General features: G+C 38.5%; 1 protein-coding gene across 1 annotated transcript; it reads right to left on the bottom strand.

Moving 5' to 3' along the window:
* Positions 1–60,932: 60,932 nt before the first annotated feature.
* LOC143305526 (uncharacterized) lies at positions 60,933–65,242 on the bottom strand. Its single transcript, XM_076689556.1, has 3 exons — positions 64,787–65,242; positions 63,923–64,414; positions 60,933–60,953 (listed from the first exon to the last, which is right to left on the bottom strand). Exons 1-3 carry the CDS (start codon positions 64,913–64,915, stop codon positions 60,933–60,935), a joined length of 642 nt encoding a protein of 213 aa, XP_076545671.1. The 5' UTR covers positions 64,916–65,242.
* Between the last annotated feature and the right edge of the window lie 6,847 nt (positions 65,243–72,089).

Here is a 72,089-nt window from a genome sequence, read left to right as displayed (position 1 = left end):
CGTACGCCGAGGTAGAACCGAACAGCGAACGAGTCGACGACCAATCCTGGCCAGCCTGGGTAACGCCACAAAGCTGGACGGAATCGGCTGCCAAAGGCAAAATGCGGTGCCGAGTAAGCTAGCGTTCGGAATCCCCGCGGAAGCACCAGCAGAGATTATGAACGCGCACTAGCTTGGTCACCCCGGGTCAACCACGGGACTGACGAGGCTAGGCGCTTACGGCCGCTGGACCTATGGGAGCTGCCAGGTCGTAGCGTAGTGCAATGCTACGGCCCGTTGGCCAGAGATCTCTTCGCCAGGTCAGCCATAGCGTCGAGAGCTCTGGTGCTCCGGTCCGGACCTCCGAGGCAACTCATCGATCCGCGCATCGATCGGTCCTACTTATACTCTAATTGCTCGGGAGTGGGGATGCCGCCGCGGTGGGGGCCCGCGATGCGCGACGCCGATCCGCGGCTGTCGTCGCACGCTTTTGTGTTATTCTTAAAATTAATTATTTCCGGCCATTTGGAATACGCATCAATTATAATTAAATACATGTTCCCATAGAATGGTCCTGCAAAATCACAATGTATGCGGCTCCATACCTTTGTCGGCCATGGCCATGTTGTTAATGGCGTATGCAGCGGCTTCTTATGCTGAATTAGACTAATTTTGCATCTATTCACTAAAGCTTCTATGTCCGAATCTATTCCAGGCCACCAAACATACGAGCGAGCAAACATTTTGATCTTTACAATTCCTAGGTGTGTGGCATGTAATTTATTCAAAATTAAGGTTCTCATGCTTTGTGGAATAACGGCTCTTAGGCCCCAAAATAAACATCCTTTCTCGACTGTTAATTCTAATCGTTTTGAGTAATAATGTTTTTCGTCATTCGGTAGTTCGTTTACATCTGGCCACACATTTAATACATGTTTAATTACGTCGCTAATTGTTTTATCTTCCCTATTTTCTGTGACTAACATTTTGTAATCAAAAGTTTTAATTCCTTCTTCAAAAAAGTTTACATGTAAAAAATCAGGTTCTAATTCTAATAACAAAATATCATTTCCTTCGTCTTCGATGGGGAGTCTAGATAATGCATCACAATTTGCAGTCGCTTGGGATCTGACATGTTCGATTTTATAGCAAAATCCTGAAAGGAAATAAGCCTATCTTTGAAATCGGTTATCGGCTGTTATTGGAATCCCTTTACGCGGCCCTAGGATCATCTGTAACGCTTTATTATCCGTTCTTAAAATAATTTCTTTTCCGAAAATGAACTCGTAAAATCGTTTAAATCCAAAGACTATAGCCATTGCTTCCTTGTCAATTATCGCGCGGCTCATTTCTTTTTTCCCAATTCTCTTTGACGCGTATGCGATTGGTTTTTCAGTGCCGTCTTTATACCTATGAGAAAGTATAGCGGAAATTCCGTAGTCTGACGCATCACATGCTAAGACTATTTGCTCGTTCGGGTTATAATGCGCTAATATACGAGGTGAGAGCAATTCATCTTTTACCCATTCGAACGCACTTGTGCATTCTTGATCCCATTCGAATTCTTTTTTATTTAATAATGTGTATAGCGGTGTTAGTTTTGCTGACCTGTCTTGCAAAAATCTAGAGTAGAACGTTACTAATCCTAAGAAAGAAGCTAGTTCTTTGTGATTTTTTGGTTGGGGGGCATCTATCATTGCGCGTACTTTTGACTTCGCTTTGTGTAACCCGTTCTTATCTATAACGTAGCCTAAGATTTCGATTCTATCTTGCATGAATTTACTTTTTTCTTTATTGATTCTTAATCCGCATTCTTCCAGCCTCGCACAAACTTTTTCTAAATTTTCTTTGTGTTCGCTTTCTGTACGGCCAGTTACGTAGATGTTGTCGAGATACGCGATCGCGCCATCGATTCCCATTAGACATTCATCCATTTTTCTTTGTACATCTGCAGGCGCCGGTGAAACGCCCTCTGGAATATTTCTGTATCTAAATAAGCCTTTGTGAGTTACGATCGTGAGCAAGGGTAGACATTCTTTAGCTACTGGGAATTGCATGTACGCGTGCTTTAAATCTAACTTCGAAAAAACTGCACCTCCTTGGAGGCTCGATATTTGTTGATTTGGGCCTGTTTCCATTCTTTTCAATTCTTTAATTTGTATTACTAGTTCCTACAATCTATTCCCGTAGCTGAGTACTGTTTCGTCTGGTTTTTGTGTCAATTCTGTTAATTTTCCATATGAACTGTGTATATTTTCGGTGGATGGGAATAATGACTTTATTGCTTGAATAAAATTTGCGTTATTTATAGGTGAATTTATTAGTGCTTTGTATACCTCTCCTTTTAATTTAATTTTTAGAATCGGGATTAGGCTTGGTTCGTCTATGGGTGTTATAATGTTTTTAGCAAGTTTTATTTTTTCAACGTATTCTGTGACTGAAATATTTTTCCCATCGAATTCTGGTACTAAATTTGCTACATATTTTAAAGGTAATCGAAGAGGTTGGATTTGATTTTGCTGGTCTGTCATTTTATTTCTTGGACTTCCGCAGATGAGTGTTAAATTTCCTTCGCTATTCTCTCCGTCCGGATTTTCTATTAAGCTTGGTTGTTCTGTAATTCCCTCAATTTCAAGTAGGAATATGTCGTTTTTGTAACTGTTGTTTATTGTTTCATTTAATGTTTCTGTATTATTTCTGTTATCTTGGGGACTTATTCGGATTAATGGGGATGCGAAAGTTCCTGTTTGTTTGTTATTGTTGGCTGCGTTACTTGGATTAATTGTAAATCCTATATTTTTGTTTTGCCAATTGGCACTTCCGTTATCCGTTTGGTTAGTGTTTATTGTTAAATTTTTAACGTTCTTTGTTCTGGGTATTGCACCTAGATTTGTATTCGCGTTTGACACCTCGGCTGTGACTTCTGGTGTGAAGTCAAATGTTCTTTGTTTTGTTGGTGAACGATGTGTTTTACGGCTTTGTAAAAAGGCTGATGAATAGTTACGATTTTCTACAATACTTTTAAGTTCAGGATTTTCTTGTGTCCTGCTTCTTGTTAGTCTGTTCCCGTCCGTAGTATTTTTGTTATCCGTTGGTTTAGGATTTTTACTATTTATTTGAAATTTTCATTATTTGTAATTATTTAGGAAGTAAATGAATTCGTTTTATGTATGCTTTGTAGCAGTATTTCAATTAATTGCTTATGTTGTATATAAAATTGGTTCGAAAGTAAATGACTTGGATTTTTAAAGTTGCAGACAAAGATTTATATTCTCGAGCTAGATTTTTTTATGAATCTACCCTATATTACAGGTTAGTAGTGTCTGTTGGCGTTCGATTCGTATCGGAACCACTGTAAAGTCGCAAATGGCGAAATAGAAGTTCCAAGAATGCGTAACAGGACGTGACAGTACAATTGGTACTATATGCCTAGTACAGTTCATAAATTACTTGTGCACAGTCCAGACATTATTTCAATATTTGATTTGCCAATTGGTCAACTATTAGAAGAAGCATTGGAAGCAACACATAAGATTATTAGAAAAAGCCGTTTTAATCATACCAGGAAGTCATCAAGGATGAACACAAATAAAGATTGTTATTTAATTACGGTATTGTTACTTATGTCAGATCCATATATATCTTTTAATAGAAAGGTAACATCTAAAAAACAAAAAGTTGACACGGAAATATTAGAATATGTTGCAAACCAAGAAGCGATAACAGATGGAACATTAGACCCACATTTGCGTTTTAACATCCCAGATGATGATTTGATGGCACTGACCAATGATGACACTGATATGACCACTACCGAAGAAGAATCAGAATAAAATAAAAAATTTATTTACTTAATAATTAATGATAATTTTGTTTTTTATATAATAGTATGATAATCTATGTTCCTCAATTCTTTGTTGCTTACCTATAAAGCTTCTTCCGAAAGTTGACCAACAGATAAATCAAAGAAAGAAATGTTTGTATGAATATAATGGTAAGATAAATTATAATTTTTTGCTTTATGTCTTTTATATTTAGTATATTATCTAATTTATTATATAATTTTCTTTTATAATATATATCTCTATATATTTGACTTTGTAAAAAGATAAAAGTTGATTTTTGTCCCTACATTACCCTATACTCGACGCTCTGTGTAACCCCCCACATCGGAGGACTATGTGGCTCTGGCTGAAAGCAAGGAGCGCTACATACGGTTGCAGCAAGAGGAGTTTGAGCTGCAGACGTCCAGGGAGCTGCTAGACAATGGCGTGGCCCCCCGTCAGCCATGCCGAACAGCTAAACGGGTAAGGAACAACCAGGAAATTGCGCGAGAGGTGTGGCACCATCCCTCGCCGGACCTCGTGGCTTGCGCCATGGAGAGCATCGGGAAGGTGCAGAAAGTCGCGGGATGCTCCAAAAACCTGAAGGGAACGTTTGTCCGGTTTCTCAGGGAGGCATCCCGCAACCTGAAGGCTGGCGTGAGCGAGCTCGGATTGAGGGCTCAGGAAGCAGCTGAAGCTCCGGGACGACAAAATAGTGTCCCAGGGAGACGAGATCGCGACGCTGTGTGGGAGAGTCAAGAGTTCGTCGGGGAGCTGGCACGATACCAAGAAGCACGTGGCAAGAAGCCCCCCCCCCCCCCCCTAGCGCCACTGTGTCGGACGGGCGGGGGCAGAAGCAGCAGCAGAGCCAGCCCGGAACGGCGCAGGAAGCTGCCCAGTCTCAGAAGAACGGGGCGAAGACGGCGGGACCCGAAGCGCCTGCCCAGCCTGCGGCCTCCTCCGTCTCCGCTAGGATGGAGAAAATCCAGGAGGATCACCGCACAGAGACCGAGGCGTGGGCTAAGGTGGTGGGCCGCAAGGCCAAGAAGGCGGAGACGAGGAAGAAGGATGGGGCGACGCCCCCCCCCCCCCCCCCCCCCCCCCCCGAAGAAGACAAAGAAGAGTACGACGGCAGAGGCGACTCTTCCCCCGGCTGGGGGAAAGGGTAAGGCCGCGGGGTGCAAGGCGACCAAGAAGGCGGCGGCCGTCACCGCGACGGTTGCGCCTGGGGCCAAGACCACCTGCTGCGAGGCCATGATCCGGGCCAGGCGCGCAGATCAGTTAGTTAGGTTAGTTACCACGGATCTGGCCAAGTGTACTGGCTGGACGAGGAGGTTGTTATATCCCTAATTATAACCCATTATTGTCTTTCGCCATTCCAAGGAGGTCTTAATCTGGAATCAGCGAAACATCAGCATTTTTTCGCTTAGCGACGCCCGCGATATGAAATCGGGGAATTCGCGTAATGCGATGGCGAAAACCCTTTGCTTGCAGGTTGTAGCAAGCAAGGAGCGTGACCTACTCCCCTTTTGGGAGTATAAGTTATTGACGCAACGCAAGTACGCCAGTTCCGTGATAGCGTATAGCAGAGACCGAAGTTCTGTCCGCTTGTGACCTGCAGTAGACCCGCGTGTAAGGCTACTCGAAACCAGGAAGATCATCGACGACGTGCTCGGCCGACAGTTCAACACGAGTGTATCGCCGTGGTCTGAAATGACAGACCCATAACACTGTCCAACAAATTTTAACTTTTTTTTTGTGTTCTGATCTCTACTAGGTGATTCTTATAGTGTTTTGCACGCTGATTACGAATCTGCAAACCGTTTTGCTCCTATACGTACAGTTTTTGAGAAATTTGATTTTGAAGAAAAAACATATTTTTCAGATTTAAACAAATTGTCTGACGTAATTATAAAAGATATTAAAATTCTATTTACACTGAAAGATTCTGTAGACTTTCCTGAATACATCGATACCTATCTTTAATACATTATAAATGTTTAAGTATATTTAAACGGTCATTGAACGCGAAGGGACCCCGAATTGGCACCAATTTTTTAGGATATTTTTCAATTTATCTGAAAAACTAGAGGTCCAGCGTAAAACCGAATTATACCACGCGATAGAGCAGATTTTTATCTTAAAAAACCACCCAAAGAAAGTTGCAATATCGATATTTTTATCAAGCCAGACAGCGAAATAGCTTCGCGGGAGACGAAGTACCGACAGTGGCGCTCCGCGTTAGGACGGTTCCTCGGCGTCTCGCCTAATGCAGTTGCTTTAAGGGGGTAGACACGGCACGTGACCTCTCCGATTCGGGACGTCGGTATTACAGCAGTTTTTTCGTTAGGCCTAGTGGAGCCACTTGCGTGGTCTGGTACGAACTTGAAAGGTTTAATTCTCAGCTAGCGTGCGCGCAACACGATCTAGGAAGGCAACAGCGCCTCAAGCATTTTTACAAACACATTCAAACGCTCATCTCGCCAGAGGCATCGCGACGATCCGCCTGAAGAACGAAAGCGAAACATTGGCGCGTGGTTAGAGTGAGATGTAGGGTGATCATGCTATCCTTCTTTCAACCTAAATGATAGAATTGTCCCGCTCCGATAAATTCTGACTGACTGAACGCGTGGATTTTATATAGCGCACCGTAGCACCCCTCGCTGCTGAAACATATATGCCTACTCTGAAGAACCGAAGGAACGTGCAATCTGAGAAACTTTTTAGAAAAAGTTATTAACTTCTTTAAATAAATGTTTCTTAATTAATAAAAATATACAGGATACGTCATGCAATTTCTGACGGGTTATATCTTGAATTTGATAAGAGATACGAAAAAGCTGTTTATGTAAAAGTTCAATGGTATGATAATGTCTATTTTTCTGTGATTTCATCTTCTCCGTGAATGCAACGATGCACTCAAAAATGCAAATCCACTTTTTATTTAAATGGAATTGCATCAATTTTTACTTGTGTCAACTCCTTGAAACATTCTGCATAAAAAAGTACTAAGTATGGTACTATTAGAACTAATAAATGGAGGGACCTCGCATATATTCAGCCGAGATGTCAAATCTCGAATTAGATGCGACGACCAGCCAAGCGTGAACGTAGAAAGGGACAGATAGTGGAGGAGAGAGAGAGCGGTCTAATGATCAAAGGAAAGAGCCGAAACGTATCGGTGTAACTAATACTAATTCAATTATAAAACTTTTTTATTTTTGACTTTTTTTTACTGAAACTTTTACTAGCGCATTGGTGAAATTTTTCTGATTAAAATGATACCAAACACGATATAGTTTGAATGGGGTGAGGTTTGTTATGGGGCGCTGTGGAAAATCGAGGCGGGCGGCAGTCAAATCTTACGAGGGGAACTACCCAAGTGTTACGCTCACTTATTAATGAAACTTTGCCACCTTGTAGAGCTCGTCACCCTGAACACGCCTATACCCCCTTTTGGGGGCAGACGGCTAATTGTTTAAAAGATATTAACAATTAAAGTTAGTTACTACTTACATTGAGAAGCATGACAAACTAACACACATAAATGCTTAGCTCCGCGGTAAAACGCTTGACTCACAATCTAACTGTCCACGGTACAAGTCCATGGTTCCGAACTTTTTTTTTCTTTTTCTTTTTAATGATAATTTGTCTCTTTTTGAATAACTATTACAACTGTGCTATAATCATTGCATTTATTAATAGGTAATTAATTACATGTGCTGAAATTTTTATAGAATTTAAGTTATCTTTTCTATCCAATACGTACATTAACACCCTTACCGGATTCAGAATTTACACGCGTTTATTTGTTATTATTTGTTTTTACAAGTTCAATTTATTTAATTATATTTATTTAGTTACATTCATTTATACTACTGTGCAAATTTATAATTTATATTTACAACATTAGAAGAAGACGCAGAAGACATTAGTGAAGAATCCAAAACAATAGGACAGAAATTATATTCGTATTTTATGGAAATTAATTGTGTGTGTATAATAACAAATAAACGCTAGTAAATTTTGAATGCGGTAAGGGTGTTAATGTACGCATTGGATAGAAAAGATAACTTAAATTCTATAAAAATTTCAGCACATGTAATTAATTACCTATTAATAAATGCAATGATTATAGCACAGTTGTAATAGTTATTCAAAAAGAGACAAATTATCATTAAAAAGAAAAAGAAAAAAAAAGTTCGGAACCATGGACTTGTACCGTGGACAGTTAGATTGTGAGTCAAGCGTTTTACCGCGGAGCTAAGCATTTATGTGTGTTAGTTTGTCATGCTTCTCAATGTAAGTAGTAACTAACTTTAATTGTTAATATCTTTTAAACAATTAGCCGTCTGCCCCCAAAAGGGGGTATAGGCGTGTTCAGGGCGACGAGCTCTACAAGGTGGCAAAGTTTCATTAATAAGTGAGCGTAACACTTGGGTAGTTCCCCTCGTTAGCGAAAGGGGACAATCTCAACATTCAGAATGAGAGAAGGACAGCATGACTGTAGTGCGTCTCACTCAGCGTTCGGGCGATGTTGCCTTTTTCGCTTGCCTTCGTAGCACAGTTCGAGTGACGTAATCAAGCTAACGCTTGATTCTGACTACGATTCCAAATCGGCAGCCTTTCTACTTAGACGCCACCTTATAACTACTAGCTGAACTAAATTTGTCACGTGACTTGCTCTGTAGTATCCAGATAATGGCGGAACTCGTCTTTGGGAATGCTTTTACGGGAATCGGTAATTCGTCCTTATACGAGAAGATCTTGATCTGAATAAGGGCTCATTCGAAAGAGGAAGGTTCAATGCAGGGCGGTCAACTCACCGTTTGAGTCACAAAACACTTTTAGTGGCCTAAAAATGCTTCCAATTTGCAACTGCATTTTGTCGATTTTTTCTTCTACTTTCGACACTGATATTATTAAATATGCACATAATCTCGTTAAACCATGAGTTGACCGCCCTGCATTGGACCTTCCTCTTTCGAATGAGCCCTTACCCAGCCCTATGTGTTCTCATATAAGGACAAATAACCGATTCCCGTAAACCCATTAATAGGCCCGTTTTTGCCGGTAATGTCACCTCGCTGCATTACCCGTGTCTACCTCCTTAAGCGGTAATATAAGCCGCCGTAGCCACCTTTTCGCCTCTCCGACCCGAGCCTTGTCGGCAAGGGAGGCCCTGCCAGGATCCGTAGATCCCACCAGCATCGCCCCGGCTCATCTACGAGGCTACTTCGACAGCAGCGAGCGCCCCACAGTGCACAGTGCAACGATTAGTCACGTGCTCAGTGACACTCAATCAATTGACTAAAAATGCCGAAGTCACGCGACCCGTCGCACGGACAAAAATCGGAATATGAAGAATTTGCTGGGGCAACATCTAGCATTGTTTATGGTTGCTAAGCGACCGTATTTATTTATAGTTATATGGCTACCTAATCGTAGCATTTTATTACGTTAAGGGCACAGACTCCTTCGAGGCCTCCTCCGAATCGATGTAAGCGCCATTGGAAAGAATCGGGCAATCGTGAAAACACATAATTGAGAAATTCGACATTTGACGGTGTGACATCTAACGTCATTATGCAGAATAAGAAACGAAAGTGAGGTGGCATAGTTGCCAAATCACATCATTTGAGAGTTCTATCGCGGTGTTGCCGCATCTGTGACCATCTAGCAAAATGAATTTGCTCGAGCCGAGCGAGATTTTGATTCCTGGCGGACATAGAAAAGGACAGCGCGAGAGAGAGAGAAGGAGTATCATGAATGAAACAACGTAGGGCCGATCGGCGTAAATATAGTCACACGATACGACGACAGATTCGATGAGACTCTGTAATACACATAACGTACGCGACTATAAGACTTATAGGAATAAAAACTATATGGCATTAATAATTTCAGGAAAGGAATGAAAAATAAAGACATGTAAATTGATCTATAATATACAATATTTATCGATTGAAATATAATCAATAAATATAAACAATGCCTCTTCTTTCTCCGCGCCGTCTACATCGTCGATTCCCATGACAGCCACTCCAGCCACGTGTTATTGAAATCTTTTTCATCTGAAATATAATAATGAATTTTAATATAATTGTACCTGCATATACAGGGTGTCCCAGTCTAAGTGTGACAGAATTATATTAAAATTCATTATTCATTTCTTTATTTCTTATTCCCTTCTTGAAATTATTATGTCAGGTAGTTTTCATTCCTATAAGTCTTATGGCCGCGTACTTACGTTATGTGTATTATTTCATTCATTCTACCCCTACCAGCACCACGAATCCGCCGTTCTTTGATGTTTCCGAACATAGAAAAGGATAGCGCAAGAAGGATAAACAAAGAGAGAAAGACTCACAAGCACAACATTTAACCCAATATTATGGTATTAAATGTTGACCAATTTATATTGTGTTCAGCTTCATTTTAATCAGAAAAATCTTCTCCACATGATAGTGAAATTTTTATTAAAATAAAAGACTTTATTCTGTGCATTAGTATGGTCACATTGACACGGGGCATTTAAATGAAGGCAATAAATCCCGGTTTTAGTCCCTCTTTCGTCTTTAGCTACTGACTCTTTCTAATCAGTGTTTACTGACTAGGCAATCAAATTTGAAAAATGATTCTCCTATTCCATAACAGTTGCGGAGTGGACCGGCAATAATTATGTACATTTATCGAGTTTTCACTGTATGTGGTGCAAGTTTTATAATTCATTTTTCTGGCATACCATTTCAAGTATTCTATCTGTAATTTAATTGATGAAAAAAACATGATTATAAATATGAATAAAAAAGTTTGATGGATGCACACATTAGTACATGTATTGTTTCATTCTCGAACCTCTTTCTCTCTCGAGCGCCCTATTCTTTTCTATGTCTGGCAGGAATCAAAATCGGCTCGAGCCTGTTGCAATTGTAACAGATGTGGCAACAGCGTGACAGAAGTCTTAATACGTTGCGGCAACTATGCCATACTTGTGGCTATATTCGCGTAGCCATTTGTGGTGTCAAATTAGAATTTACATTTATCGACTGATCTGTGTTTTTATCGACCCTGATGATAACGTGGTCAAATATACCATCAATGCCTCTGACGGAGAATCACTGAACTATTCTTATGTCTATTTGACGTCTGATGCGTGCAAATCGTAGATTCCATTTTACGTCTTCCAGAAGCGATAAATTGTGAAAAATCGAATTTCAGTGATATTGTGCTAGTTCAAGGGAAGTTGGTCTGCTCTGTTATCAGTGAAAAAACGATTAAATTGTCCAATATTCGCTAAAATGTCGCCGAACGCAGCATTCGGCAGCCATGTTGTTTGCTTACAACAGCGTCTGTCTCAATCGTACAGTTTCCAAAATTCCATTTTTCTCAACGTATGATGTTTATTAGCGTTCAAGCGGACCAGACCGACCTGTAGCGAAGTCTACCCGTGTGTGCTGTACCCGCGAAAATTTCATTTATGCAATTATCGAGACGAAAAATGGAATCTACGAAATCGAGTGTTTCTCTCACACATGGCGTATACGTGCATGCTTTCCGTTGATTGTGTGAGTGCACGAATACAGGTCATGGCACAAGGAGTCTGTGCCCTTAAGTTTCAGTTCGCAGTTTACGACAATACAATTTACTTCTTTTTTTTCGCTTAATCTGTTGTAATATTCATTGTACATAGCTCATTTTTTCTGTCATAGATTCCACTATTATGGGTATGTTTATTTCATAGATGTTGCCTAAATTAATAATCTACTGATTATTAAAAAAGCTCCTTATGCGCGTGATTTAAAATTATATTTTAAAATAGACTTTTAAAAAAAATGTAAAAAAGTGTATCAGTGATTCTTTTATATTTAGTTCGTCTAACTTTATATTTCATGGAAACAAAGTTCACTTCTGCTACTACCTGCTAATATTTGAGAAATAAATTTTTTTAGAATGAATTGTGAAAATCAAGAACATCGAACTTGCTAAAAAGTGTATATCCATAGAACAAGGTAACAAAGTTGGTGGAATCTGTGATTATATTTTAACTCTTTTAAATATCAAGGACTTTAATGAAGCAACTAATGGTGAATTAATGAAAAGTTGCACATATTTTCATTTAAACATTCAAAGATTGTGGAATAAGTGTTCAAGAAACAGAATTTTATTCAAAAAGCGGCATCAACTTTGGTTAGTTTCCGAATTTAAGCTACCAGAAAAAATTCAGAATATGTCAAAAGATGTAGTGACAGATCAGCTAGCTACTGGGAGTTGCGGGAGACCTAGAAAATCATTTGAGGACTCGTCAGAGAAAACGAAAAGTTGTAGGGTTGAAACTTTTATTCAATCGTAGCAGCCAGAAGAACTGAATTATGCTGTGAAAATTTCTGCGAATTTGACTGTTATGAATGTAAAGAACGTCAGAAGCTCTTTATCACCCCAAGAAGTGTTGGTTTTCTACTTTAACCTAGACTTGTCAGAAAGAAAATACAATTTGTTGCAAAGAACGGTCAACGCTACGCATGAAAATTTATGCACTGAAAGAGTTGAAGAAGTTTCTACCGATGAACAACACCATAACAGAGACCACAGCATACGTTGATCTCCAGGAATTATTAAACAAGACGACTGAGAACATCGTAAATGTTATAAATATTGAAAAAAATACTATATCTACTTTGATATGTAAATGAGGATCTGATGGAAGTTCAGGGCTGTCACGTAGACAGACCGTTTTTATCAAACGTGTCTCCTTTCAAATAAGCTTAAACATCTGGAAAGGAAAACTCTCGGGCAAACCGACCATTTACTCTCGTAATAAACAAAAGGCCCACCGATAGCAGAACCAAACACTTGGGAAAGCAATGGGTCCGCCGTAATCAAATAGCAGATGCAACCACTCTAAACTGTCGCAGAGGCAGGTGGACCCAGCCTGATCACTCGAATAGTAACCAGACCACCCTTCTTAATTAGTATATAAACCCGTTCGTACCAACGATCGGGGGCAGTACCAGAGTTCATCTCGTGTCGAGCACGTCGTGTACGGTAGTGAGTTGGTTACTATTAGTGAGATCGGGTTGAAGTCCCCTTCGAGCAACATTCACCTTATAGAATCCGCGAGTCGTGTTTCTATTTGGCATTACAATCAACCACACACAACACCCCCGCATTGCCAGTGCGTGAACACCGAGCATAGTGGAAATAGGTAATATATCACATTATACACCTATATTCGCGACAACAACATCTGTAATAGACCAAGATTGTAGAATATATACATTGCTGTGTCAAACCCACATTAGCATTCTCCTTTAAACCCAGTGAAACCTTGTGACAGTTCCTACCACAATACAATCTTACCGCTCGGGTTGTATTGATAATAAAATAAGTTACGCGGCCGCCAATCAGAAAGCCTCTGATAGCCACGCGCGCTGCCAAGCCGTCGGCCACGTAACAGGGCATAGCACGTATAAGCAAAAATTTGTTGACCCGGAAAATACGGATGAATTTTTGTTTTTAATTGCTTTTTGTCCACTTAAATTAATAGACAATGAAAATAGTAAAGAACTTTGGAAAAATCCACATCCTTCCTCAACATTATATTGTAGGGCAATAAAATTTATGTTCATTAAAGAAAGTAAAACCGTTATAACAAATGAAGAAATGGCAATGTCAAAATTAATCAATGAATTAAGAAACCACTCGATTTTAAAAAATGATTGTAAAATTGACATTTCTTACAAAATGTTACTTACTATGATTGATGGTAGTGTAAGCAACATTTTGTCTGGAACTAATTCTGCTTCTAAGTACTATATTTGCGGCAGTTCTCCAAAGGAAAAGAATAATACACGTGCAATCAGCAATAAAACGCCTAACCAGGAAAATTATCGCTTTGGAATCTCCCTACTTCATTGTTGGATTCGAAGCTTTGAGTGTTTGATCCACATTACATATAGAATACCTTTAAAAACTTGGCGGGTCCGTGGTTGCGAAAATAAAACGATTTTTGAAAATCGTAAAAAGGAAATACAAAATTCATTTAAAAACACAATGGGTTTAATCGTGGACAAATAAAAACCTGGCTTCGGATCCAGCAATGATGGCAATACCGCTAGACGATTCTTTGCTAACTCAAAATTAGCGGCAAAAGTTACGGGCTTAAATGAGAAGTTAATCCAAAATTTTTACATTATTTTAAGAGTAATTTCGTCTGCAAGAAACATAAATTTACCTCGGTTTAGTGAAATTTTGCTGGAAACTAAAGATATGTATATGGCATATTATAGTTGGTATTATATGCCAGTAGTTGTTCTATGCGGATTCTATGTCACTAGCGTCAGCATTTTTTTGTAATTTGACACCACACCGTCAGCAGAAATATGATACCCCCCCCCCCCCCCCCCCCCCCCTCCGCACCCCCATGACCTTGAACTGAAATTTGACACCACCGTCAGCAGAAATATAATACGTCCTCGACAACCCCCCACCCCATAACCAGCCCCGCCCCCTGGCGTCAGCATTTTTTGTAATTTGACACCACACCGTCAGCAGAAATATGATAACCCCTCCCCCCACCCACACCCACCCCTGCACCCCACCCCATGACCTTGAACTAAAATTAGACGCCACCGTCAGCAGAAATATGATACGTCCTGACCTTGAACTGAAATTTGACACCCCACCCTATGACAACCCCCACCCCCACCCCATGACCTTGAATTGTAATTTGACACCACACCGTCAGCAGAAATATGATACCCCCCCCCCCCCCCCCCTCCGCACCCCCATGACCTTGAACTGAAATTTGACACCACCGTCAGCAGAAATATAATACGTCCTCGACAACCCCCCACCCCATAACCAGCCCCGCCCCCTGGCGTCAGCATTTTTTGTAATTTGACACCACACCGTCAGCAGAAATATGATAACCCCTCCCCCCACCCACACCCACCCCTGCACCCCACCCCATGACCTTGAACTAAAATTAGACGCCACCGTCAGCAGAAATATGATACGTCCTGACCTTGAACTGAAATTTGACACCCCACCCTATGACAACCCCCACCCCCACCCCATGACCTTGAATTGAAATTTGACACCACTGTCGGCAGAAATATAACACCCTCCATGACCTTGAACTATTTTTGTCTTATCGGAAGACGGCACAAGGCCCCAAGTGGAAATGAGATTTTTTGTTGGCGCAGCAAATCTGACGCTGCAATTCGCGACTATACAAGGTAGAGGTTTTGCTCATGACCTTGAACGAATTTTTCTACGTCTTGGAAATGCGGTTTTTGTTGACGCTGCAGAGTGAACAGCAATTAAACACTTTCGTCAATGACAGCCCCACTGTAATAAAATGGGAGAAAATTGGCAATGTGCGTCATATGTAGTTTGACAATTAGAAGTGCAAGGATACTTAACGCGTATGTGGAAAAGAGAAATGGAGGCCACGTTACTGCTGGAACTCGAACGCATCACCGAATTATTGGCGCAGCGGGCGATAAACATCAATACTGAAGATGAGCGTTGTGATTGCTTGATGCGATGTGACCAGTGCATCGAATTGATAGACGAACGATTACAAATGGGAGACGATTTATCAGTCGAAGGATGGCGAGACATAGAAGCATACAAAGAAAGAATCGACGCCTTGCGTAGAATATTGTATCGTGACAATGATCATCCTAGGTCAAAAGGCAATATTACTTTTGAAAGAACAACTTTTGACACAACGTATAGCAGCCATAAGTAGTAACGACGATCAAAACGCATGTCTGGTGCAATGCAATCAATGCATTGATTTAATGATAGAGCGATTGCAACTGGAAAAGGTCTTATCAACTGATTTGAAAAATAGTTTAACAGCCAGGATAGCGAGATTTAAATCGTTAAGAGCAGAGTTACACGGATCTGTAAAAATAGGCGAAGGTCAAAGGAGAACAGATGCTGAATCACATGCATCATCATCATCTCTTATCTGGGAGGATGTAGAATCAGCTTTCCATAACCGGATAACTACAGGAATTATAATCAACACCGAGCATATTGAACCACGAAACTTTTTGGAAGATGCTAGAAAAATAGTATTCCAACGTCTAGCGGAAGTTTTCCAAAATCATTCATGCATAAAAGTGAATACGGTGTTGTATAGGGAGTTTACCGCTAATAATAAAACTGATGTGAAAAGTTTCAGTGTGAGAAATAAACAATTATTTTCTACATCAAACTTGAACGATTGGTATGACAAATACGTTGTGAACTTAACTTTAACACTGATGGAAGAATTTCAGGAACGGGACAGTGGTTGGGCAATATCGAAAATTCTGCATTTGATGTTAAATATCAATAAATGCAATCCGATGCATGTTGGTTGTTACACCGACATACCAAAAACAATCATGGACAAAAGAGCGGTAGTAAATGTGGCAGTTGATGATGATACGTGTTTTGTCAGATCGATAGTTGCAGCATTATATCCCGCCCATGTGAATGCAAATCGGCCATCATCGTATCCAAACTATGACACCGTTTTAAATTTGGAGGGCATCGTATTTCCAATAACGCTTAATCAAATACCAAAATTTGAGCGCCAAAACGATGTTTCGATAAACGTTTATTTCTGGGACATGAATGTGAAAAGGTGTGCTCCGCTCCAACTCACCACTAACAAAAGATTTCGTCACGTTAACCTGCTGATGCTTGAAACGCCCAACCGTAATGTGCGCCACTTTGCATGGATTAAAAATTTTTCCCGGCTTGTTTCAAACCAGCTCAGTGCACATAAGAGTAAAACTTATATTTGTGACAGGTTTGTATCACGCCATTACCATCTATTTTAGTGTATGCGTTTGTTCTTTTTGTACTAATGCTGTTACTTTGTTTATATGCAGATGCCTTCACTACTTTTATGCGGAAAAAAAGTTATTGAAACATGCGAAGGACTGCATGAAGATGAACGATTGCGCAATCATTCTACCATCGAGTGAGGATAAAATAATAAAGTTTGATAATATTTGTCACCGAGAACGTCATCCATTCATCGTGTACGCCGATTTCGAATGCATGCTTAAGAAGATTAACAGTAACATCAATCAAGGACACTGCAATGCATACCAGCAGCACGAAGCATACAGTGTGGGATATTATTTTCACTGTTCGTACAACGTATCGGTGTGTGAGTATTGCGCGTATCGGGGTCCTGACTGTGCTGAATGGTTCGTGAATGAACTTGAGAACCTTGTAAGAAAAATTGCGCCATTATTTAATACGATTGTGCCCATGACAAATTTGACGGATGATGAAAGAGAAAATTATATGAATGCAACGCATTGTTACATTTGCGACAAACCGTTCAACATCGACGAAACAGAAGTTCGAGATCATTGCCATTTCACTGGTCGTTACCGAGGACCTGCTCATCAGGGATGTAATTTAAATTATAAAAATAAACGTTTTATCCCAATAGTGTTTCATAACTTATCGGGATACGATGCCCATTTTGTAATAAAAGAATTGGTAAATATTATCGAAGGCTCGACATCAGTCTTGCCAATTACAAAAGAAAAATATATTTCATTTTCAACGAATTTAAAACGTTACAAAATTTCGCTTCGATTTATGGATTCATTCAAATTTTTAAATTCAAGTTTAGATAAATTGAGTTCGTATTTAGGGAAAGACGCTATGACGATTTTACGGTCACAAATTAATTTTTTGAACGAGATAAGATTCGATTTACTTACACGAAAAGGCATCTTTCCATACGATTATGTTACCGACTACATGAAACTGAACGAGACGACATTGCCGACATGTGACAAATTTTATAATTAACTAACCGACTGTGCCGTTTCACAGCAGGATTATGACCACGCGATAAAAGTCTGGCGCAGTTTTAATATAAAAACACTTGTCGAATATAGCGATTTATATCTAAAAACAGACGTTTTATTATTGGCCGACATTTTTGAAAATTTTCGGAGCAGCTGTTTGAGAAGTTACAAATTGGATCCTGCATATTACTATACTTTACCTGGTTTTACGTGGGATGCAATGCTGAAGCACACGCGTATCGAATTAGAATTATTGACAGATATCGATATGCTACTTTTCATAGAGCGCGGCATACGCGGCGGTTTAAGTCAATGTTCTAATCGATATGCAATGGCCAATAATAAATACATGGATTCGTACAATTCCGAAGAACCATCGCGAGATTTAGTATATTTCGACGTTAATAATTTGTATGGATGGGCAATGTCGCAGTATCTACCTTACGGCGAGTTTAAGTGGTTAGACGATAATGAAATTAAAACTTTTAACATTCATGCAATATCCGAAAATTCGAACATTGGATATATTTTGGAAGTCGATTTGAAATACCCGCTAGAATTACACGATAAGCACGCAGATTTACCTTTTTGCCCAATACGCGAGAAGCCTCCTAATGCCAAACATGAGAAACTACTCGCTACAGTTCAGGATAAGCAACGTTACATCATCCATTACGGCAATCTTCAACAATGCATAAATCATGGCTTAAAAGTTTCTGTAATTCATCGCGTTTTAGAATTTAAACAATCTCCATGGCTTCGCGAATACATTAATTTAAACACACAACTTAGAACTGTAGCTAAAAATGATTTTGAAAAGAACTTATTTAAATTAATGAATAATGCAGTCTTTGGTAAAACTATGGAGAACGTTAGAAATCATGAAGACGTTAAATTAGTTACAAAATGGGAAGGTAGATACGGGGCGGAGGCCCTGATAGCAAAACCAAATTTTTATAGCAGATCAATATTTTCGGAACATTTGGTTGCAATAGAGATGCGAAAGTTGGAAATTAAATTTAGAAAACCCATTTATGTTGGTATGTGCATTCTGGATATATCAAAAACACGTTTGTACGAATTCCATCATGATTATGTTTGGCCGAAATTTAAACATCTTTGTAAAATATTATACACAGACATAGGCAGTCTTATATACGAACTGGAATGTGATGATATACACGATGCAATGAAACGCGATATACATCGGTTTGACACGAGCGACTATACCGAGGACAATGTTTACAGTATGCCACGAGTAAATAAAAAAGTACCAGGATTAATGAAGGATGAAAATAATGGGTGTATAATGACTGAGTTTGTCGGACTTCGGTCGAAAATGTATGCTTTGCGCGTAGAGGGCAAACGGGACACGAAAAAAGTGAAGGGCGTCAAAAGTAACGTAGTTAGGAAAACTATTTCCTTCGATGATTATATACGTTGCTTGTATGATCGTTTAGAAGTGCATCGTGAACAGAGATGTATTCGTTCAAAATTGCACAATGTATATTCTATATGTGAAGAAGAGGAGGTGCTTAGTCCTTACGATGATAAACGATTCATAATTCCACAATCCACAAGAACATTGCCTTGGGGACATTATAAAATAAATAATTATTCGTAAAAACATAATTTATTCTTTGCTCCACGAGTAAAATATTACTAATTTCCAAGTATCTTTATAAGCCTGTAGGGTTTCGAGTTCATGCGAACCTTGCAATTTCATGAGAGAGAGAGAGGCGCCCGAATCGGAGTTCTTGCAAATTTGCACTTTCGTGAGATGCTGAAAGTCTAGTGTTTGGGTGTATTAGGATTGGAGGGGATATTTTCTCGGTGTTTTATAAACCGACGAGTTTTCATTACCCGCTATTTATTTCGTTATCCGCTGCTCGTTTCGCATTATTCAGTTTACGATGGCTACCGTTCCGCGACTTGAACTACTTGCCTTTAAGGCACTTATTGAGCAGTATTGTAAGTAGTCTTTAACGATTACTTGTCTTGGTGTGTTAATTTTATTTTTAACTAGTTGTTTGTTAAAAGCTGGAAGGTTAGGATTAGTGCCAATAAAAAGATTCATCGAAGTGCACCGGAAGCGAGCAGACCATCGGTTCAGCCAGATGTTAATGTGGGCCGAAGGTTGGAATCCGAATCATGAAGGCTTATTCGATTTGAGGGCTCTGTTTGATGAGGGCCCTATTTGGGGAGATATTGATGTGTATCACCATGTCTACCATACACGGAAAATTTAAGTGGTCAATAAATGCAATCCGATGCCGGTTGGAGGAGATGTTGATGTGAGTTGCCCGTCCGTTTATGTTTTTAATTTATCAGATTTTACCTAATGCGAGTTTTATTTTGTCTGTTATAGCCTCCACCTCCCAGCGAATTGTATATAATGTATTATTGTATTATGTATTATTGTATTATGTATTATTGTATTATGTATTATTGTATTATGTATTATTGTATTATGTATTATTGTATTATGTATTATTGTATTATGTATTATTGTATTATGTATTATTGTATTATGTATTATTGTATTATGTATTATTGTATTATGTATTATTGTATTATGTATTATTGTATTATGTATTATTGTATTATGTATTATTGTATTATGTATTATTGTATTATGTATTACTGTATTAAAAAGTATTCAAAATTATCAATATAATTTATTTTTAGACCAACCTCCATTCATTTAAAAAATAACATTCCCCTGTAATAAAAGTAAACACAGAATGAAGGCGGCGGCGGGGCGGCGGCGGCGGTGGGGCAGCGGCGGTGCGCGGCATTTGTGGGCACGTGGTGGTGACGGGCACGCGGAATGCAATTCGTGACCGAGCCACCAAATACGCATCCAAGCAACAATGTGACCGAAAGTCTGTCTCGACGATGATCGCTCAATCTGTATCAGATTGCACATCGACACGTGTCTGCATGTAAACATGGATTTCGCCCTACTCCCTCGAGTCTTTGAAATAGAAGAACATTCCTTTGTATCTCCTACATTGGAATATGAAACATAAACGTTACACATACAATCGTTCTAGGTAAAACAACATTAAGACGCATAAAGTATATTTTTACTAAATAGATTTTATTATTTTACAGTAATGAACAAAATTAATAAATGATATTAAATGTTTCGTGTTTTAAGACAAATGTAACAATTTTTCTTTTTCGGTGGAAGTCCATCTATGTGCGTGTCATCCCCCGGCCGGGTATAATGTTCCATACACAGCTCTTCATCTTCCTCCTTCCTTTTTTTTAACCACCATTCTTTTAATATCGATACGTTTCTCATAGCACATGCTCCGTTGTGCGCGATGCATGCCATATGTTTATCCATCCATCCATCCTGAATATGCCGGCTCTTGGTTGGCAAATTCGGTAGATCGTCATCTTTGTTCAAAACCTCTATATTGATTGGACTGACTGAAGGATAAAGTTTCTTCAGCCATTTCCCTTTCTCAATGCCCTTGACGTATACAGATCCATGAATACTATTTTTCAAACACGAAGCGGCACACTCTTGAAGGCGTGAATACGGCACGGTACCATCGTCCCACTCAAAACCATGATGATTTTGCGTCAACCATATTATTTGTCTTAATTCTGCTTTCGATAATTTTTTCTTAGCAAATGTAGGCGCAAAGATGAAACATTGTACACGATTCCCATTCTGGAAGATGGCTTCATAATTATCGTTTGACCGTTTTCAAGGATGCGCAACAATGAAAGTTTGTGCCTTTCTTCGAGCGTGACATGTGGCATCCTCCACTGTACTTTGTGTAGTTGCAGCGTGTATTTTGCACCATCTGTTCCAAAAACCGCGTTTTTGTCGTCTCGCGACCGAATCAGAATCAATTCATGATGCGCATTAATCACTATTCGTTTGTAATCTTCGCAGAAACCGAGCAGCATATTTAGAGGAACACAAAAGTCAAAGTAGCCACCTGCATTGGGTATGTCTATCCAGCCAGCGTTTTCAAGCATTTTTGATCTTGTCGTTGTCAACGATACTCCATTTTTTATTATAGTTGTTATTCCAACGTTTTTACAACGATCAATCTCCACGCCGTTTAATTCATATCGAATTTCATCAAACATAAATGCTGCGCAATTCATTTCTAGTCCAACTGAAGTTCCTGCAACATTGTCATCGCTGAGAATGAGTTTTCCTTCGACGTAAAGGTAACTCTCACTAGGAAACGTGTACAAATCTTGTTGTTGAATAGGAATTCGTATTTCATCATTGTTTCCGAACGTTGTGTTGGCATATGGGCTGTAACTATGTAATTCGATCTTTGTAATTCGATCATCAGAAATCGGTAAACTGGCAATGTTCAATGGATCCATCATTTTCGTTTCTTAATCACAAAACCCAACGATTGCAGAAATTGCGCGTTTTTGTCGCTCAAATCTTGTGATGTGTTCAGTTTGGAGATATTGTCTTTACTAAATGATTGTAAAGAGTCATCACCGTTTAATACATGATTATCATTCCTGCAACCGTGGTAATTGCTGCTGCAAGTACAATGTGTGCGATTGTGATTGAAGTTCTGGTTCCATTCATTTTCTAACGATCCTTTTAGCAACTCGTTCAACGGGGTGCCCAATAATGCATTCGGCGGATTGTTGATCGGTTGAGTTTTAGCATCTGTGTACAACAGCATTATTTCTAGTAATGTTTGGCATAAGTGCTGCTTGTTCTCTTGAAAGGCTATTAAATGAACGGATATTTAACGTATATTAAACGGTCGCGTCGTCGGAGCGTTCGACGATGTGCTCTTGCGATGTGTCCGATTTGGATATATTTCCTCTACTGAATGATTGTATAATTGTCATCGTTTTTACATCATTATCCTTACTGCAGCTGTCGTAAAATGTTCAGCATGCCGTTCGAGCCGTTCGAGCCGTTCGAGCCGTGCAACGGCAAGCCGTTTGAGCCGTTCAACGAGTCGCTCGCGGGCCGTTCGAGCCGTTCGCGGGCCGTTCGAGCCGTTAGAGCCGTTCGAGCCGTTCAATAGGCCATTGATTATGTTTATATTCATGTTATTTTTTACACCGCCTAATATGAAGCCTCACTGTCACTTCTTCTCCACGGAAATTTATCAGATTATCGTTTTGATCGGTAATGCGTATACTAAGGTGATCAATGGCTCTATCGATAACTGGAAGATAAATGACGTTCGTAGGACTTTCGGAAAATTTATATCCTGGCGGCACGCGCGGTGAAAACGCGTGAATGGTATGAACACATTGACCGTTGCTATACGCACCAGTTGTAATATTACATTCGATCCCCAGCACATTTACTTTCATAATATTTACGGGTATATCCGACTCGTGCCATTGCTCCGGCGGTAATATGCGATATGTAGAAAACCCGAGAAACGATCCTATATTATTTGGTTTGGTAAAATCGATTGTATAATCACTATATATTTCACTTTTCAAAGTGCTGTTATTTGTACGAAATAAAATGATTTTTGTCTTGTCCATTATTTTCTCTTGCATGTATTTATTTAGCGCTTCGAGTTCGTACGAACCATCCGGTATCGTGATCTCACCATCGGCATCAAAGTAAAATTTATTGTTTGTAAAGTCAACGTTCGGTATTGTGTTGAAAGCTTGAAAATCAACGAGTCCGAGTTCGTAATTATCATCCTTCAAGTCTATAGGTGGAAAGTAATCAGTGCTAAGCACAGAATTTTTTCCGCTTAACGTAAACGTCAACGACATCTTTGCAACTCTGAAGACTATGTGCATCGAAACTATTTTATACATTTCCAGCTAAAAAATGCAAGCAGAGTTGTCCGCATACACTCGTATTGAATTTTTGATACTGCGCGTGATTGTATAAAATCGTTACATGGTTTCCGAAGTAGTTTATTAACTCTGTCGGTGGCCTCAGATTTCCAAAAGAATCGAAATGTTTAACACAATTACCTCGCTTTACGTAAGCTATCCAGTGTGTACCAGGACCTTCCGATTTATCTAAATTCACGATACCGCATTCGTTTAAGAACGATTTAGAGGGCAAATTTGTACGCATGAAAACACCTCGAAAATATGGAAAGTTCAACTTTCGTGCAAAGTTATCTAACTGCACATTTGTCATTGCGCCCTGTGGAAGCGTTACAATTTGCCGAAGCGCTTCTTTTTTTTTTCTTTAATTCCTTTTCCCCGTTTATATGGTGCAAGGTAAAGTCCATGTCCTTCCATAACACGATTGTGCCGTTTCACTTCCTCCAGTGTTTTCCGTGCTGCAGATGCATCGTTGACTGCCTTGGCGGTACCTGCTGCGCCGCCAGCCACCGTGCCCAAAGTCCCCCACGTTTTGCAACTGGAAGTTTGCGCAATTTCGTCTTCTTCTTCTTGTTACTTTTCCGCGGTCCCATTACTTTCTTCTTTGGCTAACTCTTTGGCTAACAATATTCCAGCAACGCGCGCAGACAAAAGTGTTTTCCAATCTGGTGCGAATTCTTTTTGTGCTAATTCGAAGATCAAATGTGCATATGCACAGCGTACGACTATCGTATAGGAAGTGAAATTTTTTCCTGGGATATTTGGGTTTATATAGGTAGAGAGAGAAGTTGTAAATGATGCAATACATTATGATTTATTAAAGTATAATTTCTAACATAATTTGTAACATAATCCTTTTTTCTCTGTTAAGATGCTGCTGATGCGGCTGTTATTATTGCCTGAATACCTAAAGCTACTAATTCGCAATCAATAATTGAATTTGGATCATAAATATCAGTTTCTTTGATATGCCGCACAACCTCTGCAGGCACTTTTACATCCCCGTATCCCTGAACTAATGCAACAAACTCTTTAAATTTTTGTTCCACCGAATACAGATTATCATATAATGCATTATGCATTTCAACTATACAATCATTTAAAATTACCATTTTCTCAAATGTTTTTTTCATCATGCACATGCATATATCATTGCTAATCAATTTAATTACTTTTTCGCCATATAGCATTCCAAATTCAACACTTATATCATTAAAATTAATATTGTCGCGTGTATCTTTTGAATCGTCAAAGAAGCTGCATACGTTGTCTGCTTCGGCTACAATCAGCGACCATGTGACTATGCTCAGCTCCAGGCGGTTGTTTCGGTTGTCTGATAATACGAGTTGCGGGTAGAAATTGTCACCAAGTATAATTATGCCGATTTCCAAATGCTTTGTACAGAAATCCGTCAATGGATATTTTCGGCCCAAAATTCTGCATGATAATTGTGTTGCGATTCTAGAACAAATAAATACCGTTTAAGTATGTTATTAGAACAAATACCGACAGCGTTAAATGAAATGTGTTTCGAACACTTACTTCACGTCATCCTGATGTTTTGTCATTTTTTTGCGTGCCTCTTCTTTTTGAGTAGAACTTGCGGGGCGCTTCCTTTGGCAAAAAAACTCTTTGAAACTTTGAGAATACATATTTCACTTTTCACAATACAATCTCGCGAATGATGCACTTACGGTGATGGTCAATTTGGTTTTGCGTATTCTTGAAACTTTAGCAAACCCCCTACCTTCTATAGTCACTAATTGCAGTGTCAGATTTGCTGCGTCAAGAAAAAAGCTCATTTCCAAGACGTAGAAAAAATCATTTCCAAGACGTAGAAAAAGTGGTCTTCCGATAAGAACAAACAGTTCAAGGTCATGGAGGGTGGGGGTAGGGTGTTATATTTCTGCCGATGGTGGTGTCAAATTTCAGTTCAGGGTCATGGGGGTGCGGAGAGGGGGGGGGGGGGGGGGGGGGGGGGGGTATCATATTTCTGCTGACGGTGTGGTGTCAAATTACAAAAAAATGCTGACGCTAGTGATATAGAATCCGCATAGAACAACTACTTATATTATTTTAATAAACTGTGGAAACTATCACATTGAATTCTGCTTATCCGTGTGCGATCGTGACAATGTACGCGTTATGTAGTGTTACGTCCGGATTATTTTCAACAATCCGACGGTGGCTAACAGCCATTTTCATTTTCTTTCTGATAGTGTTGAACAGCTTAACCGTTTAATATACTGAATTTGTGTACCTCGTCGGTGCGCAGCACTTGGGGATAATCCCAGGTGAGGCACACAAAGGAGGCTATAATTAGTTCTTTTCAAATAATAAGAAGTTAACCTTCCTTGGTACGATTGTCTTGTCCAAATCGCGTAGCAATAAACACATAGAAATTCGAAATCGCTAAGGTTAAGGAGAGGTAATATCAACATCTTTCGCCACGCGGTTAAGCAGTGCGACGCACTTGGAAGTTTCCCAGCTTAACCGCGCGGAATAAGGGAAATACGATGTTTGTTTTACCTCGCAAACGAAGTACCTCTCCTACCTCCAAAGCATGCATCAGCCGGTCCTTCCACAAGGAATGAATGCTATTAAGAACAAAAGCGATTGATATGCAACGGAATGAAACCGTTTGAATGATTATGGAATGCGAGGGTTTGCGTGACAACCGCTGTGGTTTGAAATTGTCAACCGACGTTCAAGAATGTTCGAGACAAGAGGTCGACTAAGGCAATAAACATCGGCAACGAACATCTGGGAACATTAAACGTAAAACGTTTCAAATATATGTGTATCGTTAATAATTAACACGCGAGTCTACTGTTAGATAAATGCAACAAACCATATGCATAGATCCGCGGTTTGACGATGATTATAAAATACCGACTACCGTTTACGCAAACCGCCAAAACTCGAATAAGAACGGAATAATTCATATTATTCAATTAATAGTCATTCAATATAGTAAATTAACAGCTATCAGAATTTAAACCATTTCGATACCGGGAATATTAGCTAGAAAAGCCTCTTTGATTAACAAATTCGAATAAAATCAAGTCGTAATAGATTTCGAATATTCCAGAAACTTTAGAATTGCGACGCATGGAATCCGCGTAGCGTTAGAGGGGTAGAAAGAAATGGATAACGTTAGACGAAGGCAGAAAGAAAGGTCAAGAAGGGATGAGAAAACTAGGAAGAGCGGCCAACTAGCCCAATACGCACGAGATTTCCCCTCCGACACGTACCCTGATTTGCCAAATGATGTCCCCACTTTGGGCCCATGATCGCGGGTCGAACCCTGAGACACGATCGCTTGACTGAGGCAAATCACTCTTCGTCGAAAAATCGTGAGGTACGTGGCGGAGAGCCCGCGTTCGCGTCGAGCAATAGTTTTCGTGTGAAATCGTCGTAATTAGCTGACCGGTAAAGTCCTTGAAAAAGGCAGAGTGCCGGGAGATTGCGGTTCGCGTTTTCCGCGTAAAGGACTCGTACAAATACGTTAAATTCTTTTCACACTTTTCAATGATCTATCTTTTCTTTTTCGTTTTTAAACCGTCCGTATAAATTAATTATTTTTCTTTCTTTTTCCGCGTCGCGTCGTTTTTGTAATACTTTCGTACTCGTTTCGTAATTAATCGTCCCGTAACACCGAAATAAAAGGCCGATCGCGAACGCGTAGTGCAAGTGGCAGTTTTCTCACCTCTTCTTCGACTTCCAGATTTCTAGACGATACCAGCGATTAACCAAACGAATAATTTAAAGTATTATCAGATACTATTTTACATCGATACTGGTAAGTTGTCCATTTCATTTTTATCCGATACGACGAATCTGGACGTAGTGAGGCAAAACGGGCGATCTACGAAACCGCGTATTCTGGAAAATTTCCCTCTAGATCGTTCCGTTCAGTACAGCGACTCAAGGTATCGAATATTAACATTATCGAATAAATTCCGACTCACACGCAAAGAGAAGACGGCCCCACGAAACCGTGGCTCTGGTAATATACCCTCTGGGACCGTTCTTTCTTTCTTTTCGCGCTTAATTCTTCGCCGAACATCGTTGCTCGAATCATCGAATCATTTAATCAAACTTTAATTAACCAGTAATCAATAGCTTCATTTTCATATAATTTATACTTTTCTTTATAATATATTTGTTTTCTCTTGTATTTCAAACAGCTCGTACTTCCTGTTAACCAACCACTTTTAATGTCACGTTCATTTTTCCGAAATTATATTTTTGTGTCACGTCCTGTGACGCATTCTTGGAACCCTTATTTCGCCATCCACATTCTTTAAACTCTTATTTCATTATCCGAATCCATAGTTCCGAAAAGTCTGAGTCAGCAGCTCGTTCGGGCCAACGTATCGCAAGAACGCTGACAATCCGAACGAGGTGGTTCACTCCAACTGACAACCAAACGATTGACCTCGCAGAACCAGTATAGATAGAACAGTATAACCTTAGTGCAGACCCAGAATTTCTAGTGATCAGATCATCTAAGCAATCCGCGAAATTTGTTCAGAATCGGCCAGCTCGCCTAGCGAAAATCCGGGATTCCAATTCTGATACGCGTACCGAAATCCGCGAAGTACGACTCTGCTACGGAACTCAGGGATCCGACAGAGCAAAGCTCATTCGTAAAACGCGCGCAAGTTAAGGATTGTACTCGAACCAAATAAACATTTGTTGTGATCCGAAGTGCGTGAACTTCAATTAAACCATCTACCCTACCGTCTCCACTAACCAAGACGACTCATCTCTACAGGTATCCTCGCCCAGCAAAAGGTAAGTAAGAACCTCTACCTTATCAGCAGCTTAGATTTAATTATACAAGTGCGCAGAGGACTCGGTGAGAGAGAGAACTCCGCGACTTCACAGTGGTTCCGGTACGAATCGAACGCCAACGAACGCTACTAACCTGTAATACAGGGTAGATTCAAAAAAGAAAAAAGAGAAAAAACATCTAACTCGAGAATATAAATCTTTATCTGCAACTTTAAAAATCCAAGTCATTTACTTTCGAATCAATTTTATATACAACACAAGCAATTTATTGAAATACTGCTACAAAGCATACAAAAAAAAAAAAAAAAAAACTTAAACATAAAACGAATTCATTTACTCCCTAAATAATCACAAATAATGAAAATTTCAAATGAATAATAAAAATCTTAAACTAACGGATAACAAAAATACTACGGACGGAAACAGATTAACAAGAAGCAGGACACAAGAAAATCCTGAACTTAAAAGTTTTGTAAAAGATCGTAATTACGCATCAGCTTTTTTACAAAGCCGTAAAACACCGCGCTCACCAACACAACGAAGAACATTTGACTTCACACCAGAAGTCACAGCCGAAGCGTCAAATGCGAATACAAATCTAGGTGCAATACCTAGAACAAAGAACGTTAAAAATCTAACAGTAAACACTAACCAAACGGAAAACGGAAGTGCCAACTGGCAAAACAAGAATATAGGATTTACAATTAACCCAAGTAACGAAGCCGATAATAACAAACAAACAGGAACTTTCGCATCCCCACTAATCCGAATAAGTCCCCAGGATAACAGAAATAATACCGAAACATTAAACGAAACAATAAACAACAGCTGCAAAAACGACATATCCCTACTCGAAATTGAAGGAATCACAGAACAACCAAGCCTAATAGGAAATCTCGACGGAGAGAATAGCGAAGGAAATTTAACACTCACCTGCGTAAGTCCGAGAAAGAAAATGACAGACCAACAAATTCAAATCCAACGTCTAAGATTACCCTTGAAATACGTAGCAAACCTAGTACCCGAATTCGACGGGAAAAATATTTCAGTTACCGAATACGTTGAAAAAGTAAAACATGCTAAAAACATTATAACACCCGTAGACGAACCAAGTCTAATCCCGATCCTAAAAATGAAATTAAAAGGAGAGGTATACAAAGCACTAATAAACTCACCGATAAATAACGTAAACGATTTTATTCAAGCAATAAAGTCATTATTCCCATCCACCGAAAATATACACAGTTTATATGGAAAATTAACAGAATTAACACAAAAACCAGGCGAAACAGTACTCAGCTACGGGAATAGATTACAGGAACTAGTAATACAAATTAAAGACTTAAAAAGAATGGAAACAGGCATAAACCAACAAATCATACAGGACTTGACAGGACGATTAAAAACGACGCAGTAAAAAGCTTCAAAAATGGGCTAAAGCAGGAAATTAGAATAGAATTAAAGCAGAAAGACGATTTAAACGTCCTTATACAAGAGGCCATCGACATCGAATCAAGGTTAAAGAAACAAAACATGCTAAGAGGCGACTCAGCTAGCGTACTATGTAGCCTCGAGAAATATGACGCAAACCCAGTAACGTATACGTGTCAAATATGCAGAGAACCAAACCACGAAGCATTATTTTGCAATAACGCGGCATGTGTATACTGCAAAAACAAAGACCACGTATCATACAATTGTAAATTCGCTAGAAACAAGATAGAGCTTATTTGTAAATATTGCAACACCCAGGGACATTCCATAGACGCATGTAGAATGAATAGATCAAAAGGAAATTATTGCCAATATTGCCAAGTAATGGGTCACACAGTCACCCAATGCCCATTCATAATTGAATACGAAACATGCTGGAAGTGCAAAGGAAGCGGTAACGATCCAAACAGTTGCACAAGATCCCCAAAAATTACGGAACTCTGCGAAATTTGTAATAGTAGGTACCATACAACCGAAAATTGCCCAACACTTATGTGCCCACTCTGCAATAAATTGGGCCATACTATAAAACACTGTCCTTTAATGAAAAACAATGGACTCCAATTGATCATGTGCACAAACTGCAACGAAGAAGGCCATGATGCAGAAGAATGCGAAGGGGCAAGAGTCTTCCAAACTACGACACACCCAATTAAATACCAAAATCGCAACCAATTAGGTCACTCGGCAGGAAACTACTATGAGTTGAGAAACCCTCAACGTAGATCAAATGACTCGTATGGAGATAATCACAATTTTCACCATAATAATAGTAACTTCCAGAGAAAATATAACTACAACGGAAATTTTAACGGCAATAATCACTTCAGAAATAATAATGGCAATGGAAATTTTAACAGCAATAACTACTCCAGAAATAATAATAGCAATAGAGATAACCCGAGACACACGAACGAACCGCGAAAATTTTGCGACTATTGTAGAACCCCGAATCATACAATAAAAGAATGTAGAAAACTGAAAGCCATCGAATTACGAGCACAAAAAAGAGATATCTGTTCCTACTGCGAAGAGCCGGAACACCAAATAGACGCATGCAGGAAACTAAAAAGCCTGGAAAACAGCGCCGGAAAAATCTGCAACCTGTGCAAAAGTACGAATCACACAACAGAAGAATGCTCAGTATTCACTGAGATTGGAAAACCTATTACAATACATTACAATAGAAAATCCTTACACAAGAAAGGAATGCAACCTCCTTATTGACAGCGGTGCACAACTGAATATTATAAAAAAAGACCAAATTCCTATAAACGCAATATTAGAAGACAGAAAAATATTACTTTCAGGCATTACGGACAATCCAATACAAACACTAGGAGCAGTAAGAATACCTATAAATTGCCAATATTTTGATTTTCACGTAGCAACAGAAGACTTTTCGATACCATACGACGGAATATTAGGAATAAAGGTACTCCTCGAACAAAGATTAAGATTAGACGAGGGATACGTAGAAATAAATAATGGAAGATTCGAACTAAAATCAGGAGAGGCAAACATAACAAGTCAAACATTAGCTTCACATCAGTTACCAAAACTAACAGACGAGCAAAAATGCTTCCTCAACAAAATACTTCAAGACACGACTCACGCGAACAAGACACTGACCCCCGTACATACGGACTCAGGAACCCTGCACCAAACAGAAATTAGCAGAAATCTAAGCAACAAGGACAGTCTAGACCAAAATCTTTCACAATCAGAAATCTTAACAGGAGATTCAGAATATAGCCTTAACAACGACATCCTACATCTATTGAACATAGTAGACAGACTAGATAATGCAACATACAAACAACAAACCACAACAGTAAACACAGAATACAAGACGCCATCAAACCTGGAAGAACATCTAGAAACAGATAACGAATATGTAGAACAAATAATAAACAATATAAATACAGTACTCGATAAAAGCGAAGAAACGTGCGAGATAGATTTATATGATTATACAGAATTTCTAACCAAAGTAGACGAAAATACAAACATCAAATTCAAAAACGAAACCGACCTTTTAGAAAACAAATATAACTATGCCTCATACGACGTAGAAGATATACTGGAAGGATTCCAAAAAACAGAAAACCTACCAGAAATAAACGAAAACGAAATATTAGAAGTAGAAACAATCAGTCTTACGGAAAATAAGGAAAACAGTATTGTGACGGGAAGCAAAGAAACGGAAAATCGACGGGATAAACTATTAGAAAAAATTTGGCTAGGAAATCTATCTGAAAACAAGAAAGCCATAATGAGGGAACTGATCGGAAAAAATAATGACATATTTTGGTTAGAAGGAGATAAAATAGAGTCCTACAATACGGAACAACACGAAATTAACCTAACGGACGAGAAACCCGTATATGGATTTCGGTGCGCGTCTTAGAATTGGTATCTCGGATTTTCGCTAGACGAACTGGCCGATTCCGAACAGATTTCGCGGATCGCTTAGGTGATCTGATCACTACGAATTCTGGGATTGCAAAAATTATACTGTTCTGTCTACACGGGTTCTGTACTGTTTCTGCGCGATATTGGATCTGGTCGCGAGCGGGCTTGGTCGCGTTATTATATATTGATGGGCGAGGTTAATCGTTTGGTTGTCAGTTCGAGTGAATCACCTCGTTCGGATTGTCAGCGTTCTTGCGATACGTTGGCCCGAACGAGCTGCCCACTCAGACTTTTCGGAACTATGAATTCGGATAATGAGATAAGAGTTTAAGGAATGTGGATGGCGAAATAAGGGTTCCTAGAATGCGTCAGAGGACGTGACAACCTCAATCAAATGGATCATTAGAAAGAGCACATCATCCACTTTGCGAATATTTAAAAAACTTTTCAACAAAAAAATGTGAATGGGATGAACTTCTAGAGCTAGCACAATTCCTATTATAACACAAGCATTCATTCCAGTCATAAATTCACACCACATGAACTGGTTTTCGCTTATCCAGCTAGGCTACCTTCGACTGAACCTCTAAAGAAATCAGATCAATTACCCACACTCAACGATTATTTGGAAAACTTAATAAAAAATATGAGAGATATAGCTAGTATGGCACGCGAAAATCTAATAGACTCAAAGATGAAATCGAAAGGGTACTACGATAGATTCATTAAGCCAGTCAAATTTAAAATCGGAGACAAAGTATGGCTACTTAAGGAATCCAAACCAGGGAAATTAGAAAAAGATTGGTATTTAGAGCCATACGAAATACTAAAAATAGGAGATAGCAATAATATAACAATTGATTACAAAGGAAAGCCAAAAACAGTTCATGCGAACAAACTAAGCATTTAGCAGCACAGGAAATAACATAAACCTTCTTTCTAGGAAAAGAGCCGACAATGAAGTTAATTCTATTAAATTATATCAGCACATTCAAAATTAGCCAAGCAATAATCGGATTCGATTGCGGCGCAACCAACCCGATCGTACGACATGCTCTTTACTGGACACCGGGGAATGCGACTTCCACCATGCAGACGTTAGCTTAACCAACACCACAATACGGCCACTACAATTAGCGGAATTCAGAATGGTCCCAATCATACAATGCAAAATAGAGATCCAACGCACAGTCTTTCGATGCGGAATGTTCAGCCACTTAGTACCAGTAGAAAACGCGATACAAGAATACCTTCTAGACATAAGCCATGAAAACTGTAAATCCATACATAATACCGGAATATTTAGATACGACAACTTTCATACAATCGCGAATTTAAAAGTAAACTCCACAAAATCCGTAGGAATAAGTCTCGCGGGAAACGCAATAGAAAGCTCGTGTACAGGAGCGTCCTATTCCGATAGCTACGGAACATGGAATAAAGTATATGTGCAGGGCCTTATAAAAATTACACTAATAGAATACACCGCGCAAGTTAGTCTTAATATCGATAAATTACGCTTAGCATCGGGAACAGTTTGTAAATTTTCGGATGAACATTGTATCGACATGGAAGGAGGACATACCTTCTGGTCAGCGTTACCGAGAGATGATTGTCTTAAAACTAAATACGACGTATTATACCGAGGTCCGGTAACAAAACTAATATCTAACAATCGCGAAGCATTATACACAATAGAAACAACCGACATCTCATTCGCGCTAGCAGCGGAAGGAGACATCAAAACCTGTAATAGAATATTAACAAAAACCGAACACCCAAGATTAATTATATACGAAAGAACACAAAACAACATACTATTCGATAATGACGCGCAACCGTCGAAGAGGATATACGCTACATACACTATATGGATGGTCCATACAGTTACTGGGAGCCATCTTCAGCTCAATCACATATTTACTGGTGACGTTAAAGAACAACAAAAACACAAAAAAACTTCCAAGGGAAAGACACCTAACTAGAAACGAGGACATCGAATTAAAAGAAATAAAAATAGAACAACCAAACACTTTGAAATGGAGAGCGCTACCACCCGTCCCACTACGACCACCTACAGTTAAACCACCGGTACCACAACCAATAAGGCAAAAGCAGATACAAGTCTTTACACTAGAAGAACTAAACTAAAATCTCGGAATTCAGGAAAGAACACAAGGAACACGTATAAATGAATACAAACAAGGTCAAAATAAAAAGAAAAGAAGGTTTATTCAGAAAACCAATAAAAACATATATATAGGCGTAACAATATTAAAAAGAGAGAAAGAAATATATATATATAATAATAAAACATAATAAGAACAGAAAAATAAAGAGATATATAAACTTAAGGATGAATTTGGGATATATAAGTATAAAGTTCTCTCTTTTTTTCTGGGTAGTGCAGCGCCTGCTTCTCTTCAAAAAGAGGGGCAATCTCGAGGACGCGGTCCTCATCCCAATCCATGAGGTCATTTATATAGCCGCGATAGTCCTTTCGCAACCGTTGCACGGCCAGGCGATATTTAATGTTTATGTGGCCACGGTACAATGTATATACCCCGTTCGCGCGCTGCAATGGAATATACCACAATTAAAAAAAAAAAAAAAAAAAATAAAAGGGAAGACCATCGCGTACCCAAGAGCGGACCACATCCCGGATCGGCGGAAATAAATCCATAGTACACTCGCTATTTAACTGGACGAAATGCAAGAGAGAATTACAAAGTGACGATCCTACTCACCAAACAAGACTATATACCAAACACCCCTACCAAGCGAAGAACCAGAAGACACAGAGCACCTAACAATACCCAGAACCAGCGCATCCGAGACATCCGCTGTCTCAGCGCATACCTCCCGCAATAGACGACCTAACAAACACCAGCTTCATTCTAAAAGATTCGAATTCTAAAATTTAATAACAAAAAGAAGCCCAGAAATGTCGGTCTACGACATTATTCAGCACACGCCCCATGACTCTGTTGAGCGCACCTACCGCCAATCTCAGCGGGGAGGGAAGTAAATGGCCACCCGAAAACCATTTACTCTTTGTAATACACCGATCCGCAAAGTACAAGGTACCCAGCACAACGAATTTATGTTAATTAACAAATATTGTAGCTACACACACCTCAAAATTGTAAAATGCACCTAACGCATGGAAACACAAACTATGAATTCGGATAACGCAATGGCTTAAGTGAGATAATATCTTTTTTTTTTTTCTCCTCTCTCTTTTCTTCCAAATTTACTTGTTGATATCGTACCGATATGTAACAATCTAGGCGACCAGGTGTCACGTCCTGTGACGCATTCTTAGAACCCTTATTTCGCCATCCACATTCTTTAAACTCTTATTTCATTATCCGAATCCATAGTTCCGAAAAGTCTGAGTCAGCAGCTCGTTCGGGCCAACGTATCGCAAGAACGCTGACAATCCGAACGAGGTGGTTCACTCCAACTGACAACCAAACGATTGACCTCGCAGAACCAGTATAGATAGAACAGTATAACCTTAGTGCAGACCCAGAATTTCTAGTGATCAGATCATCTAAGCAATCCGCGAAATTTGTTCAGAATCGGCCAGCTCGCCTAGCGAAAATCCGGGATTCCAATTCTGATACGCGTACCGAAATCCGCGAAGTACGACTCTGCTACGGAACTCAGGGATCCGACAGAGCAAACCTCATTCGTAAAACGCGCGCAAGTTAAGGATTGTACTCGAACCAAATAAACATTTGTTGTGATCGGAAGTGCGTGAACTTCAATTAAACCATCTACCCTACCGTCTCCACTAACCAAGACGACTCATCTCTACAGGTATCCTCGCCCAGCAAAATGTAAGTAAGAACCTCTACCTAATCAGCAGCTTAGATTTAATTATATAAGTGCGCAGAGGACTCGGTGAGAGAAAGAACTCCGCGACTTCACATTTGTTACAAATAACCAGTTTTAATTCATTTACGTTTCAAACACTTCCTTTCTTTCATTTTCACGCCTACCATCTTCGCACAAATTCATACGAGGGGCCCGTATGGGACTAGAGCATTGACGAACCCGATTAATCTCTAAATTAATCTATTAATTTATCTAACAACTCTTTTATTGTTCTAATCGTGAGTAATCCAACATCGTCACGAGCGATTAGGACTGGTGGCAGCGCTAATACTGTTCTCAACCGCGTATCAAGCATCTATTAATTTTCTTTTTTTTTTATTTTGTACGTCGCGCGCCGTATCTCGCTCGCGACGTAACAGTAGTATGGGGTCGCCGCTTTTCTACTGTTTCTGCAGGCAGCAATACCTACTTTTCTGAAATACTAGAGATTGATCACCAAAAAATAATACAACAATTATTACTTCAAATTCTCGAAGTTTTTATTTATGAGAGCGGGTGAAGCTGCGAATACATAAAGGCTTTGTATTTACTAACTCGCACGTGTTCCGCGGATCATGTGTTTTCCAAGTATCTTTATACGCATGCAGGGTTTCGAGTTCTTGCAAACCTTTTAATTTCATGTCGATTCCAAGTTGTTACAAACATGTAAAATTCCGACCATCGTTAAATCCGCGAAGATAATCCGCGAAGTACTGCTCGGAGTTCGATACTCTAGAATCTACACGACTCTGCTACGAAGCTCAGGACTTCGACAGAACAAGATTTCGGTAACATCAATAAATTAATCAAGTCTAGCGTTTATGACTCTGCTACGAAGCTCAGGGCTCCGACAGAGCAAGATTCTGTAAGACTCAATTGTAAACGTGCGCGAATCAAGAACTGTACTCGTAGCGAATAAACATACATTGTGATCGGAAGTACGTGATCTTCACACGAAACATCTACCCTACCGTTCTAATACCTGGACGACACACTACCACAGGTTCCGTCCATAGATAGGTTCTACCCATCTAGCGAAAGGTAAGTGAGAACCTCTATCTACCTGACAACGCAGATTAAATTACATAAAGTACGCCAAGGACTCAGTGAGAGAGAGAACTCCGCAACTTTACATAACATAATATAACCAAGGGAAGAATATTCCTACAAATCGAATGTCTAAAGTTTTTTTTTTCTAATATGTCCCGATATTGTACTCCGAATTCCTGCCAATCGAATGCCTAAGATTAGTTTATCCTTCGCAATGAAATCGCCAATGTACCTGTATCTACATCGTTAGTACACAGGATAAGGAATAGGGGAATAAATGACAAGAATGTAAGTAGACAATGAAAATATATATTATAAAAATTATAAACTAATACTATGTCACGTCCTGTGACGCATTCTATATGCACGTAAATAAACATAAGTTTCCTTAACTTTGTGATTGATTTCACAATTAAAATCAGTACAATATGTGTATTGTCACGTCCTGCGACGTATTCTTGAAACTTCTATTTCATCACCCAAATTCTTTAAACTTCTATTGCACCATCCAAATTCATCGTTCCGCAAATTCTGAGTGAGCAACTCAGCCGGGTCGTCGTACGGCGAGAACGCTGACGATCCGAACGAGGTGGTTCACCCGAATTGCCAAATCAAATGTCGACCTCATTTATCAATATAAAATAACGCGACCGGGCCCGTTCGCACGCAGTCAAATTTTACCAATAGTTCTCGTAAGAAGTTCTCATAGGCGCAGTTCTTATCAGTACATCTAACCGGTTCATCGACTTATCAACATAATACGAAACCGAGAGTATCGCGATCAGACTAAATCACTCAGACCATCTGTAAATCATTAAATCCGCGAAGATAATCCGCGAAGTACCGCTCAGAGTTCGATACTCTAGCATCTACACGACTCTGCTACGAAGCTCAGTACTTCGACAGAGCAAGATTCCGGTAATATCAATAAATTAACTAAGTCTAGCGTTTATGACTCTGCTACGAAGCTCAGGGTTCCGACAGAGCAAGATTCTGTAAGACTCGATTGTAAACGTGCGCGAATCAAGAACTGTACCAGTAACGAATAAACATTCGTTGTGATCGAAAGTGCGTGATCTTCACTCGAAACATCTACCCTACCGTTCCAACACCTGGACGACACACCACCACAGGGTCCGTCCATAGATAGGTTCTACTCATCCAGCGAAAAGTAAGTGAGAACCTCTATCTACCTGACAACGTAGATCAAATTACATAAAGTACGCCGAGGACTCAGTGAGAGAGAGAACTCCGCGACTTTACAACTAATACTTATAATAATAATAATAATATAATAAGAAGAAAAAGTAGAATAATAACGCAATAATAATAATAATAATAAAATAATAATTTGAAGAATGAGAATATGAATACAATAATAAGAATAAGAATAAAAGAAAGAATACAATAATAAGAAAATGAAATTAAAACAAATTTTTTATAATTTTTTCCTGAAATCAAACAAATCATATTTTTATATTATCTTTCTCATTATTACATATTGTACATATATTATTGTCGTACTCACTTCAAGTGTGCTGCCTACACACACAGCACCCGCCCGGCACCTGACACTTGCAATGTACTGTACTGCAGCCCGCACCGCAGTTATGTGGAATGCATCCACATGGGCCGGCAGTACAGTAACTGCTGCCGTGTCCGCGACCGGGCCTTGCTTCCCGCCGCAGCCGGTTTATTTCACGGCGATGTTGCCGTATCATCCGTTGTTTTTCTTTCCTGTATGTCTGGAAAAATAAATATTATGTTATTATTCATAAACAGTGGATAGAAGAAGTAACGTAGAAACAGGAACGTAAAAAAACGACTTACGAAATGCTCATCTGGCTCGTATAAATGTAACAGCTGCGATTGCTGATAATTTTGCGGCTGCTGTGCCGTCTGTTGTGGCTGAAAAAAAAAGATATTATGTCATCATATATAAACAAAGAATATCAGAAATCGTACAAACAGGAACGTAAAAAAAACGACTTACGATATATCCAGCATGTTTGTTTTTTTTTTTTTTTTTTTGCTCTAGTTTTTCCATTTTCTGCTTTATCTCCTGTATTTGCTGCTGCGGTTGCTTTGCTTCCGCTTTATCATTCTTAGCATCTAAAAAAATTGAATAACATGGATGATACTCCGGAAGACAAAAGCGTGAATGTGTTAGTGAATGTATGTGTGGCTAACTTCATTGCGACAAATATAACAGACGATTATTCTAATGCAAGAATTCTTGCAGAAACCATTGCAATAATCGTCTGTTTCATTGTCTCTTGGACACGCATCTAGAAAAGGCAATTTTCTAACTTTTACATTTCAGCCTGTGATGAAAGTTTAAAATATGACATTTGTAAAAAATATGTTATGTGTATGCTAAAAATTTCATCGAGATCGGTCAATGCACTGAGAAGTTACAAGTAATTTATTTCTGAAAATCGTGACTTTTCATCTAAGAAGTCGCAATTCTCTAAAATCTTAATTGACCGATCTCGATTAAATTTGTAGCATACACATAACATATTTTTTACAAATATCATATTTTAAATTTTTATCACAGGCTGAAATGAAAAAGTTAGAAAATTGCCTTTTCTAGACGCGTATCCGCGAGACAATGAAACGGACTATTGCAATGGTTTCTACAAGAATTCTTGCAAAAATTGTTAGAATAATCGTCTGTTATATTTGTCGAAAGTTTAAGCATGCACTTAACTCATTTGAATCTACGAAAGACATATTTCAAATTTTCATTATAGGCTCACATAAGGGCCATTCCACGCAAAGTGATCACACTTTTTCCCGCATGATCTTGGATTTTTGTTAAATTTTGTAGGCTTGTAGAACCCAATGTACGAACAAAAAATCGATGCTCGGTTCCTCGATATTGTTTAAATTTTCCAAGTTATAAGGACTGAAAGTTTAGGGTCACTTTTTTTTCAAAAAATCATAACTCGGAAAGTATTATAGATATCCACATGCATGAACCGGTATTTTATAGGTAAAACTTCAAAGTTTAATAAAAAAATTACTATATGTGTCAACGCAATCTGCAAATTGTTGTAAATAATGTTTATAATTTTCAAATTTGAAAATAACCCCAAGGGGGAGCACGAATCGGTCTGAAATTTTTTCTGTAGAATCTTTAAAGAGTTTTCTAAATGCCCTGAAAATTTCATGATGGAACACGCAGAATTACCGGAGTTATAATATTTTATTGCTGCGTATGACCTGCTAGCAGACCATCGCGCAACGTCCGGTCCCCATGCGCCACTGTACTTGTCGGCGTTACTTTTCGGTCTATCCGCTTACAAATACAAATTGAAGTAAATAATTGTTTCTAATACATACTTTTTTCTTAATCTGGAGAGGTGATTTTAAAGATTTTGATGTGATAGGAGATTCACCAAGAGATTTAAGGGCACTGTTTAACGACGATAACGAATATTCCCGATCTATTTCTTCTACATAACTACAGGGTGATTCTTTCGCAACGCAACACAAAAGCCGTGCCGCACAATGGAATCCCTGCTATTCCGTTTCTTGTCTTCGTCTCAGCCATAAACACACACAAAGCAGTTTTGGATCCGGCTTTTGTGTTGCGTTGCGGGAGAATCACCCTGTATCTGCATTTGTTCCCGAATTTGACGAATTGTTGCTTATTACTTGTTCTACATTACTTGGACCAACAACTGGCTCTTGAACTGTTGGAAAACAACCCAGCTCACTTACGTTTACGATAGGAAGATTTGGACGATTTAATCTAGATGTTCGAATTACTCGCATTCTACACATGCAGCACAAATTTTCTCCTAATATTATATTCTGATATTTTTCACGAAACGCGATTGTAACTGAACGAAGATTTTTAGTTACATTTGAATGTCGAGGTAAACTAAATGGATTGGAACAATATCTTCGCGGCATTTTTGCTTTCCACCAGTACACAATTACAGTTTTAAACTAAGAAAACCAAGAAACTGAAAAATACACAGCATAGTTATGCACAACACTGAACGCTTAACTGAAACCGCTTGTCTCGTTGCTTTTCCAAATAAAACTGAACGGTGTTCTGGAAAAGTGAACCGCCAAAATCGGTATGCCATACTTTTATTGCCTTTTAAGGGTTTGTAGACAAAAGTACCAAAAACGTGTCGATCTATTCCGTAGTTATTAACCGATGGCTGGCTATTTGAAAAAATGTAGAATAGCGGCGCATGGGGACCGGACGTTGCGCGATGGTCTGCTGGCAGGTCATACGCAGCAATAAAATTTTATAACTCCGGCAATTCTGCGTGTTCCATCATGAAATTTTCAGGGCATTTAGAAAACTCTTTAAAGATTCTACAGAAAAAATTTCAGACCGATTCGTGCTCCCCCTTGGGGTTATTTTCAAGTTTGAAAATTATAAACATTATTTACAACAATTTGAAGATTGCGTTGACACATATGGTAATTTTTTTATTAAACTTTGAAGTTTTACCTATAAAATGCCGGTTCATGCATGTGGATATCTATAATGCTTTCCGAGTTATGATTTTTTGAAAAAAAAGTGACCCTAAATTTTCAGTCCTTATAACTTGGAAAGTTTAAACAATATCGAGGAACCGAGCATCGATTTTTTGTTCGTACATTGGGTTCTACAAGCCTACAAAATTTAACAAAAATCCAAGACCATGCGGGAAAAAGTGTGATCACTTTGCGAGAAACACTTACTATCGCCTTGTAAATCCATTGTATTTTCAATTGCTCCGAAGCAGTCCGCACGATCCAAGTTCAACGACGCCAGTGAAATTGGAAAACGAGACAGCGTTGGCGTTTCGTTTTTTTTTAGCGCGTTGCCATGGCTGGCGTTGTTATCTATTTCTTTCTAACTGGTTGAGAATCCGCTCAGCCATGATGGCGCTCACGGTCGATCGATTTATTGATCGGGAGTCACCCATCTAGGTGACGCGTGAGCTGGGTTCTTCTCGAAAACTCTCGCGCGAAGCCGCCATTCTAGATCACCGATTAATAGCGAAACCACGTGTTCAGCAAGCTCACCTCTTCAGTTCAAGTTCAAGTGCATTTCACCAGAGAAACGTCCACCACAGCTCACGAATCGACCCGAGGAATCCTCAGCAACATCAAGTGCAACAGGATTGCGACAGGTACTGCTCAAATACAACGAATTCATTATTCACGCAAGCCGGCAACCACGTGTTGACTACGCACATGATCACGGGCATCATCAAAGAGCGGACCGAATTAATAAAATTAACGGGGCTTCGTGTTCAAACCATTGGTAAACGCTACAGATCACGGTAACAGATCAATTCTCTCATTGTCTTTGTATGTTCATCAAACCTTTGTCGGATCAGTGTGTTCAACGATCATTTCATTTTATACGATAACACTGTCCAACAAATTTTAACTTTTTTTTTGTGTTCTGATCTCTACTAGGTGATTCTTATAGTGTTTTGCACGCTGATTACGAATCTGCAAACCGTTTTGCTCCTATACGTACAGTTGTTGCTGTAAGCGGTAATATAGGCGGGACGCCGAGGAAACCTCCTGACGCGGAGCGCCACTGTCGGTACTTCTTCTCCCGCGAAGCTATTTCGCTGTCTGGCTTGATAAAAAAATCGATATTGCAACTTTCTTTGGGTGGATTTTCAAGATACAAATCTGCTCTATCGCGTGGTATAATTCAATTTTACGCTGGACCTCTAGTTTTTCAGATAAATTGAAAAATATCCTAAAAAATTGGTGCCAATTCGGGGTCCCTCCGTGTTCAATGATCGTTTAAATATACTTAAACATTTATAATGTATCAAAGATAGGTATCGATGTATTCAGGAAAGTCTACAGAATCTTTCAGTGTAAATAGAATTTCAATATCTTTTATAATTACGTCAGAAAATTTGTTTAAATCTGAAAAATATGTTTTTTTTTCAAAATCAAATTTCTCGAAAACTGTACGTATAGGAACAAAACGGTTTCCAGATTCGTAATCAGCGTACAAAACACTATAAGAAGCACCTAGTGAGAATCGGAACACAAATTCACTGTTGGACAGTGTAATTGACTCAAATAAATCAATTTGTACAACCCATCCAGCAAGTGTAAAATTATTTCCGGCGCAGTCCTTCCGGGATCGATACCAATCCCGAACACTAACAATAAGACATCTTCGCATAGAAGTCATTCATATATATAAGACGTCTTCGCATAGAAGCCATACATATATATTATTGAAAAAATTTCCAAGCATTTGTGAAAAAAATAAGCACAAATGGGAAATAAAAAAGGTAGGAGTCGTCACGGATTGCTGTTAAGGAGAAGACTCTCCCTCAAAAAAGCTTATAGAAAACTGTAAGTGCTAACAATTTATACATTTCAGTAACTTGTGTGAATTGTTCTACATTCGTTTTACTTTGCAGGCGACGGAAAGAATGGAAATCGTCGACAACGACGATTCAAGCTGATGCAGTTTTCAAAGATAAATATTTCGAAAATAAAGATGCGGGGCGCATCTCAGAATCGAAAAACGTCCGTTTCGGAAATGAAAATAAAGATGATGCGGAGCGCATCCCACAATCGAAAAACGTCCTTTTCGAAAATGAAAATAAAGATGATGCGGGGCGCATCCCACAATCGAAAAACGTCCTTTTCGCAAATAAAGATTTTGGGCGCATATCACAAAACGTCCTTCGCGAAAAAGACGAAACTGTCATTGTACAATGCGATTCTACAAGTGTGAGACCCACTGTACAAGTACAAACGTCCTGGACGATAGTGACGACAATCTGGTCATAGACGTCGGACACGAAGATATGGGACGTATTTCGGAAAATGTGCCAGATGGCCGCCGCATTGTTGACGTTCAGTTCTTTTGGAATGAAATACATAGAATGTTCGACAATCACGCGCGAGGTATTGAATGTCATTTTCGCGACTGGAAAATGATCGGTAGTCGCCAGCATAGCTGTCTCACACAGTTTTTCTTCAAGTGCCAAATGTGCAATTACGAAGATACTGTTTGGTCGGAACCTATGAATTCAGATATAATGAATGTAAATGAGGCCATGACGACCGCTACTGTTACAGTCGGAATCGGCTATGCACAATTAGAAGAATAATACCCCGCCCTGAACATGCCCTGCATGGCTGAAACGACGTACCGGATGTACCGTGAAAAACTTGTAGATCAGTTTATGAAAAGCGCAATGCATACCTTGCAGGCAGCAGGTGAAGAAGAAAGACGATTAGCTTTTGAAAACAATGAAGTCGTCGACGGCATCCCTTACATAACTGTAATAGCGGATGGTAGCTGGATGAAAAGATCGTATGGAACGAATTATAATTCACTTTCCGGTGTCGGTGCCGTTGTAGGTTTCCGCACAGGAAAAGTTCTGTTTATCGGCATACGGAATAAATACTGCACAACATGTGATATAGCAGAACGAAAAGCTACATCCCCAAAACATCATAAACGTTATAAAAACTATGATCGTTATGCCAGTTCTAGTAGCATGGAAAGTAATGCTATCGCTGAAGGTTTCAAATGCAGCATTGAAATGCATGGCTTGATATATAGAACGGTTGTTGCCGACAGTGATAGTAACGTATATCATACTATTGTAAATAACAGACCTTACTAAGAGCAAAAAGTAACCGTTAAAAAAATTGAGTGTACCAATCACTTACTTCGTAACTTATGTAAAAAGTTGAGACACGTTGCTGAAAAAACGCAAACGAAGGGTCACAGAGATCGTGGCTTGGTTGCATACCGAAATATAATTAAAAAAAATATTTTAAATATTCGTAGAGCTGTCGTTTTAGCAGTCAATGCGCGAAAACAAAAAACAGGGCCTCAGCATATCAAAGCTAGAGAACTTCAGAAGGACATTTTAAGTATTCCTAGCCATATATTTGGTGAGCATAAGGAGTGCAATAGCCGCAGCCATACGTGTATGTGTGACGAAAACAGAGCTGAAAAAAATTACGTTCCATCTTTGAAATTATACGGTCTGTATATCGAAGTCGAGAAAGCCATACGATTCCTCAGCTGCTATTCGGATAGTTTGTTAATGAATGTGACAAACAATCCCGCAGAAACATTTAATTCAACTATCTGCAAACAGATTGGTGGAGAATGTATTAATTTTGGTGCAAGAGGTTTGTTGGCGAAATTCCCCATGTCTACCCGGAACGACAAAGTTGGCAACGAAAATACTTCGTTGGCGCGCCGTTACCGATAGCGGCAGCACCTCTCGGGCCAACTTTGTCCACGCGGTCCCCTCTCCACGCGGAACCGGTACGATCGACGCCATGATCGATTTTTGTTCTTCTTGGATGAACGCTCGACGTGAGACCACGTGTTTGCAGTCCACGTGCCTTTTCAATCAAGTCAGTTCTTTCTGCTCACGCGAAGCTGGTTTTCAGCCCGCGCAATTAGTATAGTTTATAGTTTTGTGTTACGCGATTCCTTAGTGTAAGCTGCGTTGATATAGTGTAACTTTAAGTGAACTATCTGTCCTCTCACACATTTATTCTTCGTGATTCCGTTATACATACTTTATTTTTGTGTTAAATATATTGTTAAGTGACCGTTACACAGGTGTGTGTCATTTCAGACCTTTCAGACCACGCAAAATACGCAACAAGGTTTCTACGATGCTAGAGTTGCAGGCAGTTAGAGTTACGCAATACAATTCGCAACAAGTACTTACAGAAATGCATAAGAACATGTGTAAAGCCGTTCCACCACTAGTAAAGAGATTGGAGGAACGGCGGCAGAGAAAAGTTGCGAAAACGAAAGAATTGCGAATGACCCATGGCAAGAGAAGGAAATTTAAGCCGGTGCAAGGAACGGATAAATATTATGATCCAAACTCGCAAAGACCAGATCTTCCGAGTGATATGCTGCTTCATCTTCGCAAGGAATATTTTGAAAAGCTTGCTGACAATGCAAAAAATCGTACAATAATAGAAACGAACACGAGAGAGCAAAACGATTCAAATTTATGGAGAGCTTTAAAAGAGGAAACGCTAACTGCTTCGAATTTTGGAGCAGTATGTCGCATGAGACAAACAACGTCCTGCGCAGCAATGGTGAAAAACATTTTATATCCTCCACCTGTCGATACCGCTGCTATGAAATACGGCCGCGATAAAGAACACATTGCAAGAAAAGATGTAGCGAACGCAATGAAAACAAGAATTCGAACTTGTGGATTGTTCATTGATCGCGACATTTCATACTTGGGTGCCTCTCCTGATGGACTTATCGACGATAACGGTTTACTGGAATTGAAATGCCCACAATCTGCTGAGAATTTGACAGAGATAGACGCAATAGAAACAATACGTCAATTACGAAACATCTTCGATAAGAGAGATATACAAGAAATGAATAGGAAGCACCAGTATTTCTACCAAGTACAAGGTCAGTTGCATATAACGCAGCGGAAGTACTGTATTTTCGCTATCTGGACACCTAAAAGCACACATATGATCCACGTAAATAGGGACGACGCGTTTTGGACAAATCATATGGAACCTTTCCTAACGCGTTTCTACAAAGAATGCATGCTCCCGGAAATATTGGACAGCTGCCACAATAGACACATGCCTATTAGAAATCCAGAATACATACTACGGGCAAAAGAAGACGCATCAATTCAAAAATCTAGTAGAAAAATCGCAAAAAAGCGTACGTGTAAAAACATGATACAGAAGAGTGTTGAAGCATCAAATATGACCGTTGAAGGAGTAACTAGCGAGTGTGTCATTGTCAGTCATTCACATCAAGAAGAACACTTTATAGATGATGATGTCGGATACTATATATTAGAGACTGCTGTTTGTTCCGTAACTAACGTACAGAACTGATTTTTTTGGCTTTTCAGTTTTAGTTCCCTGATGACGGACAGTACGTAGATAGCGCTACTACGACGACAATCAGCGCCGCCTACATTGGCGTTAATTGGCGTCATAGCGTCATAGCGTCCGTTTTGGTGGAGTTCAAATAATTAATAATTATTAATTTATTATCGTATCCCTACAGGTGGCTGCTTTAAATCACAGATTTATGATTTAAAGATAAGAAATCAGCTAAATCTCTGATTTTTAGCAGTCACTTTGTGACTGTCCAAAATTTCGTATTCTATATATATACATATATATATATATATATCAATGTGAGAAGTACTATATATATCAGAGACATATATAGTATATGTCTACTTTTAGTACACTCATGACGGATGGTTAGTAGATGGCGCTACAGTCAATATAAGACTTTTTGTAGAGGGGAGTTTCCGACCCCTGGCTCGAACTTCCCATTCAACACGATACAATGTATTGTCGTCGACGGTTCGGTTGACGCACACATATTCACATATACGCGCTGCGAATGAGCGCAGAAAACGAACGAACTGCGCCCTACAGAAAAAACGAGGAACTAAATTTGTGGTTTGTTTTACCTTTTTGACGTCTTTCGCGAGCAGTGTTGCCACCTCAAAATTTTAAAAATCCGTAGAGGCAAGATGAATATTCCGTAAAATTCCGTAGATTGTCTTCTGCAAAATCCATAGATCTACGGAATTATTTACGTATATATTTTTTAATTATGCATGTTAATGAATTAGTGTTTTTTTATTTATTTTATCTTTAGACTTTGTGACCCTTTCGGAGGTTCACTCTGCGTTACAAGATCTATAATTGCGTTGGGCGCCAGCCACTCACTGTGGCAATCGAAATCCAAAAGGGAAAGGGGTAATTGCGGATGGGCTTTGTGGCACTTACGTTCGTACAATAATTCGCGGGGGAGTACGCTGGGAGGATTGTCTAGGGCAGGGAGGGATATCAGGGAGGGAGGAAGGGTTCTCAGTAAAGTTCGTATACGTTACGCGTAGGAGGATTACTGTAGATAGGAACGACAGGGGTTGGACAAGGGGGCCTCGCAAACGTAGAAATCTTTGAAGAATCGAAACAATACGCGGGCGCGAATGTACGCGGGCGAAGATTCCCGTTGCCTCGAACTCACTCTTTACAATTAGTATCGAAAGGGACTCACCCAAAACACCTCACACACAAATCTCACTCGTAACTTTCCTACGAATCGCCTTCTATACAAAATCGCTACAACTCTCTATACTCGCTCGCTTTAACTTAGCCTCGGGTTCAATAACGGTCGCGGGATTGAGTTGCCCGCTTCTTGGGGTTCTTTCCGTCGCCTCCATCGGCCCGATACCGGCGGGCAGGGGGAAAGGGGTAAGGTGAGGGAAGGGTTAAGAGTTATCTTTAGGTGACGGGGGGGCACAGGTGTCACCACGTTACAACTTAAATCAATATAATAGAATTCGAGATAAATTTTAGAAAAAGTAAATAAATTTTTAAAAAGTAGAATTTTTTAAAGAAATAAAATTATATTTTTTATATTATATAATACATAATTATAATACATATTTCCATAGTTGTCAGTTGACCTTTACAGTATACACACGCATTGCTCCAGCTCTCCTGTTTGAAAGTAACAGTCAATCGCTAGTTATTATTCTTGAAATTTTTCTCAGTTTTCCTCAACGTGCATAAGTGAAGTTTTTTCTGAGCTTCTCTCTGTATTTAACTGTGCAAGTGATTTTATTGCATAATTGGGCATCGCGAGCTGATTACTAGAAATAAACCGAGCCTAATATCAGCATTTCTATCGTCGATTACATTATGTCCGACAAGTGTAAGGACTGTACTAAACCCGCTACATCCAATCCTGCCAGGTGCATGGGGTGTGGGATGATTTCGCATTCCAGTGCAAGCTGTCTTGCCAGGTCGGGTCACCCATGGCATAACGGGCGACTTTTAAACTGTAAAACCGATCCTTTGACAACGACATCTGGCAGCTCATCGGTAGTCTCCTCTCCTGGAAGCTCACGTGCTTCAACACCAGGTGGCTCTTCCACCTCCTTTACCCTGGATGACATCAGGGATCTGTTTCGTAGCGAAATTCAAAACCTGAGGCAGGAATATGACAACATCATAAGGAATGAGCTATCTACAATTGTGGGTGAAATCACTGCTCTTCGCAGTGAAATAAACGATATACTAACTGTACTTGAAAACCGCGGTGAAACCGGCCCTAGCAATACCTTATCCACTCCTGAATTAACGTTCAATGTTGTGGCTGAACTGGCAGAGAAGGAGACTAGATCCAGGAATGTCCTCATTCATGGGGTTCCAGAATCTTCACCTACGACTACCGGGTCCCAACAATCTTCGCAATCTTCGCGTGACCAGGACATTTCTACTGCTAAGCAGATTCTCAATAGTATCAATTCAGCTGATTATTCTTCTATCGTGGTGTCTCGCTTGGGGAGACAAGGAAATACGCCCAGGCTCTTGCGTATCTCTCTCCAGGATGCAGAGGTTGCTAGACACATCCTAGCCAACAGAAGCAGGTATGGAGGGCCTTTCAAGATAACTGACGATAAGTCAGCGGCAGAACAGGCATACCTTCGGGATCTACGGGTCAAACTCCAGGCTCTTCATAATCAGGGTGACACCAGCAAGACGATCCGTTACATCAAGGGCGTTCCAAGAATAGTTGATTCACACACCAAAAATAGGCCTGGCACATCTTCAAAAAACTAATCAAACCTATTCTTATTTTATATCAGAATGTTCGTGGTCTACGTACTAAGCTTACTGACCTCAGTTCTGCTCTGCTTACTTCTGCAGTGCATTGTGATATCATAATTTTTACTGAAACGTGGCTTAACTCTAGCTTCTTTACTGGTGAACATGGCTTGAATAATTACACGGTATTTTGAAAAGATAGGAGTGATCTTACTAGCTCTTTCGAAAGGGGTGGTGGTGTACTTATAGCTGTCCACTCCAGTTTATTTTGCTCTCTTCTCTCCTCTCCTTTTGACTATCTTGAGCACCTCTTTATTAGAGTTAGCTCTCCTCTTTCATCTCATCAACTTATTGTCTCCACTGTTTATCTTCCACCGGGTTCACCACCTTCTTTCTATTCAGATCACTTCCACTGCATTTCGAATATCTCTACTTCACATCCCTCGGCATCACTCATTATTACCGGCGATTTCAATATTCCCTTTCTAAACTGGTCTTTCTATTCACTAGCTAATTTCTCTCCTCTTACTTCCTCCATTACTAATAGTAGATCTACTCAAATTGCTAACCTTGTGTCAGAACTCTTAGATCAGTGCGATCTCACTCAACTCAACCGCTTCACTAACTCTGTTGGCTCTATTCTTGATCTCATTTTCACAAACCATCCTAACATTCTCATTCAACCTCCCACTGAACCACTTCTTCCTATTGACTCCTACCATCCTCCTCTATGTCTTTCTACTCAACTATTTGCACCTTCTATCTCTTCTTTTTCTTGGTCTTCCATCACATGCAGGCCTGACTATAGCAGAGCCAACTTCACTAACATGCTATCCTTCTTCAACTCTATTAATTGGGATGACTGTATGTCAGTGCTATCCGTTGACGAGGCAGTGAATTTCTTCTATGATCACTTGAACTATGCAGTTAACACTTTTGTTCCTACTAAATTCATTCACCATAGTAGTTATCCGGCCTGGTTCACCATTGAGTTGATATCACTAATAAAGGCTAAAAAAACAGCTCATAAGCAATATAAAGAGCACTTGCGGTATTCAGACTATTTACGCTTCTGTTCACTAAGGAGTAGGTGTAACTTGCTCACCAGGGAATGCCATCGGAAATATATATCTAATGCGGAAGATAACATCCGTATCAACATAAAGGCCTTCTGGTCGTTTGTAAATAGGAATCGCCAGTCTCACTCTGTTCCTAAGAATATGAGTTACGCTAATCGTGAATCGAATGATCCTCTCTTTGTTGCAAACCTATTTGCGGACTCTTTTGAATCTAACTTTTCCGCTCTTAATCCAGGCCTTGGAGACGTTCCTGTGTCTGGACAAAATGATCTTTGCATTTCCTCTATTGATATTGGCGATGTTTTTTTGCAAATTATTAAGCTTAATGAACATAAGAGCCCTGGGGAAGATGAGCTCCCCAGCTGTATCTTTAAACATTGTAATTTCATTTTGTCCAGACCTCTTTGGATTATCTTTTGCAAATCCCTTGAACTTGGCAAATTTCCCACGCGCTGGAAGAAGAGCATTGTTACACCTGTATTCAAGGCAGGTGATAAATCTAAGGTTGAAAACTACAGACCTATTTCTTTACTTAATATTGCATCTAAAATTTTTGAGGCTATAGTCTGTAGTAAACTTTCTAAACTTCTGCACAATTATATTGCACCTGAACAACACGGTTTCATTAATGGGAGATCAACTACTTCAAACTTGGCATGCTACGTTTGCTTTATATCACAAGCCTTAGATGCTTACAAACAGGTAAATGCTGTGTACACTGATTTTGCCAAGGCTTTTGACAGAGTTGATCACCATTTACTTATCGATAAACTTTATTCCTTCGGTATTAATGGTAAGCTATTACAGTGGCTCTACAGTTATTTAACAAGTCACACACAACAAGTCAAATACCATGGCCAGCTATCTAAACCTATATTAGCAACTTCTGGTGTCCCACAGGGTTCCCATCTTGGTCCATTGCTCTTCCTTATATTTATAGATGACATTAGGCATATCTTCGCTTCTTGTAGGTTCCTACTCTTTACTGATGACCTTAAACTTTTCCGCACTATCACCTCTATCTGGGAAGCTCAGCTACTGCAGCAGGACATTCTGTACTTGGAAAATTGGTGTAACCGTAATCTAATGAGTCTCAATGTGTCTAAATGCAAAATCGTTAGATTTCATAGGGGTAATAATCCTATAATTTTTAATTATAAACTGCATAATACTAACCTAACTAACTCATCTAGCACCAGAGACCTTGGAGTGATTATAGATAGTGCATTATCCTTTGAGTTGCACATCTCTTCAATCACCAACTTAGCATCCAGGATGTTGGGATGCCTCAAGCGCACATGTTATCACTTTAGGGATCCCAGAACTTTACTGATACTGTACTACGCACTTGTTCTCCCACATCTAGACTATGCTAGCATTATCTGGGCTCCTCGGCTAGTTAAACACGCAAAAGCTCTTGAAATCATTCAACATAGATTCCTACGTTTTCTGTCCTTCAAAACCTCCACTCCTATGGGACATTTTGATCATGAGTATAGCACTATTATGACGGAATTCAAAGTTCTTGAACTCAATGACAGACGCACCATAAATGAAATAATTTTTGTGCAAAAGATCCTCACCAATATCATTGATTGTTCATCTCTACTTGATCTTGTACCGTTCCACGTTCCATCTAGAGTTACCAGAACTGCTACTCTTTTTCAAGGAACTATGTATTCTTCAAGATATGGCCACCTAAACATTGTTAGAAGATCCTGTGTCACTGTAAATCGCTTCAATTCAACGTGTGACATATTTGTCGACTCTGTTAATACAACCAAACACAAGCTGCGTAATCAATTATGTAACACCACCTCAATGTAGCACTTCCTGCACACTGAATGCACACCTTGTCACTTTTTTTTTTAGCACTATACACGTCTTTCTAACCTCACTAACACTCTTTGACTCGCTACGCCTTTTCATTCATAAGAATGGCGCACTTACGCTTCGCACATGACAGGTTAGGTTTAAGGCGCTTGTATACTACAGTGAGATTACCGCGGACTGGAGTTATGAGTATGTTTATGTCTATGTTTTTGCTTATAAATATGTTTACTTCTATGCTTAGTTTTTCTTCTGTAGGGATGATACGAGCAAATGAGGGATTCGGAGGTAACGGAAGAAATCACTGAGTACACAGTTATTATATTTTTTTAATAATCCTTCGCTGATTGTTCTCGATCTAGCTCTCTTGAAATCTTAATCGAAATACATACATTTTTCGTTCGCGTTCCCGGTTTTAAAGTTAGTCGATAATAGGCGTTTCTCGCCTCCGCCAATTAGGTGTTCCCAAGGAATTCCTACGGCCCGTGACATCTCCCTCCCAATCTCGGCGCTTGAGGGGAAATTTGCTAGGCCCGTTGACCCATGCACTTCGCCACGGAGACCAGGTTTATGGTGCGGCTATTTCGGACCCTCGGTCAGTCAAAAAAAAAATAGCCGACATCATATCCGAGTCATAATCCTGGTCGCCGTCCCGGTCGGCTCGGCTGTCGAACATCTGGCCGCCAGTACCAATAATATACTTTATTGCCTACACTTCTATGCTTATCTTAAGTTTTCATTTATGTAATCATCGTATGTCAACTGACAAAATCTGCTTTTACTGATTATATATTCTATCTACCACTATCTATTACAAAGGGCTTCGCACGTTTATTATTAATAAATAAATAAATAAATTATTACATTACAACTAGACACATTCGACACTGCTATCGTCCCTCTTATGGTCTTTGAGTTATTTCTTAAAATCGTAGATATTATTATTAAATAAATTTTTGTATTCTTCTGTGAGTGGCACATCAAAACAGGGTACATTTATTGCATGTTTTGTATGCAATAGTCCTGTTAAGGACTTGGTGCCTAATTTATTTCTTACATTCGTTTTCACCACAGAGGAAAATAATCTTTCCACATTGGCACTGCTATGTGGTAAACATAAAAGAGTTTCAACAAAACTGGATATTAAAGGATAGCTCTGAGATCCATCTCCATTCTTTATGGTTGATATGTAATGCCAAAACGTTTCTACTTTTACATTATCATTTTGTGAGAATGGTAACTGTAAATTTCTCAATAATCGCCATTCTCTGTCTAATTCTGTTAAATTTTTAGGGCACAACACTGAAAAATAAGTATAAAATACCTGGAAATAACGTTTATTTATTCTATTAATTTCTTATTTCTTTTTATAACTAATTGTGATAGTCTGATTGTTTCTGTAAGATGTTCTATAAGATGTCACGACTGTAACGTCGACTCGAATTTCAAATAATATTACATCTACATGTAACCAACAATTTATGGAACGAAATTCACTAGAAATTCATTTTTAATAGTTCACTTGTAGAACTAGGTGGTGACGATTTACGATCGATACAATAATATTTATTTGTGGATTGCAAAATTCTGAAAAAAGAACGGAGAAGGTAAAAGACAAAAGATAACTCCGTAACTCCGTAAATGATATAAAAATTCCGTAAATTTACGGAAAAATCCGTAGAGGTGGCAACACTGTTCGCGAGTGAAAATCGTTGAACACAAATTTCGTCTACCTGGAAGCTTGTATATCATCCCTTGGGTGCTCGTTTTGTTCTATCCGCCCCAAAGATGGCGCTGTGGTCTCTATTTGGACATATGATTCGCAAAAATGTTTATATTACGAATAAATTGATGCAGGTGAGTCCGATCCGCCATTTTCTTGACTGTGGACAGACACAAATTTCAATATTTTATAACTTTTTGACGATTTGGGTAAAATAAAGACCAGAGCGCCATTCTTTAGGGCCTCCTGGACACGTCCCTCAAATTTTTTTGCATTCTGTTTAGAAATGACGACGAAAATCGAAAACTCGCGTCTAGGGATTTTTCTAGGGACTGTCGCTAAAGTTTTCGACGCTCGCATCACCTTAAGGGGGTAGACACGGCACGTGACCTCTGTATTGTATTTCTTCTTGATTCTGGGGCATCGGATCACCTGATCAATAGAGAAGATTTGGCAGCAAATTTCGATACATTGGAAATACCACTAAAAATTTCCGTAGCGAAAAATGGAACTTTTATAACAGCAACGAAGAAGGGCAAAATGAATATCACCACCAATAGAAGACATCTATTATTGTCCGGATATACCTTACAATCTGTTGTCAATTCGAAGGATATAGCAGGCCGGAATGACGATTACTTTCGACACAAAAGGCGTTGAAATAAGTAAAAGTGGTAAAGTCATCATGACAGGTAAGCCACTAAATAATTTAATCAGAATAGAATTCATAGTTAGTTCAAATGAAGTAAATTCCATAGTTAAAGTAAATAATACTGAAAAAAATAATTATGATTTATGGCATCAACGATTAGGCCGCATTGGAAAGTATTGGAAGACCAACCATTTGATAACGATAACCCTACGAACTCACTGCCGGATATCCTACCATTCTATACCAATAATTCGTCGAACTCACTGCCGGATATACCACCATCCAATACCAATAATTCGTTGAACTCTATGCCGGATGTCCCACCATCCAATTCCGCGATCTCCGACTCATCAGCGATAGTCTTGGCTCCATTCTCAAGCATCAAGAGCTAGAGTCATCCTCCCCCACTAAGGGAAGAAGCCATATATATGTATATATATATATCTTGACAATAGGTCAGACCTCAGAATTAAAGATTCAACCACCAAGCGAAGTACTTGTGTTGTTCCATTGCGTATTTCTTATTCACGTAAATTGCGTTAGTTGAGTTCGGCGTGTCATAGAGAACAATTCGAATAAACTTTTATACTTTAAAAGCGATCGTTCTTCACCCGGATCCTAACATAAATTTTTGGTGTCAGAAGTGGGATAGTGTCCAACAGTTACATTACAGCTGTTAATACGGAGCAATATTCCGCACTGTGTGTAACTGCCAATTTCAATTGGAAAATTGGACACATCAAAAATAATTTCGCGAAGAAGAAGCTACATCCCGGTAACGAAATACTGGATCTGACGAACCAGCACCGAGGGTAGACAGCAGTGGAAGAAAACAACGTAAGTACCATCCAGACTTGCAATAAATCTTGATTCCTGACCATAATCCATCGGTTAATATCGTTCTTGTGAAATGTAGACATATATAAATATATCAAAATGGTTGAAACAGAAACGACGGTACATTCCGCAGGGCAGTCTCCAAGTCTTTCACTAGAATTCTTAATCAAATTAATACCGGACACGTTTGATGGTGATAGATATAAATTACGAAGTTTTATAAAGCAAGTCGATTCAGCTTTCGAATTAGCCAAACCTTCTCAATTTCAACCACTCTTGTTTTTCGTGAAAAGCAGAATCACAGGAAAGGCAAGAGAACAAATAGATGTTCACTGTAATCTGACGACATGGATAGAAATATCTGAATTATTAATAAATATGTATCAGGACAAGAAGAGCCTTGATCAATTATTAGAAGAATTGAATAGCATGAAACAGGAACGCCACAAAAATGTTAGTCAATTTTATCAACGTTTAGAAGAGCTAACTTCAAGAATTTTAGGAATCCTTCATTCAACTGACCCAATGGTTGATACACTCGCGGGTAGATTAGCTATGATCAATGATATTACCTTAAATAGATTTGTGTATCACTCGCATCCGCAGATATCGCAAATGTTGAGAAATCGCGAATTTAAAACAATTAGTCAAGCTTTCACGGCCGCGGTGTGCGAAGAAAAAGCGTTACGCTTAACGTACCCCACACAAGTTTGTAGGACTTGTAATAAGAACGGTCATTCCGCTCAAGAATGTTATAGGAATAAAAAACCACAGTTCGCGTTTACTTCAAATTATAACCATTTTCAGAACACTAGTCGAATTCCTCCGTATCGTTAAAATCCTGCTCCAAATCGTGCTCCAATTCAAAGAATGAATAACACTCCTAAGTCGAATGTACAATGCAATTACTGTAAAAGATTCGGTCATGTAATAAACGAATGTCGGAAACGAGAATATAATAATTCCCAACGAGCGATGCAGAATCGACCTTCAACGAGTACCTTACCGTTCGAAAGACGAAACGTACATTTTGAGCTGCAAAATTTTCGCGATCCCCGACAACAACCCAATCCTCCGATCACAAACGAGCAGAATCCGCAATCAACAATGAATTCCATCAATCACGTCAGCCAAGATTTCGAGAAATTCCTAATATAACAATTTTCATTTCATCCGATGCCAATGAGCTTAATTACGTATTGTTCGAGTCAAAACAGGCAAATTCTGAGGACAAAATCTTGAAACTCCTAGTTGATTCTGGCGCTTCTATTTCATTAATAAAAGCTTCTAGCTTAAACAATTATGACATCACTGATCCAGTTCCAGTATCATTAAATGGCATTTCTCTTAATTCTCCAGTAATAAGTTTAGGGCAAACAAATGTTGAGTTGAAAATTCGTAACAACAAAATAGATACACAATTTCATGTAATAGATTCTCTCACAAATATCCCTTTTGATGGACTGATAGGCAACGATTTCCTTCGTTCGTTAGACTGCAAAATTGATTATGAGCAGTCGACAATATCTATTAAAAACATTCCATTTCCAATCCCGTTAGGTTACAATGTACCCCAAGTATCCGCATCCGAAATAACCTTAAATCCAAGAAGTGAAACAATTATTTTTATTAAAGTCCTAAATCCGTATAATTTAAGCGAAGGGATAGTTTCGTCTCAAGAGTTAAACACAGATCGCAATATACTCATTCCTAATGCAATTGTCAAAGTAATCGGTGGAAATCAGTCATTAATTAGTATAGTAAATACATCGCATCTGAGTAAACGAATCCCTATTCCAGAATTATCATTAGAACCCGTACCGCGAGAAGGAAGAATTTATCAGTTAGCTCCAAATCAAAGTAGCAATCAGTTAGATAATAGATTACTCGTCTTAAACGAACATTTACGTCAGAATCACTTAAATTCCGAAGAACAGTCATCGATAAAATCTATCTGCACCGAATTTAACGATATTTTCCATCTACCGACTGACGCACTAACGAAAACCACAGTATGTACACATGAAATTAAAACGATAGATGAGCAACCCGTACACGTTAAGAATTATAGATATCCCGAAGTACATAAAAAGGAAGTCGATAAGCAAATAGAGACAATGTTAAAGCAGGGAATAATCAAACCGTCGACAAGCCCGTGGTCGAGTCCTCTCTGGATAGTCCCAAAAAAACTTGACGCGTCCGGTGAACGCAAGTGGCGAATAGTGGTGGATTATAGAAGGCTGAATGAGAAGACTATTGGTGACGCATTTCCTCTTCCGAATATCGAGGATATTTTGGATCAATTAGGACATGCGATATACTTCACCATATTAGATCTCGCGAGCGGCTATCATCAAATCCCTATGAATCCTTATGATGCACCGAAAACCGCGTTTAGTACTCCGAGCGGACATTTTGAATTTACACGTATGCCTTTCGGGCTCAAAAATGCTCCGGCCCGATTCCAACGTATGATGAACAGTGTTTTGTCCGGATTAAATAATCGTCAATATTTAGTTTATATAGACGACATGATCATATACGGTTCAAGTTTAGAAGATCATAATAGAAAATTAAAAAATATCTTTTCCAGACTTCGTGAAAACAACCTCAAGTTGCAGCCAAATAAATGCGAATTTCTAAAAAAGTCTTGCGAATTCTTAGGTCATGTAGTTTCGGAAAAGGGCGTAGAACCCAACAAAAAGAAGGTTGAAGCAATTAATGATATGTCGCGTCCGTCGAATGTAAAGCATATAAAAATGTTCTTGGGCATGGTTGGTTACTACCGCAAATTCATTCCAAATTTTTCTACCATCGCGAAACCTCTGACAATGTTACTAAAAAAGGATCAAACTTTTGTATGGTCTCGCGAACAAGAAGAAGCGTTTAATATGTTGAAACAGAAATTAATACAAAAACCCTTACTTCAGTATCCCGATTTCTCAAAAACTTTTATTTTAACTTGCGACGCATCTAATGTGGGAATTGGGGCAGTACTTTCACAAATAACGGACGACAAAGATTTTCCAATTGCATACTATTCACGTACACTAAATAAAGCAGAACAGAATTATTCAACTACTGAAAGAGAACTATTGGCAATTGTAAATTCAATAGAACATTTTCGACCTTACCTATACGGACGTACGTTTACGATATACACGGACCATAGGCCATTACAATGGTTATTTAATTGTAAAAATCCGACATCTAAATTAGTTAGATGGCGATTACGCCTAAACGAATACCAATATGAAATCAAGTACAAGCCAGGTCGTGTAAATTCTAATGCAGACGGACTTTCGCGTCTTCCCTTAGAAGAAAAATCAGTAAATATTAGCACTCAAAATCAAGCTACTTATCAAGATTTTATTAAATTCCATTATGAGAATCAGGAGCTAATAACGTATGAAAATGAAACTAAATCATTAGCTAATATCAGGAATCCTATAATATTATTATGGTCGCAGGATTTAGATGAAAGCAACCAGTACTCCGATTATATCCTTTCAAATTTTGATGTATCCGAAATAAAACCTAGTATTAATGGGTTACATAAACTTGAAAATAAAACTCAAACAGTATACTTACTTTTCGCGATAAATTTACACTTTGACAAACTTGAATATAAGAACATATTTTCATCCTTAATAAATCTAAAAGCAACTATACAAGACACTAAATTCGTTTTTGTACTTCCGGAAAAACACCCTAATATTAAAACATCCCTTCTATATGTAATATTGAGATTCATTTTTACTGAGACCGAAATTAAAATTCTTAATAAATCTAAAATTATTCCTAGAAATCGTCAAAAAATAGAAAAGATACTACAGGAGAATCATGCCAGTAAATTATCAGGACATAGTGGGATTCAGAGAATGTATTCTAGAATCAAAGAAGCATACTGTTGGCCAGGAATGAAAACAGATGTAAGAAAATATATTAAACAATGTCAGTCGTGTCAATTAAACAAAACAAATTTTAAGCCAACAAAACAACCAATGGAAATTACCACAACCGCAAAAAAACCATTTGATAGATTAGCCATTGATATAGTAGGACCATTACCCTTAACGGAACAAGGAAATAGATTCATTTTAACAGCTCAGGATGATTTAACAAAATTTTGTATTGCAGAACCTATTCCTAACCATGAGTTACTAACCAAATCATTCCTATCAGATCAGAGAACCGATTTTATGGCAGGTTTAATAAAAAACTTAAGTAACCTTTTTAAAACTAAACATATATCCAGCATACCTTACCACCCCCAGACAAACGGTGCACTTGAAAGATACCATCTGACATTAAAAGATTACTTGAAACATTATACTAAGCCGAATCAAACAGATTGGGACGAATATATACAATTCGCGATATTTAGCTATAACACGTCAATTCATAAATCTACTAATTATACTCCTTATGAACTTTTATTCGGTAATAAACCCTATTCATCCTCGTCCATCATTCAAGAACCTCAATTCCATTATACATATGATGACTATATTTGCTCATTACAACATAAATTGAACATTTCATTTAAAATAGCTCGTGATAAGATTTTAAACCCCAAAACAAAAAGCAAAGAATACTATGACAAGAAAAACAATCCTGTTGTACTCAAACAAAACGATTTTGTGTGCATATATCAAGATCAAACTAAACCGGGTCAAAGTAAAAAGTTAACCCCTAATTTTAAGGGTCCGTATAAAATAACGAAAATTTTCCCTAATAAAACAGTAGAAATTCAAATCGGCAAAAAGAAACAAACATATCATACTAACCTTCTAAAACACTATTTTTCAGATGAATCAGACCCTCTGGATACTCCTCACACTTTCAATCCTAGCAACCAGCCGTTATTTCTCTAACACTCTGTTTACCCATTCAAGTGGAATATTTTATAATAAATTAGAAATCGCACAAATTTCAAATACTAAATTAACGTTCCTAACGCACATAAACATTACCTATCTCAAGGAAGCTCGACTAATATTACAAAACACATATCTAAAGTCTCAAAATTCTTGTACAGCTAGAGTTTTGAACGGGGAAAATTATAATCATGTAAACTATCATTGCGAACAAACCTTAAACGTTATAAGAGATGAACTAAAGAACATAGATTCCAAACACGAAATATTGTATCAATTGGCAGGTCAAGAAAGTAATAAACGTAAACGTCGCGGCTTAATGAATGGCGTATCTTATGCTCTCAATTGGCTTTTTCGTACTCCTGATGCAGATGATGCATAATATTATACAGATAGTATTAATATGTTAGTAAATAATAATAAGCAGACGCAAACTTTATTAAAATCTCAAATTCAGATTATTTCTGGTACGATACGAAATTTTAATCAATCATTAACTTCACTAAAAGCTAATGAAGATATTTTGAACACTAACATAAATCGAATCAACAAATCTTCTTGTTACTTTTCCGCGGCACCATTACTTTTTTCTTTGGCTAACAATATTCCAGCAACGCGCGGAGACAAAAGTATTTTCCAATCTGGTACGAATTCTTTTTGTGCTAATTCGAAGATCAAATGTGCATATGCACATCGTACGACTATTGTATAGGAAGTGAAATTTTTTCCTGGGATGTTTGGGTTTATAGGTAGAGAGAGAAGTTGCAAATGATGCAATACATTATGATTTATTAAAGTATAATTTGTAACATAATTTGTAACATAATCCTTTTGCTCTGTTAAGATGCTGTTGATGCAGCTGTTATTATTGCCTGAATACCTAAAGCTACTAATTCGCCATCGATAATTGAATTTGGATCATAAATATCATTTTCTTTGATATGCTGCACAACCTCCGCAGGCACTTTTACATCTCCGTATCCACGAACTAATGCTACTGTAAAGTCGTGGAGTTCTCTCTCTCACTGAGTCCTCGGCGTACTTTATGTAATTTAATCTGCGTTGTCAGGTAGATAGAGGTTCTCACTTACCTTTCGCTGGATGAGTAGAACCTATCTATGGACGGAACCTGTGGTAGTGTGTCGTCCAGGTATTGGAACGGTTGGGCAGATGTTTCGACTGAAGATCACGCACTTCCGATCACAATGTATGTTTATTCGTTACGAGTACAGTTCTTGATTCGCGCACGTTTACAATTGAGTCTTACAGAATCTTGCTCTGTCGGAGCCCTGAGCTTCGTAGCAGAGTCATAAACGCTAGACTTGATTAATTTATTGATGTTACCGAAATCTTGTTCTGTCGAAGTCCTGAGCTTCATAGCAAAGTCGTGTAGATTCTAGAGTATCGAACTCTGAGCGGTACTTTGCGGATTATCTTCGCGGATTTAACGATTTACGGATGGTCGGAATGATCTGATCTGATCGCGATACTTTCGCTTTCGTACTATGTTGATAAGTTGATGAACCGTTTTGATATACTGATAAGAACTGCGCCTGTTATACTAATGAGAACTGCACGCGGGCGGGCCCGGTCGCGTTATTTTATATTGATGAATGAGGTTGACGTTTTTGATTTGGCAATTCGGGTGAACCACCTCAGTCGGATCGTCAGCGTTCTCGCCGTATGACAACCCGGCTGAGTTGCTCACTCAGAATTTGCGAAACGATGAATTTGGATGGTGCAATAGAAGTTTAAAGAATTTGGGTGATGAAATAGAAGTTTCAAGAATGCGTCGCAGGACGTGACAATACATATATTATCCTGATTTTAATTGTGAAATCAATCACAAAATTAAGGAAACTTATGTTTATTTATATGCATATAGAATGCGTCACAGGACGTGACACCTGGCCGCCTAGATTGTTGCATATCGGTACGATATCAACAAGTAGATTTGAAGAGAAAAAAATTTTTGAGCAGTTATATTTGTCCAAATTCATAGTTTCTACCTTTATGAGTTAGATGAGGTTTTACAAATTTGAGATGAGTGTAATTACAATATTTTATTAGTTGGTGTGAATTTGTTGCGCTGAGTAATTTTGTTGCTGGTGCTTCTTTGCGTTCGCGGATCGGTGTATTACAAAGAGTAAATGGTTTTTGGCTGACCATTTACTTCCCTCCCCGCTGAGATTGAGGCGGTAGGGGTGCGTAACGTAACTCTAGTGCGTGTACTGAATAATCTTGTAGACCGACACTTCTGGGCTTCTTTTATTAATTTTAAATTTAAGGTTTCTAGAATGAAATTGGTAATTCTTGGATTTTCTATTGTGGCGGGTACGCGCTGAGACAGCAAGTGTCTTGCATGCGCTGGTTCCGAGTATTATCGAGTGCTTCGTCGGTTTAATGTCCCGTCTTTACTTGGAAATTTTTGCGCACCTGGTGGGGTGTTTGATATATATTTCGGTCGATCGGATGGTATCGTCACTTTGAATGATTTATTCAGTTTTTATTGTTCGTTTTGATATTACTCGCTTGATCACTATGTCGTCTTTTATACCATTCTCAGTATTTATGGATTTGTCCAGGCCGCGGAAGGAGATCTTTATCTCTTGGGTGAGTAGGTTTGATTTTATTTTATTTTATTTTATTATTGGTTTTTTTTTTTATCTTGTTTTTCTGTGTTATCTTTTTAGCGCACTGATGGTCGATTTATATGGTGCCCGGGGATGATAAACTTGTCCCACCGGCGCACAGTGCGTGAGTACCGTCGGAACTTCCGACGGTACTTAGAGGAATTGTATATTTGGGATGAAGACCGGATACTGGACATCGCCCCTCTTTTCGGGGAGAAGTAGGCCATGAACACGCTGCTCACGCTTCCCTTTAGGAGAGGAGAAGAAGAGAAAAAAATATTTTCCTCTTTAAATTTATATATCTTTTTTGTGTTTTTTGATTATATTTATTTATATTTTTATTTTTTTGATTATATTGATTATATTATTTCTTCTTGAATAAATTCCTTTTATCGTACGTTGTTGTATAGCGAATCTTCCCCTTCCTTTGGTTTTACTTTGTTTTGAATAAATTTTTTTTTTTTTTCTGAATTTACTTGTGTTTATTTATGCGTATTCCCTGATTTCCTTATTTTTAGTTCGATTATTCCAACGTAAACACCTGTATCTGTTTCTGCATTATTGGTTGCGGTACAGGTGGTTTAATTGCAGGTGGTCGTAGTAGAACGGGTGGTAGCGTTCTCCAATTGAGGGTGTTTGGTCGTTCTATTTTTATTTCGTTCAATTCGATATCCTCGTTTCTAGCTAGGTTTCTTTTCTTTGGAAGTTTTTTGATGTTTTTGTTGTTTTTTAGTGTCACCAGTAAGTATGTAATTGAGCTGAAAATGGCTCCCAGTAACTTTATGGACCATCCGTATAGTGTGTGTAGCGTATATCCTCTTATAATCGTGTCGATTATTAGCTTGCAGATATGAATGATTATGAGAATCATTATTACTGCCGAACTAATTGAACCAAATTTGATGAATTTTTCCACGAATTTATTCCACGTATTTTCTGCGATATGGGATAGCGTGTTCTCTGTAAAAAGATTGTTGATTAGTCCTCCTTGTACGCTTTCTTCTCCTAGCATGCCCCTCGCTATTGTGTTCAGCAAGGCTGATTTTTCTAGGGGACACACAATGTGCTGTTGGAGTTCTTGGAGGTCTTCTTGTGAATAAATTCCGCTTGACGCTAATGAATTTATTTCCTTGTATTCCCAGGAGATGTTCGTATTTGGCTTTAGAATTCCTGGGTTTTGCGCTTTCCTTGGTGTTGGTGTTAGTGCTATCCAATTGTTGTTCAATTTGTAATATTGCGAAATAATTGTATTGCGTTCTATCTGCGTTCCTGCTTTCATTAGTATGTGTGTTTTAGGCGTTAGAAATCGTGTTTTGTTCACGGAGGTTACTGGTAGTTGCGTGTAGCACTTGTCTGTGTGAAATAGTTGTACTTCCTTTGGTGTGCATTTTATGATGTGCACTACTTCTCCTGCAATCCTAGCAATGTATCCTGGTTTTTCCATTAGGTTGTACGCGAATTCGTCTGGTGAAATAGAGGCTATGGATAGGGAATTATAGATTGTTCTTTTTTCTAGTTTGCATCTTTCGTTTAAAATGTCTAAGTATAAATTTTGTATTTGAGCCATGAAGTGTTTTTCTACGTATACGAATTTTGAGTTAGTATATGTAAGAATGTCTAGGTTTAATATTTCCTTTGACGGTTGTACGTCGTTATCGAATAGTATATTGTTTTGTGTTCTTTCGTATATAATTAATTTTGGGTGTTCGGTTTTTGTTAGTATTCTATTGCAAGTTTTGATGTCTCCTTTCGCTGCTAGCGCGAATGATATGTCGGTTGTTTCTATTGTGTATAATGTTTCGCGATTTTTAGATGTTAGTTTTGTTACCGGACCTCGGTATAGTACGTCGTATCTAGTTTTTAAACAGTCTTCTCTCGGTAGCGCTGACCAGAAGGTGTGTCATCCTTCCATATCGATACAATGTTCATCCGAAAATTTACAAACTGTTCCTGATGCTAAGCGTAATTTATCGCTGTTAAGACTAACTTGCGCGGTGTATTCTATTAACGTGATTTTTATAAGGCCCTGTACGTATACTTTATTCCATGTTCCGTAGCTATCGGAATAGGACGCTCCTGCCCATGAGCTTTCTATTGCGTTTCCCGCGAGACTTATTCCTACGGATTTTGTGGAGTTTACTTTTAAATTCGCGATTGTATGAAAGTTGTCGTATCTAAATATTCCGGTATTATGTATGGATTTACAGTTTTCATGGCTTATGTCTAAAAGGTATTCTTGTATCGCGTTTTCTACTGGTACTTAGTGACTGAACATTCCACATCGGAAAATTGTGCGTTGAATTTCTATTTTGCATTGTATGATTGGGACCGTTCTGAATTCCGCTAATTGTAGTAGCCGTATTGTGGTGTTGGTTACGCTAACGTCTGCATGGTGGAAGTCGCATTCCCCGGTGTCCAGTAAAGAATATGTCGATACGATCGGGTTGGTTGCGCCGCAATCGAATCCGATTATTGCTTGGCTAATTTTGAATGTGCTGATATAAATTAATAGAATTAACTTCATTGTCGGCTCTTTTCCTAGAAAGAAGGTTTATGTTATTTCCTGTGCTGCTAAATGCTTAGTTTGTTCGCATGGTCTGTTTTTGGCTTTCCTTTGTAATCGATTGTTATATTATTGCTATCTCCTATTTTTAGTATTTCGTATGGCCCTAAATACCAATCTTTTTCTAATTTCCCTGGTTTGGGTTCCTTAAGTAGCTATACTTTGTCTCCGATTTTAAATTCGACTGGCTTAATGAATCTATCGTAGTACTCTTTCGATTTCATCTTTGAGTCTATTAGATTTTCGCGTGCCATACTAGTTATATCTCTCATGTTTTTTATTAAGTTTTCCAAATAATCGTTGAGTGTGGGTAATTGTTCTGATTTCTTTAGAGGTTCAGTCGAAGGTAGCCTAGCTGGATAAGCGAAAACCAGTTCATGTGGTGTGAATTTATGACTGGAATGAATGCTTGTATTATAATTGAATTGTGCTAGCTCTAGAAGTTCATCCCATTCACATTTTTTTGTTGAAAAGTTTTTTAAATATTCGCAAAGTGGATGATGTGCTCTTTCTAATGATCCATTTGATTGAGGTGAAAAAGCTGTTGTTTCGATTTTTGAGAATTTAAATCTTTTTGCAACTTGTTTCTTAATTTTGCTAGTGAAATTTGTTCCTCTATCTGTAAGTACTATTTTAGGTGAGTCAAAAGTGCATATAAATTTTTTTACAAAAGCGTCTGCGACTGATACTGCTGTCTGATCTTTTAAAGGTACTGCTACTAAAAATTTCGATAATTGGTCTTGTATGGTTAAGATGTATTTATTATTATTTTTTGTAACGTTGAGTGGACCGACTATGTCCATCGCGATTTTATCGAAAGTTTTCATTGGTGTGTCTGTTATAACCATCGGTTGTCTAGTTTTAACTCTTTCTAATTTATTTCTTTGACATTCCTCGCACTTTTTTATTTTGTTTTGAATATCTTGTTTTAGATTTTCCCAAAAGAATTTGTCTTTTATTCTATTATATGTTCTATTTACGCCTGAATGACCTCCTAGTTTTGTAGAGTGGAATTGGTCAAATATTTTATCTCTGTTTTCAGGTTTTACGTATTCGATACTGTTTAAGCATACTATTATTTTAATGTCTGTTTTACTGAAAGTGTTTTTTAATATTTCTTCTATTTCGTACCAGTTTATATTTAGTATTTTAATGTCTCTTGAAATGCTGAAGATTTTTATATTTTTCCGTATGAGTAAGTCTTTTAATGTTATTAAATAGTTTTGTTAAGTTTTGTTTTATTATTTCCGATGATGATGTGTTGGCGAAATTCCCCATATCTACGCGGAACGACGAAGTTGGCAACGAAAATACTTCGTTGGTGCGCCGTTACCGATAGCGGCAGCACCTCTCGGGCCCACTTTGTCCACGCGGTCCCCTCTCCACGCGGAACCGGTACGATCGACGCCATGATCGATTCTTGTTCTTCTTGTTCGATCGCTCAACGCATGACCACGTGTCTTCGCCGTTCTCGCAATCTCGATCAAGTTTCATTGTCCACGCGACGCTGATAGTTCAGCCCGCGCATTTCTCAGTTATAGTTAATAGTTAATTAGTGATTAAGTCAAGCCCACGCCTTTTTAGGATTTAAGTGTTTCGCTGTTCACGCAAACCGTTATCGTGTAATTTTTTGTACATATTTTGACCTTTGTAAATACCATATTTCTTTCTTGTTAAATAAACTTTGTGATCGTTACGCAGGCGTGTTGTTTCTGACCACGTTGACCACGCAAAACGCGAACATGATGCTTTATTTCTATTAATTCAATTTCATTTTCGGACAGGTTGGGGTTTATTTTTATATTTTTAGTTTCCATTAGCGCGTTGGTGTTTTTGTCTAAAGGTATGCTTTGTTGAGTAATTATATGTACGATGTTATCGTTTCTAAATTGAATTGAATTTTTCGTGTAAATTATGTTTCTTTGTTCTTGTTTTCCTATATTGTCTTTTTTGTTTTTATCTTTTCCTTCATTGTGCTTAACCGTTCTTTCATTACTGTTGTTATTTGAGGTTGTTTCTTGACCTAGTGGTTCTTGGATCTTTTTCCTTAGTCTACTCCTTTTCCGTTTGATTTTTGATATGATTGTCGTGTGAAGCTTCTACTTTATCTTTATCAGGAGTTGAATTTTTGCTTATTTTCTTCTTTCCCTGTGCTCTTGTAACAGAAACGTATACACTGACATACTTTATACTCTTCAATATTTTATATATTTTATACTTTTCAGTATTATATGTATTTCATTATATTTTTATATTTTTATCTTGTGATATACCATTTTTGATTCATCCTAATCAAATCTAATTTACTTTAATATAACCTTTTGTTAGCCTCCTTCATAAATCCTATTATATTAGCGATCTGATGAAAGGGCCCGTATGGGACTAGCGTATCTCCGAACTCACAAATATTTAGTATAATTTTCCGGCTTTACGGCGTCACACGAGCGTCACGTTATCGATAGTTGCATTGCTCGACTAACACACTACCACATTTCATACTCTTACACTCTTACATCAGCTGACACTTCCACACAGTAGCGTCACAATCACGCGCGCGCTCGCCGCACGTAACAGCCTGAAAACAATTGGTGGCAGCGGTGGAATACCTAAGATTTGGAAAAATAAGAATTTAGGCTTTTCAAAAGAGGATTATCTTTCCTAAATTTTAGTATTCAAACTAAATTCATATTCAAAATTTCAATAGGTTATGAGATACCCGTATTCATCAAGATCGCATTCAAAAATAATTAAAATTAGTTTTTTTTTTAAATTTAATTTGAGAGACACAATTAGGTGGTTGAATTATATTGATTTGTAAGAAACGATAAGTTGCTTTCCTTGATAACGTTTACTATTGGATAATATTTGCTAAGTACTGTATTATTTTAATTCTGTGTATATTTTGTGTTACTGCATTATTTTTACTGTTTAGTTTATTGTGCCATTATTATTTTGCGTACATTCTTTTAGTGAAAGATTGTCAATATGTCTCCTCCAACGCATAATGCTGCTGCAAGCGCAAATGCACCGAGTACATCTCATTCTGAACAATGACTGCAACATTTACCGAAAGTTTTGCAATTCAGCAAGCCATTGCCAATATCCCGTTTTTTGATGGAAATATTTTCTGATGGATTTTCTGACAGATATTGAAAATAGCGCATATTGTTTTCCACAAATATCAGAACGATCTTTTATCCGAGCAGTTTTAACGAAATTACGCGGAGAAGCAAGGGATAGTATTTGCGATTTACACTTTGATTCGATTAATGAACTCATTAACCTCTTAACGTACGCCCCCGTGACGTTCACGAGCGCTTCTTACTGGCAATTTTGTACGCGCCCGTGACAGTCACGAGCGCGCCTTATTGGCTATTTTGAACGCTCGTTCGACGCGGACGGTTTCTAATATTTGTATAGAAACCTGTACAAAAATACGGGTAACGGCCGTTACGGCGTAACGTCCAAAAGCTAGAAAAACATGTGTTCTAACATAACAGCCTTTATCTGAAATTGAAATAGGATCATTCGCGAAATATGATCTGGCAGGCACGTGCGTCTGACCATCCGTGCGGATTTGAGATGTACATGTCAATCGTAGTCGTCACATAAAGGCAAACAACCAATTAGTGTTCGGGTAAAGAAATCACACCCCCCCTCTCCCCCACCAGGGTCCCAAGTCAATATAAGTGCCCATCAGGAGCACCGTAACAGACACTCTCTGCTCCAAAACTTCTCGAGATAGAGAACTGACAGTTCTAGCCAGCCAGTGATGCTGAGCATTTTATGAAAGTTTGCTTTCAAATTAGTCTAAAATTGTTGCTCAAGTCAAAATATTCATCATAATTATTTGGTAGGTCAATTTTGTATATCATAATACGTAATATAAATATTTTATTTTATTGAATTTCTTTATCGTAATTGAGTTATAAGAACATATTCAATTTTATACAAGTGAATTTTCTTGATTGTTTTATTTTGTATATGTATATTTCAGTAAAACCCTTTGAATATGAGCGATAGTGATTCAGAATATGCCAATCTATCGCAAAGTGGTTCCGAAGAAAGTGATAGTGAAATTGAAATTGAATCCGAGGAAAGCGACGATAACGTCAATTTGGATTTTGCGGGAAATTGGCATGTTATTAGCAATCAGTCGGTCCCTGCACCACCAAGATATCCATTTATTGGAGCTCCTGGCTGCACTTTTGCACCGCCAGAACAACTTGATGTTTTTTTATATTATCAATTAGTTTTTGATAATTCTCTGATCAACCACATTGTTACGGAAACGAATAGATTTGCGCAACAGCAGCGAGGACTAACGTCAAGATCATGGTCGCCAGTTACTTTTGAAGAAATGCACGTTTTTCTCGCAATGAAAATTCTTCAAGGAATTGTGATCAAACCAGAGGAAAGAATGTACTGGATAACTTCAGAAGTGTTTGAAACATTCATCTTCTCGAAGCTATTCCCTTACAGAAGATATTCCAATATTCAAAGGAATTTGCATTTTTGCAACAATGAAGACTACAATCCTGAAACTCATCCACAGCCCAAACTAAATAAAATATGGCCTGTCTTCGAGAGCATAAATAATAAATGTAGCTCATTATATATTCCCGAAAGGGACATCAGCATCGATGAAAGTCTGATGCTGTATAAAGGGCGTCTAAGTTGGGTACAATATATCCCACTGAAAAGGGCTCGATTTGGAATCAAACTCTATTGTCTATGCGAGTCAAAGTCTGGATATTTATACTCCAGTATAATATATACAGGGAAAGGTACAAAAATAAATGATAAATACAAGGATTTACCTACGTCTTCCCAAGTTGTATTATCACTTATGGAACCACTGTTTGGTATGGGATATTGCCTAACAGCGGACAATTTTTATACGTCCCCTCAGTTAGCAGACTTACTTACCAAACAGAAAACCGACACGTATGGGACTTTGCGTGTGAATCGTAAAGACGTTCCCTTGGAATTGCAAAAGAAAAAGTTGAAGAAGGGAGAAACGATTGCATTTCAAAAGGGCAAAGTAATGGTGCTAAAATGGAAAGATAAGAAAGACGTTTGTCTTCTATCTACAATCCATAATCCACAAATGGAGGCAACAAAAAAAAGTGACAGAGAGGGAAATGCCATTTCCAAACCGAAAGTCGTCGTCGACTATAATGATACAATGGGAGGTGTAGATCGGCTGGATCAACATCTTCAAGACTATCCATCCATGAAAAAGAGGGGGAAAAAATACTACAAAAAAGTATTTTTTCATTTATTAGATATTTTGCTGTGGAACGCATTTGTGTTGTACCAAAAAAACGGAGGCCAAAAGAGCAATTTGGAATTTAGAAAAACCTTGATAGAGAGCATAATTGGAAAATTTCATACACCTACTAAAAAAGGTGGAAGACCTAGTATTCAACCTAGTCCAATGCGTCTAATTGAGAGGCACTTTCCCGAATATGTTCCACCAACTGAAAAAAAGGATAACCCATATAGGTGTTGCGCTGTATGTTGCAGCAAAAGAAATAAGAATGGAAAGAAAATCCGGAAAGAGACAAGATATTTTTGTAAACCTTGTAATGTGGCATTGTGCGCCGTGCCATGTTTCATGGTGTACCACACAGAATTAAATTTTTAGTGTACCTTTATATGATATAAAAATAAAATATTTTTCTATAACAAATTTTTTATAATATATGTACGTGATATTTAACGAATAAAGACCATATATTTAAGAAACTACGATTTATTCGTTTGCCTTGCCCCCTTTCCACCTACTAATATTTTTTTCCAATTTAATTATATATAAACACCAAATTTTCACTTTAAAAAAATTTGATCATTTTTGGAATGAAAATTCAAAATTAATGTGTACATTAAGGGGTTAAACATTTAAAACGCCGTTTTGCTCCTGGAAGAGTACGAGATTTAAAATGTCCGAATGAAAAGGAATGAATGAGTATACGCGTTTTATGATCGGCTACGAATCTTGATTAACGGTTTGCCTACTTCTTTAAAAGACAGTTACGGTGACGACGCAGACAAAATTCTAAAACCCGTAAAAGCAACTGCTATTAATGCGTTTATTAGAGGTTTACCAGACGGATTAGCTGGAGCCGTAGAAGCGCGAGATCCGGATAGCTTAGAAAAGGCGTTAGAAATTGCA

The sequence above is a fragment of the Osmia lignaria genome, chromosome 8 (genome assembly GCF_051020975.1).
Source record: "Osmia lignaria lignaria isolate PbOS001 chromosome 8, iyOsmLign1, whole genome shotgun sequence".
NCBI classification, from domain to species: domain Eukaryota; kingdom Metazoa; phylum Arthropoda; class Insecta; order Hymenoptera; family Megachilidae; genus Osmia; species Osmia lignaria.
Note: the sequence above shows the minus strand (reverse complement) of the source record. Positions and strands in the feature narration are given on the sequence as shown.

Excerpts from the sequence above, each read along its gene's own strand:
- LOC143305526 (XM_076689556.1), bottom strand. The coding sequence starts at position 64,915 with ATGGCTCAAATACAAAATTTATACTTAGACATTTTAAACGAAAGATGC. Across the intron at positions 64,415-64,786 it reads TCGCGTACAACCTAATGGAA|CACATTGTGTGTCCCCTAGA; the intron begins AAACCAGGATAC and ends GAACTCCAACAG. Across the intron at positions 60,954-63,922 it reads CACCTGCAATTAAACCACCT|TTCATCTCTTATAACGTTTA; the intron begins GTACCGCAACCA and ends TATGTTCTTTAG.